We start from the raw sequence: 72,089 nt of genomic DNA, 5'->3' as shown, positions 1-72,089 counted from the left end.
GCTTATTTGCAGTTTGACTACAGATGTGCGGTCTAAGTGATTGCAACTGTCGGATAGTGTTTTTAATGGTCGAGATTAAACAAAATTCCCGGATTATTTTTTAAAATCTGAACCGTTGAATTAAAAAATAAACGACTGCGATGCAATTGCAGAGAAGCCGCGATCACTTGGACCACACAGAAGAATGGCAATTTCAGTGTTAACTTGCAACAATTTCAGGAAGCAGGTTTTTGTCACCAAATTTATTGTTAACTGGCAACAATTTCAAAAAGATAGCAAAACGAAAGAATGGCAACGAGATCAAAGAAGAGAGGAGGAAATTAAACAAGTCCAAAAGCGTTGAATAAATGGCAACAAATTAATTCCTTGGTTGGAATTATTGGCTGGTGGTCCCTTTGGCAAGCTTCTAAGAAGCTCAAATGATGCAGATAGCATGAAAAGTCCCTTGGGTTTTGACGACTTGGTTACACTTAAAGTTACATAAAGCACATGCAAGTGCATATTACGGGTTGTGTGAAGGCTTTTTTTTGAAAGATAACAAAACACTGAAAAGTTAATTATTGCATATCATTTGATGTTTCAATTTCGACATTTTGCTCTTCATTTGCTTCTTAAGCATTCTCATGCCGATAAACTTTTTTTGACATGTGAAGCACGTTGATTTCTCCATCTATAAAAAAGTGCAGTTTATTCTAATAATATATATTTCAATGTAAGCAGACTAAAAATTGCAGTTTAGTTGTTATAGCTAGAATGCTTACCAATTGGTAGGTCAATTTTCACGTCAACTACTACTTGAGCATCCTCACCATTCGTTTTGTAATCCTGGACACACAAAATACGAAGATATTTACCGGAAGAAAATGAGATTCGAACAACAGCTTATACACCAACACATATGAGAACACACGAATGAACATGTCAATATTAAAAATCTGAACCGTTGAATTTCAAAAATGAACGGTTGCGATGCAACAGCAGAGACAAACTGTAGAGAAGCCGATCACTTGGACCGCACGAAAGAATGGTGATTTCCGTGTTAACTGGCGACAGTTTCAGGAAGCAGGTTCTTGTCACCAAATGTTAACAGAAAAAGATAGCAATACGAAAGAATGGCAACAAATTCAAAGAAGAGAGGAGGAAATTAAACAAGTCAAAAGCGTTGAATAAATGGCAACAAATTAATTCCTTGGGTTGGAATTATTGGCTGGTGGTCCCTTTGGCAAGCTTCCAAGAAGCTCAAATGATGCAGATAGCATGAAAAGTCCCTTGGGTTTTGACGACTTGGTTAGACTTAAAGTTACATAAATCACATGCGAGTGCATATTACGGGTTGTGTGAAAGTATTTTTTGAAAACATTAAATATAACAAAACACTGAAAAGTTATTGCATATCACAATTTAAAAAGTTCAAATACCTGATAAAAGCTGGTAAATATTTAAGTATTTGAGCCAAAGATATAACATATTGGAAAGTTATTGTGTATCGCACAATTATCTGGATATGTGGTATTTTTTTTGAAAAAAATTTATAATTGAAGGATTGTGCAATAAAGAAGAGTGGTAAAAAAAAATTGTAATGACAAAGGCGTATCATTTTTACATTTAGATCAATAAATCTAGGAATTGAACATATCAAAAGTAATACTCTCTCCATCTCATAAAGATTTTTTGAACTATTCACTTCTCTCATAAATTTTTTCTATAGGATCGAATTTATAGTAGGTTTCATACTCCAATATAAATCTTATTTGATAGATTTTACTTAATTCTATTACAATTTTTTTGCCACCATAAAAAATATAAGGAATTACAAAATATAACCATTCCGTAAGAAATGTGAATAGTAGAAATGTACTACCTCCGTCCCACTTTGTTGCGCCCTTATAAAATTTATAATTGAAGAGTGTTTAGGGCTTTGGTTGGTCTCGGACCAACGATTGGGTCTCGGGTAGTGTGGAGATTAAGTAATTTTAATTTCTTTTCTGTCTTTGTCCTTTTAATCTTTGTATAATATTGCAGAGATTAATAATTCTTTTTTTGCCGATCAAAAAAAAAATCATTAATCTTATTAGATAGATCTCATTTAATTTTACTATAAAATCGTGTTAACAAAGTTAAATGTAGATAATTTTTTGAAATTTGTAAATAATGAAAGTGACCGCAGTCTCTCTAGGATGGAGGGAGTAGTTTGAAGAGTGATAAAATGCACCACCAAAACTCATTCTTCGAATTTTGCATCCTGCATAAAAAACATGATATACATCAATTGATGCATCAAACTAATTCGCACACATATCGTGCGTACCATGGACGCTAAACGAAAGATCATATTAAGGGGGAAAACCCCAGAAAAATGCCAACCAATGGATTTGAGAACTGAGAGAGGCAAAAGTTATTTTTATATAGTATTTTACAAAAATTAACTTGCACACGCTTCGTGAATGCCTCGCGTCTAGTAAAGTAATAACGATTAAATTAAGCATTCTTCCTCAATTTTCATCTCAAATGATCTGATAAATGAAATTGTCTAGAGATCCAAACTATCTATATAAGCCTTATTAAGGAGCTAGATCGATGACACATTGGCGAGAAGCAGCCAAACCGAAATGTTAGGACACACGACACAAGAAACATAAAAGTGTCCATGAAAGAAAATTCGAAATATTCCGAGCCGTCCAACCTCTTTCATGGATCATATTTCGTAGCTAGCCAAAAGTGCGATTTCAAGTCAGAATCCGCTTCAACAACTCCACCACCTCCCTCATGGGCGGCCTATCCATGGAGGAGTCACTAGCACACAAGAGAGCAATCCGGAGAAACTCGACAACCCCGGATTCCTCCAGCCCTACCCGAGAGATATTACCGTTAAGAATTTCCATGTGTCCATTTTGAGCCACCTTTTCTCTGGCCCATTCAACCAACCACACTTCCTTCCCGTTTCTCTTCTCCTGGAACGGCGAACCTGGTCGAATCCCCGTCGAGATTTCCAGCATGAGTATCCCAAAACTGTAGACGTCCCCCATGGCGGTCGCCATGGTGGCGCCCTGGACGTACTCGGGCGGCATGTACCCCATCGTCCCGGAGGCTTGGGTGGACACGTGGGAAAGCGAGCCGTCGATTCTCCTGGCCAAACCGAAATCAGCAATGTGTGGCTCAAAATCATTATCCAACAAGACCTTGCTGGCCTTGATGTTCCTGTGGATAATGGGTGTTTTTAAATTGTGCATGTAAGCTAAACCATTGGCTACGCCTCTGACAATATTGATTCTGGTCTCCCAAGACAGAGGCAGCCTCGTCCTGGACGCCTCGGCAGTCTTAGTTCTGGTCTCCCAAGACAAAGGCAGCCTCGACCCGGGCATCTTAGACGGGGTGTCGAGCAGCAGCCACTGGTCGAGGCTGCCGTTCTCGACGTACTCGTAAACAAGGACCCGGTCAGGCCCTGTGTCGCAGAAACCGAGTATGGTGACGATGTTTGGGTGGCGTAGCTTGCTTAGGGCTGCCATCTCGGCCCGGAACTCGCGGAAGCCCTGGAAGGCGTCCGGGCTGAGCTTTTTAACAGCGATGGTGAGGCCGGCATGGGGGAGGCGGGCCATGTAGACCGAACCGAAGCTGCCGTGGCCGATGATGAAGTCGGGGGAGAAGTTGTGGGTCGCCTTCAGGAGCTCCGCCATGGAGACCGGCTTCGGGTCGAACGTGGTGGAGGACAGCTCCGTTGCTGCGGCCTGGGTCTGAGTGATCGGGATTTCGCCGCCGTAATTGTTCCTGCGGGCGGCGCATGCGGCAGTGAAGAGAATGATCCCCACGAGGAAGGCGCCGGCGGCCACGAGGATGGCTTGGAGTGTTAGTTCCATTCAGAAAGGTAGAGAGAGGAATGGACGAGTCGTCGATGACTGGAATTTAGAAAGCAGAATATGAGAGTTAGAGAGAGAGAGTGATGAGTCGTCGATGCGAGGACTGTGGAATTTGGAAAGCAGAATATGAGAGAGAGAGAGAGAGAGAGAGAGAGAGAGAGAGATGGTATTTGAGTAATGAGTCGTCGATGACCTTGCTGTCCTCAGCGATCGTGGTCCGCTCGGATCTTGCTTCAATAATAAAAAATGTTCGCTTCGTAGAATTTGTCGAGTAGGAGAAGTGTGTCAAAAATCAACTCGATCATATATCATTAAGTGACTCATCAAACACATATAACTCGGCAATAATGGATTTCAGTTGATTTGATTTAGTGTTTCGGATCCATTCTTGTCACGATATCCAAACACATATAACTTAGCAATAATGAATTTCAGTAGGTTTGGTTTAGTGTTTTGGATTCATTTTTGTCAAGATAAAAATGTATCATTGAGGCGCTTATTGCTAGCTATATGATCGAGCTGATTTTTGATATACTTGTTCTACTCGACGAGCTCTACGAAGTGAAAGTTTCTGATCATCAAAGTAAGACATGAACAGATCGCGCTCGCTGGACAGCACGGTGCTTCCCTTTTGAGGGGGCAGCACCAACCCCAAATCCGGAGGGGGCTGCCTAGGAAGAGATGACAATTTCTCCATATCCGATGGATACCCATTCTGCTCCGCACATATGGAAGCGGAGTTTATCCAAAAAAATATCCCGGTTGTTGCTAGTATAGTGAAATATAAAGAATACTTGCTCAGGTATGGAGTTGGTATGATTTCCAATCCCAGCCCCAAATATCCGTAGTCGCCCCAAAATCGGTTATATTTCATATGTACTATATATACATAGGAATATATACATAGGAATATAGGTCATATGAATTTTCAGTATTAGTTACATATGGGGGATTTGCTTGTCACCAAATTCCTACTAACTGGCAGCAATTTCAAAAAGCGAAAATTATGTAAAACTCCCGGAATATATGAATAGTATATTTCCTTGTCTCACATAACATGTGGGGCCCACACGGGAGACAAATATGGGAACCACATGTAATGTGGGATTTCATTTGTTTTTTCTCTGCGGTTGGATGTCGCCACCCTTGCTTGTGGTTTCATTCAATTTAGTTGGATGTAATTTTCCTGTTTTCTTTTCTTTTGGCCTCTCTTTGTCTCAAGTTTTCTCTCTTGAGTTTAGAGCTTGGTCGCCTCGATATATCTTTTGTCGAGTTTTAATAAAATCTTGTTGTCTATAAAAAAAAGTGAGAAGAAGAAGTATATTGTTCATATACTCCAAAAATATTGAACAATTACTCTTCAAATAGATAGCAAGTTAGCAACAGGAAAGAATGGAAACAAGTAGAAAGAAAAGAGGAGGACACAAGTACAAACGCGTTGATTAATTAACATATTGAAAAGAAGTTCCGGGGTAATTCCTTGGTTGGAATTATTGGTTGGTGGTCCCTTTGGCAAGCTTCTGCCAAGCTCAAATAATGGAAAAGTGACAAAAAAGTCCCTTGGGTTTTGACTTGTTGGTTAGGCTTAGGCTATGTTTGGAACCTAAGCAAAAGAAAAAAAAAAAAAAAAGGGCAGAAAATGAGAGGAAAATTTACTATTTCATGAACTTAAATTTTTTATTTTCTTCTCTCTTTCTCTTTCAACCAAACAAATGGAGGGAAATTTTTTTAATTTTTCTTTCTTTTTCTTAAGTTCCAAACAGAGCCTAAAATTGCATAATACGTGTGAGTGCGTATTACGGGTTATGCGAAAGCATTTTTTGAAAACATAAGAAAACAAGCACCGAAGAGTTATTGCGCTCAAGATACAACATGCTGAAAAGTGCATATCACGCAATTATCTGGATAAGTGGTATTTAAAAAAATAAAAATTATAATTGAAGGATTAAGCAATAAAGAAGAGTGGTAAAAAATGGAGAAAAAAACAAAAATGGTCCCTGCAGTTTAGTGTTTGTGTCGACTTGGTCCCTGCAGTTTGAATTGACTCAATTTACACTTTGTAGTTTCTATTTTGTTTCAACTTGGTCCAATTACTAACTGCCGTTAGCCTCCGTTAACCCTAGATACAAATGGATCCCTTTTCTAGTGAACTACCGAACCCTTTCTTCTATAACCTCGTAGACCTAAAGCCTTTTTCCTAAAAAGCAAAATGGAGTCACTTTTTTCTAAAAACCAGGTTCTGTGGCCCGTGTTCTTTTTTCTAAAATACTTGAATTATTCTTCCGATATTCAAGAGGTGACCAGACACACCTAAACTCTATGCTCGTGGAGACTCTAAGTTTTTTTCTAAACCCCTTTTGTGGCCCGAACTATGGCCGGACCTGATTCTCCTTTATCCAGGGATACGTAGGTAGCTTGATGAAAGCTCAGTCCCTTTTTAAAATAAAATCCACTTTATTTTCTAAAATTCAAACATTTTTCAAAAATATCCGAACCCCTTTTATAGAAAACAAAACTCCTCAATTTTCCTTTCTTTTCAAGAACCACGTTGCAATGCATAGGAATCGGATTACCTATTCAGGCCCTAATCCCTCTCACTCCTTCCCCCGAAGGCGAACGAGACACGTTTCGGTCGAAGGTAAAACCTGGGCATGACAAATGGAGAATGGAAGCCGTGAAAAAAAATGGAGAAGGGAACAATGAGGCTCTGTATTTTGGTTCAAAGGTATATAAGGGTAAGAGGAGAATGACAGATTATGATTTTAACCCTAGAAAAGGTGTCCGTTCATGTTTGGGGTTAACAGAGTCTAACGACAGTTAGTAATTGGACCAAGTTGGAACAAAAAGAAAACTGCAGAGTGTAAATCGAGTCAATTCAAACTACAGAGACCAAGTTTACACAAACACTAAACTACAAGGATCATTTCGGTTTTTTTCCCAAAAAAAAATTGTAATGAAAAAGACATATCATTTTACATTTAGATCAATAAATCTAGAAACATATCAAAAGTAATAATACTCCCTCCGTGCCATAAAGATTTTTTTTACCGTTCACTTATCTCGTAAAGTTTTATATGCAATCTAATTTATAGTATATATGCTAGGGTTTGCCTGCAACGCATTTTGAACACAACTAAAATGAATTACGAAATTATTAACCACCCCGCCAACGAAGCTAATTTATACATGAATTTTTTTTTCTTAAATTAGGTTCAACGAAGCTTATTTATACGATTCGAATAATCAACATTGGGCTCATGTGCATTATCTCAACCATGTCAAACGATTCCAACTATTGAAAAAACAATAGCCAAGCATATTCATGATGTCACGACCCAAACACGAGGGAAATGAATCTGTGACATGGCCAGTGATTTTAGAATCACCCCATGCCTTTACTATCACCCAATTGAAAAATTTACTAAAATTCTCAGGTCTGAAAATCAAAGAATAAAAATATTACAATCAGAGCCGTCTATCGTGCATACCAAATACAACTTCGCCTAATGGCTTTAAGGTACAACAATTATGTAGGCCCCCAAGCTTCTAACACTATCGAAACATTTATCACACAAGTTGCAAATTATTGAAATCATCACTATAGAGCAACTCGAACCCATTCGTCAATACAATCGTCATCGAAAGGACCAGCTTATGTTGTATCTGAAATGGGTGCGCACAAAACCACTTCAGTGAAAAATACAATATACAAAGGTTACATAATCGCATGGGAATAATCAAATAAAACATGGCATAATCATGGACTTTTCAACTCAACAATTATATACTATTCAACAACACAAGTTTCAAGTCTGCAAATCATAAAATTCAGAATCCAATGACAATTTTCCGGCTCAGAACTGTTAACCAAAAAGATCCATCATCATTAATTATCATCTTAGGCGGTAATTCGATAGCCCAGGGAGCGACTCCAGCAAAATAAAGGAAATGATATCAAATCCAAGAGATACCCGACCGTATCCTTATCCACAATTTCATAGGCACCAATTTACACATAGCTCATCAGAGCTCTTCGCCAAGATTTTACTCCAAAATCTTTTATCCACTTTTCTTTTTAGATTAATCCCATGCATTTTTTTTAACTCAATTCTCACAATTTTATACTTATATTATTATTTTTTAAATTCAACATAGCATTTTATAAAAATCAAAATAATAAACAATCACAAAACAATTTGAAAGAATATTATGAAATCAAGATATATCGTACTCATCTTAAAGTGTGACCGTAAATTACTAGGCATACAAATTACTCATCTAAATTTGTGGCTTGCAAAAAACTTTGGTGGCTAATGTCCTTATATGAGCCCGCCCCGAACGTAATTATACGGTGACCCATGGAAATTATTAGGGTGCCCTTAGTCTTATTATAGGCTGCCATTCCCCAACCCATATTATTTTCTTCCAAAACCATTCTAGGGAGTGGGAGTTGTCGGGAGGGTTTAACGGAGAAAGAGTGCTATGGGAAGTGCGGAAGCGGCTACAGGAGGCAGCGAGAGACCACGACAGAGATAAAGGGAGGTGCGAGGGTTTTCTCCAAAAGTGGACCCGAGTGACGATGGTGGTGATGGAGCACGGTGCTGGTGATGGGTGCTAGGGAGGAGAGATAGAAAATGGCAAGGCGATGGCCGGCGGCAATGGCGGTGGCTATCAGGCTATGGCTGTCATAGTAAACCAAACCAAGCCTTACGTCCCAATCACTTGGGGTCAGCTACATGAATCTGTTTCCTCCATTGAGCTCTGTTAAGAGCTACTTATTCACACAAACCCATTATACTCATATCTTTACATACTACAGCATCTAATGTCAATTTAGGTCTACCCCTCCCCGTGACATTCTTACCTAGAGCTATCATATCCGCTCTTTTAACTACTACATCTTCTGGTCTACGGTAGACATACCTAAACCACCTTAGTCTATTTTTCCTCAACTTCTCCTCTATAGGTGCTACACCTACCATCTCACAAACTGTTTTATTTCTAATCTTGTCTCGTCTAGTCTTACAACACATCTACCTCAACATTCTCATTTCCACTACACTCATCTTGCTCACATGTTGTTTCTTAATAGGCCAACATTCTGTCCCATAAAGCATCGCTGGTCTCATGGAAGTTCCATAGAATTTTCTTTTCAATTTTGTGGGCACCCTCTTGTCACATAGTACACCAGTAGCGTTTCTCCACTTGAACCACCCCACTTGGATCCTATGTGTTAGCCCCATGGTTTTAGATTTTGATGATAACAAACATGCGTCAATTAGTCTATTGAGTTTCGTTGGAATAATATATTTTTATTGGGCTAACTTGGTTATTAATTATTAATGTAGGGACTTATGAGCAAGTTCCCTCAAGCCCAAGGATAAATCTGATATTCTCTCGAAAGCCCTAAATGCTACATCAGGAGGTGTTGGGTACATGATAGTATTTTTCCTAAACCAAGGCCAACGTCTGATTGTTTTACAGAGGAATGGAAGTGAAGTTTTGAAGAGAAAAAAGGGAAAGAAGAATTGATGGGATTAGATTGAAGATACAAGTGGAAGTTTTTTGCATCTACATCAAGAAAGAGAAACAAAGTCTTTCTCCATGGAAAAGGACATTCTATGTGAGAAAAAGATGCAACCATTATCTCCAATAGTCAAAGAGCTCTCAATGGAAATTCTGGAAATAAGGACAAGTTCTTGTATGCTTTGGAAAGTCTATTCTCTCAATTTTCAAACGGCTAGTAAAGCCCCTTAAGGAAAGAAGAAGCTAGGTTGAAGAACAAATCAAGAGGAAGATGGAAAGGAGTAAATAAGACAAGATTGTGGAGCTAATTGATTCCAACGGCTGGTGGAGATTTCTAATGTTCATATTGGGTCTTGAAGATAAATATAGTAGAAGAAAGAAGACAATATATACATCTCTGGAGAAATAATTCAGTGAACTTTTTTAATTGCAAATCTCTATCAAACTCTACACTTACATCTTGAATATCTACACTAGCTTGAGTGTTGTTTCTTTAACCTTATTGTAAAAGGGATTGTACACCTTTATTCATACTCTTGTGAGAGTTTATCTTTTTTTGAGTGATTTTGGAGAGAAAATCACTTGGTAGTTAGGTGTTACTAGCACCGGAGTCAAAACTAGTTGGGTTAGGTGTGACTAGCACCGGAGTCAAAATTAGTTGAAGCGATTGGGGATAGATTGCTTGTTGTAAAGGTTGTCTAGCACCCGCGAAGCTAGAAGATTGTAACTATTGGAGATAGTGCAGCAAATCCCGAGTTGGACACTTGGGGAGTGGACTAGGCCGTGAAGTTGCGAACCGAACCACTATAAATCCTTGAGTTTGATTCTCTCTTCCCTACTCTCTTTATTTTCAATTTTGCATATCAATATTGCATGAGTAGAATAGTATATCATTGAGATTGGAATTGGAATTGTGGTTGAATAGATTGCAATTAGTTTTTAAAATTCCGTGTTATATTTGAAATGCCCAATTCACCCCCCCCCCCCCCTCCCTCTTGGGTTGCTATTTGGACCAACACTATGGGTCACATCATCAGCAATCTCTCCATCTCTACTAATAATTGAGCCTAAATACCTAAAATGATCACTCTTTGGTATCTCCTGGTCTTGGATCATCACTCTTTCTTCATACGCATTACTGGTACCACTAAACTTGCAAATCATATATTCAGTTTTACTCCTACTTATCCAAAAACCCTTTGACTCTAATGCTTTCCTCTAAATTTCTATTTTCGTATTAACACCTCTAACAGTTTCATCTACGAGGACAATGTCATTTGCAAACATCATACACCTGTTTCTCACAAAATGCGGCAAAACCGAATCGGCTTGAGATGCGAGGCGTGCCAGGACTGGATTGCAGTCCAAACTGTATTTCAAGGCCTTCGTGCCTCAAAAATCTAACTTCTTTCAAACGATGGTGCTAGGCCCAAAGGGCAAGGCCTCGTGATGGTTCGTTGTTCGCCTTTGCTGGATAAGGACTTAAATATTTCCTAACCGTTGTTAGAAAATGGTTAAAAGAAAAGGAAAGGACTGAAAGGTAATGAAGGAACGAAAACAAACTTTATTAATCGGTTAACAAAGTTTGGGTACAAGGAAAGAAAATGACATAAAATCTAGTCCGTGCTAGATTGAACGGCAAAATAAAGACAATTGAAAGATAAATTGGGTAAGCCATGGGCTTGATTGGTCGTGGACCTTGGCCAAGGCCTTCAGAACTGTGAATTATAGAAGCTACAGGCCTTGAGCTGCTTCAAAATGCTCCAATGCATGGCTGCCACATGGCCTTCTATCAGAGGCTTGAGCTTGAGCAGCTTCGAAATGCTCCATTGAGGGGCTGCTCTCTGAACAAAACGTGCCTTTTACTCCAAAAAAAGGGCAAAGGCCTGAAAAATCCTTCTTTTCTGCATAAAACTTTGAAAAAGGGCAAAGAAAATTTCAGTTTCTGCAGTATCCAGGCCATTCCGGGCCCACCACAGCTGCAGACCAATACTTCACCAGGCCTATATTATCATTTTATTGGACCTTGCATACTTGTGGGCCATCTAAATCCTCTGAGGTTCATCTTTCATGGAAGAAGGATCCAGAAATAAAGGATTAACCAGACCTGGATGAGCTGCTTGTGAGCAGCTTGCTTAGGTCTGCATGAATCATTCACCAACAGCTCCAAGGGCTGCATGTGCGCTACCTGTCTCTAGCCTTGCTTCATGCTGAAGAATGGGATCCCACCAGTTCAGACCTTGAGCTGCTTGTGAGCAGCTTACCTAGATCTGTCTAGCAAGAGTATTCTAGGCCTTTGAGCTGCTTGTGAGCAGCTTAAGGCCTTTAAGCTACTTGTGAGCAGCTTAAGGCCCCTTTTTTGCTCATTAAAGGCTTTATATGATGCTCTTAAAGCAGTGGGCCTATTCATCAATTGGGCCTGGACTTGTGGTAAATCATGGGTCTTTGTCCATTGTAAGTGTAGGGAGGTATTCCCGAACAGGTACAAAATGAGCTCGAGCACGGTCAAAAAAAGGGTCAACGCGCTGTGGACCAATGATATGAGAAGTCAATGGTCCAGAGAGGTTGTACGATTCTCGGTGCAATAACATGAGACGTTATTAGGACCAAATACAAGGAAAATGACATGAGATGCCACTGTTCATAGAAACTTGTTCGGCAAGAGAGAGCCGAACAGGAGGAGAGCTCCTTAGAAAGGATATGGTTCAAATTGTTTCCTTAGGACCAGTAACACATGACGTAACTGGTCCAGGCCATCTGTTCGGCCATGAGATGGCCGAACAGAGAGAGAAGTCCTATTTGAGGGAACATTCTAGAAGGGTCCAGAATCACTGGTATTCTGTTAAAAGATAAGATCCCGAGAATATAGGATCTGGGAAAGATACCCAACAAGTATGGGATGTTCGGCTTGTGATGGAAAGAGTCCTACAAGGATTAAAGGAAATAAACTGATAAAGGAAACGAGAATCCTTGATATCCTGGGATTCCTATACGAGTTAAGAATCCTAGGGCAACACGAATGCTTGGCCAGCAAGCATACGCAAATCTTTAAATAAGAGGTATACCTAGAGGAAAAAGGTACGCAATACACAGCATTCTATTTGCTTTCCTACTGATAATTAGGGTTTGATTGGTAGTACGTGATACTAAAAAAGCATCGGAGGGCCTTTGCCACGAGAGGCAAAGGTGCACTCACTCCTTGTCTGTTTTGCAGGACAGGGGTGTCATTGACAAATTAGGGTTACGTTCAAGCGGCACGTGAAGCCGTTGCATTCCAGTGCTGTTCAGAGCACTACTTGAATTTGTCCACCTACAATTGGCGCCGTCTGTGGGAAACGAAAGAGTTCCCTTTGAAATACGACCATGGTGGAAGTAGAGCCAGCAACGCCACACGACCCAAAGGATGTGTTAATTGGAGGAGGGGATAAGTCTCCACCCGGGGCTCCGAGAAAGCCCGAAGGAGGACACAAAAGGACCACGAGTAAGGGCCACCCCCTTACTATCCACGGCAACTCCAGAAATAGAGATGGAGAGACGGCATCGAAGTCCACGAGAAGGACTAAATCCCATCGAGGGGATGAATCGATTGCACACTCCAGAAGTGTATACCGTAGCGAAGACGTTCTTGATAAGAAGAGACAAGAAATTGAGGAGTATGCTCGTTTGATCAAAAAACGAGAACATGAAATCAGAGAACTAGAGAGAATCAGAGAACATCCGGAGGACTCTGGACTATCTCGAAGAAATTCTAGAGGCAGTGAATATGCTTTGGTACAGTATCAAAAGGCTCCTTCACGAGGAAGGAGGAGCAGAAGCAGAAGTCTGACCCCGAGGCGACATAAAACTTCTCCACGAAAAGGGAGGAGCAGGATCCGAACACCCGAGCGAAGGAGGGTATCTCCAAGAAAGAGGAGAAGCAGAGGTCGGAGTTTTACCCCCGAAGAAGAAGGGAGTAGAAAACATCATAGGGACAGGTACGAGAGACCTGATTCCGATTGGGAACGAATTAGATCCAAGAAAGGACCGGAGGATGAAGCCATGACTGCACGGGAAGCAGCACGGAAAGCACTGCAGAATATAGCATCCTCCCCCTTTGCAAGAAAGTTACAGGAGGCTAGATTGCCGACCAGGGTAAAGCACGGGACATTCATCCTTTACGAGACAGATGCTGATCCCGTGGCCCATATACAGCATTACCAGCAAGCAATGTTTATGCATGAAGGGGATGATGCAATCATGTGCAAAATGTTCCCGTCGAGTTTGGGGAAGGTTGCTCTGTCCTGGTTCCACAAATTGGGCTCACGCTCCATCCGAACATGGGTGCAATTGGCCGAGGAATTCACTGCACGGTTTTTGACGAGCAGGAAAGCTCCCAAAACCTTTGAGAGTCTTTCTTTTATGAAACAAGGAGAGGACGAGCCGATCAGGACTTATGCAAAGAAATACTGGGAAACCTTCAACGAGATTGAGGGATGTAGTGAAGAATACGCAATAGCCACGTTCAAAACAGGCTTACCTGTTCGGGGGGAACTGCGTAAGTCTCTAAACATGAGTCCCGTGCAGACATTGGCAAAATTGATGGAGAGAATTGAGTAGCACGCCAAGAACGAGGATGACATCCTTCGAGAGGATGGTAAGTTGGCCGCTGAGCAAGTTAAGGGACCTATAAAGAAAGCTGACAAGCCAGAGCCCAAAACTTATCGTGAAAGAAAAGATTATGGGCAGGCGAAGAAAGAGCAGTACAAGGATAAACAAGCCCCGGATCCCAAGTCATTCTTTTCAATAAACACGGTTTGGAAAGAGCCCATTTACAGGATTCTTTATCGAATAAAGAATCAACCATATTTCAAATGGCCCCCAACTCTTGGTGGGAATAAAGATGCAAAACGTGCTACGAATCAGCACTGCAGTTACCATAAGGATTGGGGTCACATGACAGAGGATTGTGAGATGTTTAAACGACATCTTGATGATTTGGTCTCACGAGGTTACCTTAAAGAATTTATCCAAGAAGATTCCAAGGATAAAGACAAGGCAATGGAATTGGATTACGAACAGATTCTAAAAGGGGTAATCCATATGATACATGGATTAGCCGAACCTTATACGAGAAGTGAGGTGAGATTGCTTCAGAGACAAGTGAAACATGACCAACATGTAATGCAGTTGGGGAAGAAAAGAGGGCGCAACGAATCGGCAAGTAACTAGGGCATAGTTTTTACGGATGAAGATCTGGGAGGAGTCCAGGTACCTCACAATGATGCTTTGGTCATAACCCTACGAGTTGGGGAATATGATATGGAAAGAATCCTGGTGGATTCAGGGAGTTGCACCGAAGTGCTATACTATGATGCGTTCAAGAAACTGGGGCTCACACAAGAAGATTTGGTACAATCAGTAACTCCATTGGTCGGATTTGGAGCAGGAGCAGTTTGGCCGTTAGGCAAGGTAACTCTGCCTGTTCGGGCTGGGACAATAGTGCTACGAACTGACTTCTTAGTGGTGGATGTACCGTCCTCCTATAACGTGATTATAGGGTAAACATGGTTGCACAAGATGAGGGCAGTCTCTTCAACTTTCCATCAGATGGTAAAGTTCCCAGGGTCTAATGGGATTGAGCACATCAAAGGTAACCAAAAGATAGCTCAACAATGTTTGGTATCCATCATAAAAAGAGTCCATAATGCCCACCATGTTAATACTGTGGAAATTCCGGATCTGCCGACCATTGAGGATATTGGAAAAGACCCAACCGAGAGGGTAGTTGAGGATTTGAAGAAAACACTGATCAAAGAGACTGATCCAGATAGGTATTTTCTAATTGGGGAATCACTGCCAGAAGAGGAAGAAAACAAACTGATTAGTTTTTTGAAAACTTATGTCGATGTATTTGCTTGGACACCAGAGGAGATGCCTGGGGTGAATGCAGATGTTATCTGCCATCATTTGAATATAGATCCACAGCATAAACCGATCATTCAAAAGAAACGAAGGGCAGCCGTACAGCACGTTGACGCTGTAATTGAAGAAGTGGATCACTTGTTGGAAGCCAAGGCAATAAGGGAAGTTTATTATCCAGAGTGGCTATCAAATACTGTTGTCGTCAAGAAAAAGAACGTAAAATGGCGCGTATGTGTTGACTTCACAGATTTAAACAAGGCGTGCCCTAAGGATAGTTTTCCTCTTCCAAGGATTGACCAGTTGGTTGATGCAACAGCGGGATATGGACGGATGAGTTTTCTCGATGCATATCGAGGATACCATCAAATTGCAATGTTTGGGCTAGATCAGGAGAAGACGTCTTTTATTACACCACGAGGGTTGTACTGTTATAATGTCATGCCTTTTGGATTGAAGAATGCAGGGGCAACGTATCAGAGACTGGCGACCATCATGTTCAGAAAATTGCTCGGCAAAACTATGGAGGTGTACATAGATGACATGGTGGTAAAAAGTAAATCTGGGCAAGGCCATATTGCAGATTTGAGAGAAGCTTTTGAGATTTTGAGGAAATACAAGTTGAAACTCAACGCCTCGAAGTGTGCGTTTGGAGTCGGCTGTGGAAAGTTTTTGGGCCATCTTGTAACTCTAAGGAGAATAGAGGCGAATCCCGACCAGATAAAGGCCTTACAAAATCTGGAAAGTCCTCGGACAACGAAAGAAGTCCAACGATTAACTGGGATGGCAGCAGCTCTTAATCGATTTATTAGCCGATCAAGTGACAAGTGCAGACCTTTCTTTCAGCTGTTGAAGAAAAGGGAAGGGTTCGAATGGGGAGCAGAATGTGAACAAGCCTTTCAGGATCTAAAGGGATACTTGGCCTCTCCTCCCCTTCTTTCGACTCCAGAAACAGGTGAGTCTCTAATTTTATACTTAGCTGTTTCTGAGCATGCTGTAAGTGCAGTACTTTTAAGAGATAAAGGATCCGAGCAAATCCCAGTCTATTATGTGAGCAAAACTTTGTTAGATGCCGAAACAAGGTATTTGCCCCTCGAGAAATTGGTCCTAGCACTAAGGACAGCAACTAGAAAATTGCCACATTATTTTCAGAGCCATAAATTTGTGGTTTACACTGAGTTCCCATTAAAATCATTGCTCCGAAAGGCAGATTTCTCGGGAAGGATCTCAACTTGGTCCATTGAGTTGAGCCAATATGACATCGACTATCAGCCGCGCACAGCAATCAAAGGCCAGGTGTTGGCAGATTTTGTGGCAGAATTCTCACCTGCAGTTGCACCTCTGCCTCCTACGAGAAAGGAGTGTGAAGCAAAGTCTCCTGTAACGAAGAAACAGGCATTAGCCGAACAAGATCCCCTGGAATGGAAGCTGTTTGTTGATGGGTCAGCTTGCAACACCGGTTCAGGAATTGGAGTTGTGCTTTTACCCCCTGAAGGGTCAATGTTAGAATTATCTGTTCGGCTAGGGTTCAATGCATCAAATAATGTGGCAGAGTATGAGGCACTCTTAGCTGGTTTGAGAAGTGCAAAAACCCTAAAAGCTGAACGAGTTAGGGTGTATTCTGATTCACAGCTCGTAGTCCATCAATTGTCCGGGCAATATGAAACCCGGAGCGAGAAGATGGCGGCATATGTACAGGTGACCAGAGATCTGCTCGATACCTTCGAAATGGTGTATATTGAGCAGATAAGTTCTGGAAAGAATGCTCATGCAGATTCATTGGCATGGTTAGCCGCAGCTGTGCCATCTGAGTTTAAAAGAAAAATAGCCATGGAATATCTGACTGAGCCGAGCATTGGGAGAAGTGTAGAGATGGTCTTGGACGTGAACCAAGGACCAAGTTGGATGGACCCAATAGTGGAGTTTTTACGAGATGAAGTACTCCCTTTGGACAAAAAGGAGGCACATAAAATCAGGACCAAATCTGCTCGGTTCTGGTTATCCCCAGAGGGAAAACTATATAGGAAGTCTTTTACAGGACCCTACTTGCTTTGTGTGCATCCTAAGATGGTGCAAAAGTTCGTCCACGAAATTCACGAGGGGACTTGTGGAAGCCATGCTGGTGGTCGGTCCATAGCCCACCGAGCAATCACCCAAGGGTATTGGTGGCCGTACATGCAAGAAGATGCTAAGGTGTACGTAAAAATTTGTGAGAAGTGTCAGAAATTTTCACCAATGATTCGAACACCAGCCGAGGACCTGGTGCCGCTGACAAGTCCCTGCCGTTTGCTCAGTGGGGAATGGACATAGTGGGTCCACTACACAAGGCAACTGGGAATCGAAAATTCCTACTAGTTGCAACAGATTACTTCACTAAGTGGATTGAGGCTGAGCCATTGGCCAAGATCACTGAACCTATGATAGAAAGGTTCGTGTGGAAAAGCATCATAACTCGCTTTGGGGTACCTTATTCGTTGATTACAGACAATGGGTCGCAATTTCAGAAGAAATTCAAAACTTTCTGTGCCCAGTATGGGATAAGAAATTATTATTCGACTCCAGCTTACCCTCAAAGCAACGGACAAGCAGAGGCTTCAAACAAAACAATCCTCTATGGGATTAAGAAACGTTTGGATAAAGCAAAGGGGAAATGGCCCGATGAATTGCCATTGGTTCTATGGGCATACCGAACAACGCCGAGGAGGTCTACGAGAGAGACCCCCTATTCATTAGCATATGGAACAGAGGCTGTTATTCCATTAGAAATAGGTCTGCCGACCAACAGGACCACTTTGGTTGAAAGTGGAGGAAATGACAGAGCCTTGGAGATTGAGTTAGACTTTGCCGAGGAACGACGAGAACGGGCCTTGGTGCACTTGGCCTCATACCAAGAGCAACTCATCAAAAGTTATAACAAGAATGTACACCCACGAGAGTTTGGTGTTGGAGACCTTGTGCTACGAAAAGTGCTCGGCAATACTAAAGTGGCTAATGAGGGAAAGCTAGGGGCAAATTGGGAAGGCCCATATCAAGTTACAGAAATCGCGGGCATTGGGGCTTATCGATTGGCAGACTTGGATGGGAACCCAGTGCCAAGACCTTGGAATGTCCATAATCTGAGAAAGGTTTTTATATAATTTTTCTTTATGCACATCGTGATTGTGTGGGAGTTACGAATAAAACTCTCTTGTGTTCTAGTTTTGTTATTTTTACAAAGGATACGAGTAACGCCCTCTTGGGTTTTACAGTTTATGAATGAAGTTACGTTTTTAGTCTAAACTGCTGTTTTCTTGGTATTTGTTTTAAATACGAATCACGACATTGGTTTCCCTCATTCGTATTGGGGAGCAGGGTATAGGATATCCATTTAAGTACGTGACACTTGAACACAAGTTCGAAACACTTGTGTGAACTTCAAACATTTAAGTACGAATTACTTAAACGCAAGTACGAAACACTTGTGAGAACGCAAGTACGAAATACTTGAGAATTGTTCTAAGTACGTGAAACTTACATAAGTACGTGACACTTGTGAGAACGCAAGTACGAAATACTTGAGAATTGTTCTAAGTACGAGAAACACTTGTATGAAATTGAAGTACGAGAAACTTGGACAGACATGCATAAACTTTAAACAAGTATATGTTAGCCACGAGATATTCAAAGTACGAGAACCCTTACGGTGCATACGAATACATGCATAAAAGCATACGAGTATATGCACCAACAGTCCACAGCATACGAAAATATGCACAAACTTGGAAGCATACGAATATATGCATAAAAGTACGTGAAACTTACATAAGTACGAAATACTTAAACATTTCAAAACACCCATGACAGAAACATGTGGAAAAGGTATCTTGACAGGAATAATTCAAAAACAGATGTAAAGAAAGACAGAGCTCATTCATCTTCAGTGAGATCTTGCATAGTTGTAGGAGCAATTACAGGAGCTACTGGTGCAATCACATCATCTGTGGTATTTTCATCTCCAAGTTGACCATCACTGACTTCCTTTTGGCCAGGGTTGGTCATATCAAATTGAGGCTCCACTTCAGAAACAGGTTGCTCAGCAGACACGTTCACCACCTGCTCATCATTTATCTCCTCTGCAATATCCTCCTCTTGACTAGCAGCACTGGGTAGTTCAATGTTGGTCCAGAGAGGAGATGATTCAGGAATCTCAGCTTTGGCAAGGCAAGCTGTCCAAGAGGCCACCCAGACTTGGTCTTGTATCCCAGGCATTTGGCTTGTGTAGCTTTCCGTGGCAACCTTGATTCCTTCATTATATCCTTTCTCAAAAGCAGCTTTGGCTTCAGTCTGGGTCGTCTCAAGCTCCTTCAAAGTTTGTGCAAGACTGTCCTCCGCCCCCTTCAGTTGTCCCTTTAAACCATCTGCCACTCCCAAGGCTTGGTTCTTTTCTTTCTCGAGCCTGATGATGGTACGTTGAAGCTTGGTGTTCTCACTTACAAGCTTGACACGTTGAGGCTCAGACTGGCTAAGCTTTTGAGCCATAGCCACCATTTTTTGCATCACCTGGAACGTTCAAAACAGTTAAACATGGATACCAAATGCTATGGTATGCTATGGTTTACAAAAGCGAAAATTTACCTTGGCATTGTGAGACATGAATGAGCTTAGAAGGTTGTCAGGCGAGCTTGCCACCTCCTTCTGCATATCTCCTGGCAGCAGAAAAGCTTGAGACAGGGCAAGGGCAGTGCCTTCTGACTCGACACTATCCCGAGCAGTGATAGCTCGGCTCCCGTGCGAGAATGGAGGAGCCCAGATGGGAGCAGGTGATGAGGAGGATGTTGGGGGTCTTTCTTGAGTTTCCTCCACTCGTTGACGTTTTTCACGGTGAAGGGCTTCAATCTCTTCAAGAGAAAATCCTGGGGGAGCATCTGTTTGAGTCTGGGGGCGACGACCACGACCTTGAACACCTTGGCCCCGAACAGTACCACGACTCCGACCAGGAATGGTGAGGAGGCTGCCTAAATCAATTGGCCGGTTCATCTCTGGAGGTGAGAGGGTATGATCGCTGGAAGACGAATTGGATGTGGGACTGGAAGTTTCCTCAGCAAGAGGGATTGGTTCGTCAGAGATCGGAGGTGTCCGAGAACGCCTTTCTTCTTGTTCAGGAACTGGTCTTGAAGGACCAGCTACTGCAGGGTTATCAGCTGCTCGGGTTCGCCGATCAATAAACCCACCGTATGAAGCTTTGTAGCTGAGAAGTACTTGTGCTGCTCTTGCTCGGCCTGCAAGGTATGTCCCTTCGCCGTTAAATGCAAGTGCTCGTCTGATATCCGCTACGTGAACTTGTGGGGTTATGATGTTATAACCACGGTTGATATTTGATGCTGAAACAAAGCACAAGTAATTAGAAGCACGAAAAAGCTCTTCCTATGAAAAGGGACAAAACATATGAAATTGGGGGAAAGCACTAACGTGGGCTCCCGAATACGTGAGGGGCATGAAAACCAATCACTTGGTCGTCCTCATCTCTGGGTTAGAAGTTGCCCGTAACGATCAGAAAGTCGTCATCATCCCCTCGAGCAGAGTCAGGGAGTTCAAGGACTAGCTTTTTTCTAGAATCCCTACTTTTTAGATAATAAGTGAGGGCGTCCCCAGTTCTGGAAATACTGTATAGATGGTGAATATCGTACAGGCCTAGAGAAGTCCCTAACATTTGGTTTAGGGTATTTATGCCCATAACTACTCGGAAGAAATTAGCAGAAACCTGCATTGGCGAAAGCCTGTAATACGCTAAGACTTGGCAGAGCAGAGGGGCTAAGGGAAACCTAACTCCGCCTTCAACGACGGCTACTACTGGAATGTGAAGGGTGTCAAAATCGAAGCTTTCACAAATGGCATCCTCAGGAGCCAAAACAGTAGCTACGTTGTCAGGAATCCCATATCGAGATCTGAAACTAGCCATGGTTTGAGGAGTATTACAATGTCTACGAAATCTCCCCATTACCAGAAAATCTTTTGGGGTTCTTTGAAGTATAAAGAAAGGGGACGATGAAACCCTAACGAAAGATTGTGAACAATCCACCAAGAGAAGTAGAGCAGTAAGGAGAGGAATGATGACTTACGAAAAATAGTCGATTGAATCCCTAAGAGCAGAGAGAAGGAGGTCTTGAAATGATGAACAGAGCTTCAATGGCGGGTAAACCTTGAAATCGCCTCTTTCTGCTAAGGGAATCTAAGAGAGAGATTGAGATTTTTGAAAATGGGACGAAAACCCAAAAATACCCTAAAGGTTGGTGATGTACGTGAAACGTCACCCCAGACGCCGTTTGAACGTTCCGTTTTCCAATAAACACGTCCGTTCGTATTTAATGTAAAAGCAATACGATGATCGACACGTGTAAAGGATTAAGGCTAAAAAGCCTGTGACGGCCACAAGAAAAGATGATTTTTTCTTAGCAACGTGATGAAACATTGCAGGAACAAAATGAATTTGCTCGGTAAAAGAGCTTTACTCGTCATCTGAGTAAAATATAAACGAGCAAAGCTGGGGAGCAATTGTAGGGAGGTATTCCCGAACAGGTACAAAATGAGCCCGAGCACGGTCAAAAAAAGGGTCAACGCGCTGTGGACCAGTGATATGAGAAGTCAATGGTCCAGAGAGGTTGTACGATTCTCGGTGCAATAACATGAGACGTTGTTAGGACCAAATACAAGGAAAATGACATGAGATGCCACTGTTCATAGAAACTTGTTCGGCAAGAGAGAGCCGAACAGGAGGAGAGCTCCTTAGAAAGGATATGGTTCAAATTGTTTCCTTAGGACCAGTAACACGTGACGTAACTGGTCCAGGCCATCTGTTCGGCCATGAGATGGCCGAACAGAGAGAGAAGTCCTATTTGAGGGAACATTCTAGAAGGGTCCAGAATCACTGGTATTCTGTTAAAAGATAAGATCCCGAGAATATAGAATCTGGGAAAGATACCCAACAAGTATGGGATGTTCGGCTTGTGATGGAAAGAGTCCTACAAGGATTAAAGGAAATAAACTGATAAAGGAAACGAGAATCCTTGATATCCTGGGATTCCTATACGAGTTAGGAATCCTAGGGCAACACGAATGCTTGGCCAGCAAGCATACGCAAATCTTTAAATAAGAGTTATACCTAGAGGAAAAAGGTACGCAATACACGGCATTCTATTTGCTTTCCTACTGATAATTAGGGTTTGATTGGTAGTACATGATACTAACAAAGGTATCGGAGGGCCTTTGCCACGAGAGGCAAATGTGCACTCACTCCTTGTCTGTTTTGCAGGACAGGGGTGTCATTGACAAATTAGGGTTACGTTCAAGCGGCACGTGAAGCCGTTGCATTCCAGTGCTGTTCAGAGCACTACTTGAATTTGTCCACCTACAGTAAGCCTTCTGAGTCCAAGCCTGGTGAGAAATCCAAGGCTTCTACCAATTTGGGCCTATTTTGTAGGCCTTGTTACTTCTAGGAATTTGGGTTAGGCCTGGACGAAATACTCAGGCTTGGTGGACTGATTCAAGCCTTAGGCCTTTGACTGATTTAGGCCTATATGGAAGGCCCATCATTTCTTAAGAACCGGCCCTAATTCGTGGGCAACTGGTCGTAAGGTCTTTCAAGGCTAGGGCCTCGACCCTCGAGGCTACCTTTTAACCCGTAAATTCATTTCCTGATTTTTGGCCAAAAATAGGTGTAAACAACACCATGGAATATCTTCTTGAAATTGTTATCTGCAAACATCATACACTATGGCTGTCACAATACAAGTATATATATTCATATATATTTCATTCTAGCTCTTTTTGTTTCTTTAACAGCAATGAGAACTAGGGGATGAGAGTGTGGTGTTTACCGAGGTGGGATGACTTGCCGAAGAGGTGATCGGAAATGGAGGTGTTCGGCTAGAAGAGAGAGATGTGAGAGGAGTTTAGTGTACTAGGAATGGTGATGGTGGTCGGGTAAAATAAGAAGAAAAACAGAGAAAGGTATGCAGTAACAATTTGGGTTTGATGCTGGACGTACAAGTACACATTTTGGGTCTATATATAGGCGATAGTATTAAACTATTCTATAATATATTCTATTCCCTCCGTTCTAAATTCTTTATCCGGTTTGCAAAACGGGGTGTTAAAAGTAATGTAATTTTTTTTAGAAAAAATTCAAATTTTTTTCACAAATTAAAAATACTCATTGATTTCTAGTAAGTGTAAAAAAACTTTTGATTTTTTCTTGCAAAAATTATATTATTTTTAACATTCCGTTTTGAGAAATCGAACAAAGAATTTAGGAGGGAGGGAATAGAATAATTTCACAACTACCTAGTTGTCTGTACATTAAAGCCCTGGATGTGTTTGCTGGCAGAAAAATACTATGCCCAACGCTTCTAGTTTGACTTGGGAAGAAAAATATCCACGACAAATAATTTATAACCCACAATTCTATACCACTATTATCCTTATATCAACAGCATTTAAAAGGGTATAGAAAATTATTTGGCCAAACAAATATCTGCCGACGATACACGTCGGTTTAGGGAAAGAAAATATCTAGGGAAATTTATATAAATGGTCCTCCTAGTTTTATCCGAGTCTCATTTTCGTTTTTCAAGTATAAATTACAACTCTTTTAACCTTCAAGTTTGGTTTTCGTACCAAATTAGTCCAATTGATAGTTTTTGTCTGTCAAATTGGACGGAAAAAATCAAATTGATGGTAATTTGGACGTTGCAGTTCGCACCAAGTTGGTCTAATTGATGACATCTGCCCTCAATTTGATTTTTTTCATCCAGTTTGGCTAACAGACGTTATCAATTGGACCAACTTGGTACAAAAACCAAACTTGAGGGTCAAAAGAGTTGCAATTGATAATTGGAGGACGAAAATGAGACTCAGTTAAAATTAGGAGGACCATTTCTATAAATTTCCCAAATATCTATACAATCCGTCAGTATTTGGTTTCGATCAGTTACATTGTCCAGACTTCGTTCTCAAAAAATTATTCAAAAATTAGTGCAGATATCAAAAATTATTTCAAGATTAACTGTAGCGACAGAATTTTAAGAACAATTTTCAAGTTTCGTATTTTAATTTTGAAAGTTAAAATTTGGGTTATCACACACGAGCAGTCTCTATTTACGCACTTTAATAATTGATGTTCAGCATATCAAATAACATATATAGTCCCGCTCACCACGGATTACAATTCTGATATTTTTGTCTCGGAGAGGTTGAACCTGCACGTACAAATTCAGTTGAGAAATTTTAAAAAAAAAAATCCTTGTTCAAAGATTAAAAGAAGGAGTTTAAAAAAAAAAAACTAAGGGTCATACCTATGCATTCTCGTTTCTCATGGGATATGTTACTTTTTCTGTTCCTTTGCGTGACATTTGTTTTGCCTGAACTATCAATTTTTCCTATAAACATAGGGTATAGAGTATTAGCAAAGTTTACTAAAGATAATAGTGAATATATGTAATTGATGGATGGAATTACCTCATTGCTCCAGCTAACATTGACATTTTGCTCATCACGTATCACAATTCCAAAATTTATTTGTTGAAGAGGTCGAAGCTGCATATAGTCCAGTAAACAGAAGAAAGAAATTTATGTGATATAATTTTTTTTCATAAAAAATCCATACCAATTCGAACAATCATACTGGTGTATTTTCCTTCCCCTTAAAGCAAGTTGTATTTTCCTTTCCATTGGTTGTGGTAAAAGGCAGAATGAAAAATTACTTATCAAAAAAAAAAAAGGTACTGTGCAAAAGAAATAGCATTCCAATTAGCAAACTGGTTCGTGATTAAAACAAAAGTAGCAACTACGCAGGTTCAACAAATAAATTGACAACGATGCACTCGTAACCTCATTCAATTCGACTCCTTTCATAAAATTTTACGTTGAGAATTGAGGAGCTCAAGGAACACCATGCCATGGAACCATGCACTCATAAGCCTCTCAATTCCCAGCATAGAGTATTGATCACTCTACCAACTATTGAAAAACCCAATTGTTCACAAGGTATTGATCACGCTACCAACTATTGATCAGAACTGGCAAAACCCAATTGATACTACACGTGAAAAATTGTGAAACAGAAAAAAAAAAAAAAAAGGACACATTGGGAACATGCTTGTCTAAAGAGTATCACTCTATCTACTATTGTTTTTTAACTATTTTTTGAGTTAACAAATATGCAGTCAAAACCGAATAAATTGTAACCAACTCACTACTTTTTTTTTGAATCTTGAATTTTTTATAACCGGATGTTCGGGTCTGCAACCCTGAAGATAATGATTGGGCATTAACCCCAGTGGCTCCATGGAAATGAAGATTGTGACCTCACAACAACTTGGCCAAACCCCTTTGGGTTTACTTCTTTGTGAAACTTTCTGCTCATGGCAAAAATTTTCTTTGTATGGCTACCATTCTACGGAGTATCTAAATTTCTCCAGTAATGTTCGTGGGTTGCCCACTTGACTATTTCCTGAACAATCAGTCTGTCTCTTTCTCATGCACAGCTCCAGCTACCATAAAAAACCTAGAGACCAAAAAAATAGTATTCAACACATGACTTTGAACACAAATAGGAGCAAAATTGGGCCTAGCTGTTAGTAAACAAAAGGTGACGTATATTTCTCATTTAGGTATTCTTACAAACACATTAAATGCAAAAAAGGAGACTACCTGGAATAAGAAAAACAAAAAGCAAAGAAATTACATAGGGAGACTACCTGGAATTAGGGTTGTAAACGAGCCAAATCGAGCCGAATATTAGAATGTTCAGATTCATTCATTAAGTTTTTTAGCGAACTCGAGCTCAAATCGAACTCAATGAAAATTATGACGAGCCAAACTCGAACCAAGCTTGCCTAGGTTTGGGTCGAATTCGAGCTTGTTTAAAAGCCTTAACGATCCAATAATATCATATTTTTATGCTCTCATACAGATCTAAAACTGCAAATAAAATTTCCATTATGTACATAAATATGTTCATGTACATATAAAATGATAAAAACATATACATAAGTAAATTTTTATTAATTGTAAACATTTAGACTTGTACAAGTTTTAAAATTTTCACTATATAACTATATAAAATCCCCATGATACACATATACTCCAGGTTCGCGAGCCTAATCGAGCCGAATACTGCTACGTTCATGTTTAGCTCATTTATGAAACGAGCCTAAAATTGAGGTTCAGGTTTGATTCATTTAGTAGACGAATTAAACTCGAACGAGCTTTTACCGAGTCCAGCCTCGAACAGTTCACAAACGGCTCAGTTCATTTACAACCGTACCAGGAATTAAAAAAAAAAAGAGCAAAGAAAATATATAGGGAGACTACTTGGAATTAATTAAAAAAGAGAAGAGAACGATTCTGTCTACGTTGTTTGCCTTTCTTCCACTTTCTTTTTCTTGGAGTTTCTTCGGGTGGTGTACCAAGAGGGAGATGAAGCCAACTGCTGCTGAGGGCGAGAGGGAGATGAAGGACAGAAGGAGGGAGAAACCGAATGGGGAGGGTGGGAGGGAGACAGCGTTCCTTGGTTTGGATTCAGAAATGATTCGTGCACAGCAGTCTGTGCACGTAGCACAGCCCGTTTGGATTTGGGGCAGACATAATAGTGAAAAGGAGACTGCATGTATAGCTAGAAACCTCAAAACTTAATTCAGTCCTAGGATTTACAAGGGCTAAATTTGGTCTGTTAGATTTATGTACAATGATTCAAAAAATGAGCTAGCTTATTATTGTTTTTTCTGAAAATGTAAAAATTGGCCTAGGAACAGCGAGTAGTGCAATTCTAGGCCTGATGCGGGCGTCACAGGACTGGATTGCAGTCCAAATTCGTATTAAGGCCTAGATGCCTCAAATCTGACTTCGTATAGACCATTGTGTACGACCTAAGGGGTGGGACCATATGTGGTTCGTGGTTTGCCTTGTCGCGATAAGAACTTAGAATTTCCCAACCGTTGTTGAAAATGGAAAGAAAAAGAAATAAGGAGCGATGAAATTAAAAGAACTTCATTAACGGTTTAACGAAGTTTAGGTACAAGGAAATAAAATCTAGGCTGGGCTAGATTGGACTAAAAGATAAAAAAACTTTGTTGGAAAGTAAAGATAATTGAAAGGTAATTTGAGTAAGCCGTGGGCTTAATTGGTCGGGGACCTTTGTCAAGGCCTTCATCTCTGGTATTTATAGGCAGAAGTTCCAGGCCTTGAGCTGCTTCCACAGGCCTTCATGCATTGCTGCCAAGTGTCCTCCTGGTAAAGGCTTAGGCTTGAGCTGCTTCTAGCTACTTCCTCCAATGAGTGATTGCCACCTGTCCAAGCCTTGCTCCCCACTCCAACAAATCAGCTGAGGTCTGAAAGGCCTGAAAAAACTCTCATTTCTTGCATAAAAACTTGTAAAATGGCAAAAGGAATTTTGGTTGTGCAGAATCACGAAGGCCTTTTAAGCTGCTTGAATACCTAGATAGAAGATCTTGGGCCCACCAAGGTTAAAGGCAAAAATTTTACCAGGCCTTGCAGCCATTTCATTGGCTCTTGAGCCCCTTTTAAGGGCCCACTTGCTATTTTTAAGTATTTCCATATATATGCATATATATATATATATATACGTATACATTTATATATGAAAAAGAGAGATTTTGTGGGACTTGTGCCCTACCATTTGCTTTCTTTAAGCTTTCATACTGCAGGCCTAGTTGAGCTGCTTGTGAGCAGCTTGGAGAGAAACTTATAAGCGTTTGAGCTGCTTGTGCAGGCATGAACTGCTTGTGAGCTGCTTGGGCTGTCTCCATGCATGGCTGCCTTGTGTCCCAAGCCATACTTCATGCTGAAGGATAGTAGAGACTCAGGCCTTGAGCTGTTTGTAAGCAGCTTCCTTAGATCTGCCAAGAAAGAACATTCTAGGCCTTTGAGCCGCTTGTGAGTAGCTTAAGGCCTTTTCCTACCACTTAAAGGCCATATGTGACGTTTTTACAGAAGTAGGCCCATCTATTAATTGGGCCTGAATTTGAGGTGAATGATAGGCCTCCGTTCATTGTAAGCCTTGTGAGCCTAGGCCTGGATAGGAAACCTAGGCTTTAACTGATTTGGATCTACTAGAAGGCCTTATCATTTTTAAAAACTGGACTAGGCCTGGGCAAAAATGCTCAGGCCTAGTGGGTCGACTCAAGACCTTGGCCAGTCCTGGGCCTGAATTTGTGATAACGAAATTTTAGGCATTAATTTGGCCCAGGCCTTTTCAAACTAAACTCGATCAGTGGCGTTCAAATTGGCCTGATTTTGTGGATGACCGATCATGACTCTATTCAAGGCCTGAGACCATCATTCAAGGCATTCTTCTAACCAACAAATTGATTTTCTAAATTTTGGCCAAAAATGGGTGTAAACAATTATATAGATACTAGGTTCGGCCACGTGCAAAGCACGAATATTGTGTGCCCGTTGATGAGGATTTATTATTTTGTTTTAGGGTAAAGATAAATGTTGTTTTTGATGATGAAGGTGGAAAAATAAAGTTGAGGTGATACAAAATTGCCATTTGGATGTTCGTGATCAGTTTGGGAAATGATTTTTAGCTTTGCAGTGAAGGAAATGGCAATGGTAGGGAGAAAAGTGAACACAAAATGGTAGGCAATGATTTGGAAATCTTGAATGGTGAACACAGAATTGCGATTTGCAAATGTGGAATGGTTGGAAATCTAAAAGCAATGGTTTGTTTGATCTATGTTAACTGAACAACTTCAGAAACAATCCATTGATTTTTAAGACAAAACGGTGTCGTTTCTTTCATTTTGAAGTTTTGATATCGTCATTTCTTTCATTCTGATGTTGATGTCGCTAATTATTGATTGATGTTTCTCAGAGGTTTTTATCAATTCTTGATTGAATTCAACCAGTTTTAGCATCATCAAAGAAGAAACTTAGCAGCAGGCTTAGTGCAGAGTAGCAGATCAACAACAAAAACTCCACAGCAAGCACAAAATATAGGCATAGTCAAATCCAAATCCGAGTAATCACTCCTACAAGGTTTCCAGTTTCAAATCCTTTGAATCTAACCATCCTTAAAAGTTAGTCTAAATCTAACCGTCCTTCAGTAAGGCATGTCTGTCATGCTCGTTGAAGAGAATGATCATGAATATTTCTGAAATTGTGGCAGCAGTTGGGATGGCTTGAATTTGCTCCTCCTCGGAAGGTTGGAGGTCTCAATTTGATTAATTCCTTTTATTGCCTTGTCAGCTGATTTCCAACTTCCACACACAGTCCTCTGAGTTCGACATCTACAAATGCAAATATATGTATAAAAGGCCGCCACCAAGTTAATGAAGAAATAAGTGAGACTATCAAGAAACAAGAAGGCTCTAGTTGGCCGAATTACAGCAGCCAATCATGAAACTGAAATGGTATTGCCCTTTAATGGCCAATACAAAAAAAGGGGGGGAAAAAATCATCAGGACACCCTTAAACTGTAGAGCAATTTTTTTTTTTTTTGTCTTGTGGACATAATTTTAGGCATCTAAACTAATATTATGACAGAAACTAAAAACGTATCAAGACAAATAACAGAAACCTGTTAATTCATGAAGCAATTGATCGATCTTAGATTATTATACAACATATAGAAATTAATGCAATGTGATGAGCGCAACCTGTGGCAAAAATTCTTGGTTTGGCTGCTTACTGGAGTAACTTTTAATGGCAACACCAATTAAAGCCTTTGTACGAAAGTTTTCTGTTATTCCCTTCAATTCATCCAGTGGGATAGTTAGGATAGCAATGGTAGTACATCTACAGTTTTTGTGTCCTTTAGGGCAGCTTCAGTAGCATGGCATCATTAATTTGTACTCAGTTAAGTGAGGATGGAAATGAGAAGCCTTCAATTATGGAATAGAAGCAAAGGAAAATGACATAACACTAAAAATACCAACATGGAGCACTATAGTTTGTTTATATGGATCCAAGCTGAATTAAAAAGGAAACTAAAAACACAAGCAGTGATAGCGTTTAAATGATCCAACATAATCACCCTGCAAATATTCATGATACCACCTCGAAAACACAAGTAAACCAAGCAGCGATGCTGTTCAAACGAGCCAACATAATCACCCTGCAAATATTCGTGATACCACTTCGAGTTTGGGAAGCACTGAAATTAATAAAATGGAAAAGACTTAAATGTCTTTGGATTTACACTCAAAGCATGGAATGCAAACCTTGAAGTTCCAACTCCTACAACTAAAAGATATCTCTTTTTCTATATTTGTCCAAGAAAGACCTTATTTAGTATTTCAAATAATGAAAGAGAAACTATTGCAATACATTTAAATTCTGTGAAGTGATTAGATAACTACCAGATGCATTATTTCCCATGAACTGTGCATTGTCAGAAGGCCATTGCATATCATCATTGGAACAGCAAAGGCAGCTCATTATTGATTTCCAGTTCCTCGAGGGAGCAAGCTGAATGTCACCAGAAAAAAATTTAGCATGCAAGATAACAGATAGATCTTCATGTTTGGGAAAAAAAGAAGACAACTCTCACTGGACCAGAAGCTAGGTAAGAGAATTTAAAGGAAAGAAAAACAAGGCAAGCAATCTCATTCAAAAACACAATGTTACTATTGGAGCATTCTGAAGCCAAAAAGTATAAAGCAGTAGAAATTGTAAGCCTTTGTCATGGCAACCATTCTAAAAAAATCACCACGACATAAAGCATTAAGAATAAACATAAAACACATTTCCCACACAAGCAAATACATCTGTACAAATTCATGTGCGTGTAACAGAGAGAAAGACCTTGTAGAAATTGATCTGGTGATGTCACAAGAGATGTTGGCCCAGTGAGTCTTGCCCATGTTGTATCTAATTCGCCAATCGGGCAGAAACTGAACAACTTCAGACAAGCTCTTCTTCTTCTAATTGTCCTCTCTGCTGAACATACAACATTTACATAAACATAAAAACATCAAGAGGTTTAGTAGTGAATCCTACCTCAATCAAGAAAGGTATTCAAGCCCTAACTTGAGCTTCAAACAAATCCCCCTGAAGAAAATCTAACAATGGACTTCATTGAGGGCTTCCTAACAAAGGATGGGCTCCTATCAGGTCCATTGGAAACATCGTCAAGGCTAAAGGGAAGATTATCTTCTTCGGAATCTTCTTCTGCATTCCTCACTGGACTGTATTCAGAAAAAGGAAAACCAACTATTGTTTTTGGTGACCTTCTATTCCTGCATAGCATAGAAGAATTTTGCAATGTCAGAGTAAACGATCAGAACACTTTCATATTGGAAGCACGAAAGTTAAACACTTTACCTCATTTACCTCAACAATTCATTTGACTGCCTCTGAGACAGAAAAGGGTGGTTAAAAAACTCTTCGAATGTTAGCCGCTCCACTGCAGATGGAAAATATGGAAAGATTAGTAGGGAAAGGGAGAACGTTGAATTGTAGTTAAGCTCATCAAATCTAAACAATGTGAGATAATTTGAACTCTAATATTTTTCTTCTTTAATTCCTCCGCTCAAGTTGTTCCTAGTAAACAATAAAAATGGCCTATCATAGCATTATTGTGGGAAAAATCAAGTAGCCAACAACATAAATATCGTGCCAAGTTTGCTCACTATTTCACCATCGAGCACTTAAATCCATGATAACTGTTTAGGGAGGTTACTGCACAGGTGTAGACACCCCATTCTGGACTGTCCAGATAACGTTATTTGTCGATCTTATATTTCCCCAATGATGATTTTAGTCGAAAACAGTTTAAGGACAAAGGTGTGGTCGAGCTTTGAGCGTCCCGAACCTCTCTCAAACACCTTTCAAAACCCTTCAAACCAGAGCCAAACAGCCCCAGCAAAACCCAATTGGCATACGCCAGTGTCCTGGAGGCGTACGCCAGTTATCTGCCACGTGTCAGTCATCGACCAGTGGCCTAGCTTTTACTGGCGCACGCCATTTACAAGTGGCGCACGCCAGTCAAACCCAGTCAAATCAACTTTATTCAGCAACTTGGGCGGGACTTTTGTGCCACCCTGACGTCGGCTACAGCGTCCCTGATGATTACTTTCGGCAGAGACGTTCCCTCTCTCTCCTACACCCCCCATCAAGGCAAGTCCCATGCATTTAATGCATGGGAGGCTCCAACCTTGCCTTAGCCAGCCAAACAGGCCTTAGCACCTAACTGATCTCAGTCTTCCCCCCCCCTATAAATACCCCCCTTGCATTCATTTGCAAGGGGTTGGCCTCATTAAGAAGTAGAAGCTCTCTCCTTCCTCCTTTCTTGCTCTCTATCCCTTTTTCTTCCATTGAAAGAGAAAAGAAAACAGCCCACTTCCACACACCCTGCTGACATCCAGCCACCATCTAAGCTTCCATCTCCAAGCTTTAAAGTTCAATACCACCTTCAATCCTCAAACAAAAAGGTATACCACCTTTGTGTCCCTTTCTGTTTTGGCCCCTGAGGGGAACCAGTGAGGCCCAGGCTAGTAAGTAATACTAGTCCTGGCCTCAAACTGGCAAAATACGACAAACGTATGAGGTGATACATGGCGCACGCCAGTAACCATATGCCGTACGCTAGTCATGGTAGAACGAGCACTACTGGCGTGGGGATCATGGATCGTCATTCCTCTTATTTTATCTTTCTGTCAGTCACCCTTGCATGCTAAATAACCAGTTTACCGCTTTCTGTATATTTAGAACTGTTTAGATGTAGTAGTTAATACTCGCTTCTTATCTGCTCAAAAGGCCCCTGGGATCCTTCTGGTCATGCTCCAGAGCCCAGATGATGCAAAAGCCAAGCACTGGATTAGGGTCCAACGTGCGTACGACAGTCCATGACTGGCGTACGGCAGTTAAAGCTAGGATCCAGTGGCTGGCCCTTTGCATCTTAGTTCAATCTTGGCCTCCTTTCTGTCCCCACATTGTTTAGGGGGTTTCCTGTCTATTTTCATGGCTTCAAGCCATCTCATCTGTCTGTAAATGTATATATCCTGCTTATTTAACTGCATGGTTTGTCCTGGGTGTGCGCTGGTCCCTTTCCAGAGCCCAGAGGATTGCAAATAAGGACTGTGAGGCTTAACAAGTGGAGTACGCCAGTTATGAGGTGGCGTGCGCATGTCCAATCAGCATGCAGTGGCTCGGCCAGTGCATGCTGACGGAACCTGCTTACGTTCCTTCAGGGCAGCGTACTTCAGTTTATTCAAGCTGCTCAGTGCTTGTTCTCAATCTATATTTAGCATTGCAAGCAAAATCATCCATAAACATTTTGTCACCTAATTGCAACTTGTTAAAGTTTTAACCCCCATTAACTGTTCCCCCGCCCTAACTGGCTAAAAAATGATCAAATGAGAGAAAAATGCAAGCGCTTTTACAAAATGCCCGAGTAAAGACCGATCTCCGGATTGGGCGAGAGGGGTGCCATAAAACCCTTCCCCTCTCGTAACCTGGCTCCCGAACCTCAGATATCGAAGGTGACGACGGACCAGTCTACAAGCCTTTTCAAAATCAAACAAACGTGGCAAACGTTTTCGAGTTCGGTTCCTTGGGTGCTTTCACCGCTAAAACCCGAGTGGCGACTCTGAATCGAGGCGTTTCGCCGCGCTCTTCCAACAAAAGGGGCCGCGCCCGATTTTTAATTTTACAAATAAAATTTCCGGGGGCGCGTGCCCACAGTGGCGACTCCGCTGGGGAGATTGCATTGATTGATATTTGACGATTAATACATAATTGAACAATTCTCAAAAAGCTTGTCAAAACAGTACGCTTCGCGCTGCTGAAGAACGGGATGGTAACGTAACAGGATCTCAGCATTCGACCAATCCGAACTGGGGCTTTTACTATTGTTCTCTTGTGTAGTTTTCTCCAAAATATCAATTAACAAAAGTGAGCCAAGCTTCAAAAGGCGTTTGTTTTCAAAAGTGTTGCATTTTCTCTCATCTAATCATTTTTCGGCATTCTCCGTTTGTATCGATGGTTGGTCAGCCCCGTTGAGGTGTTTTGGGTAACCGGCACAGTTTACTGGAGCCCGGGGTCCTCGAACGCCCAACAACCTTGGACGATGATGAGTCGTACTACCGTTCGACCATTGCTTTGCTCCACGCGTTGCAATGGGAGGTATATCGCGGCTCTAGTCAGAGGAACCCCTTTTAGCCAAAACCGGCCTCTACAGCGTGTACAAAGCACTAGCACCTTTCAACCTAAGACAGGAACCCGCAGGGTAGGATTACTTGCTTCTAACCCCATATCCTGTCTATGTGTTACCGCTTTCCATATCGCATGCCTGTACATACATTCATGGTCGTTTTTGCGTAGGAGCATGCTAGGGCGGCTTTTAGGATGTCTTTTGTCGAGTCTGCCTTGCGCCCACTCGGCGTTTGCCTTGGACCGATGACGAGTCGTGCATCTCGATGTTGCACGTTACCAGAATTTTCAAATCCTTAATCCATGAGACTTCGGGAAGTCGATACTTCCTAAATCCTTGTCTCAAACCCCATCGAGGTTTCAAACCGAAAGCTAGGAACAACGGAGAGAATGGCATGATGCTTACACCACTCGGGTTAAAAGTGCTAATCACTTACACCAGGCTCCGGCACAGTGCTGCTTACGCCATTTCGGTTACGGTATCATGACATCTATACCGAGTTGTTCCAAAATCAAACTTTGAAACTGCGAGAAGGGAGAAAGTCAAAGACTTAGGCTGTTTTGGCATCCCTTAGTAACATTCGATTCAATCAAGGATACACCGTCGAAAAGAAAATCCGAGGATTCCATGGCAACTGTCCGAGTGGTGTGACGCAGACTCGCCCTAGTTCTAGGGTCTAGGAGGACACCGACGACGTTGGCATGATCATTTTTCAATTCCCGTCTATTCTTTCAAATAAAATGACTGCAGGCTGTCACTGAGCTCTTGTACTTTGCCGTCTAGTCATGCCGATGTCAAAGCAGAATTCCGAGATCAAGAGCCAAACCTACTTGGGACCGTCCGTCGAGTCTGTTTGAGGATCTGATTTGGGGTTCGTTTTTCAGTCGACCGCAACGGAAGCTCTGGCCTGCGCTGTGTCACGAGAGGATTCGCCACCGACTACTCCGCACGAGTCCCCTCCGTCTACTCCATCTCCGCCAGCATCTCCCAAACCTGTTAAAATAGAAGTACTAACCATGGCGGATGTCCCACCCCCGAACCTTGCAACCGTCCTAGCCGATCTACAGCGCAACCTGGCCATCATGCAACAGAGAGCCGACCAGGCCGACGCCTCTATGGCCAATCTTCAAACCCTAATCGAGGAGCGACTTCCCCTGGTAGCAGGAGGGGAAGGCGGCGAAAGGCGTGAACAGGGAGCCGCCGGCCAAGAGGAACCATTGGTTGAGAATCCCGCTCCAAGCCCAGAAATGGCAGCTTTGGTCGCCAAAATGGCCAAGTTGGAAGAAGCCGTCGCCAAATCTGAAAGAAAAGGGTCGGGAGTGCTAGACATGAACCGCCTCTGCCCATTTCCGAATGCCCGGCTGCCCGACCGGTTCAAAATGCCCGACTTTGCAAAGTTCGACGGTACTGGAGACCCGAAAACTCACTTGTTGGCCTATCATGGAGCCATGAAGCTGCATGGCGTCGAGGAGGATGCCATGGCTCAGCTATTTCCGCAAACTCTTGCCGGTCCAGCCTTCCAATGGTTCTTGTCGCTCGACATCTCCAAGAGGCGGACATGGGAGGACATTGGCACGCCCTTCAATGCTCAGTATAGCTACAACGCCCAACTCAAAATGACCACTCGGGAGTTGGAATCCACCAAGATGACTGCAAAGGAGTCCTTTGCAGACTTTATCCAAAGATGGAGAGCCAAGGCCGCTCTCATGCCCGATCGCCCAAGCGAGAAGGATCAGATCCGTATCATTTCCCGTAATCTGCAGCCCGACTTCGCCAAAAACCTTGTGTTGGTTCAGGGCGCAAACTTTGAAACCTTCTATGACTCCAGGCTGGCCATCGAAGAAGCCCTTCAAACCGGCGTTCTGCCTAGGAGTGACAATTCCTCCTCCACTTCAGCCTCAAAATCAAAGCCTCGTGCATACACCGGGAATAGCACTGCTTTGTTCGGTGGCAACAGCTACGCCAACGCGAACTCTGCCAACAACCCCTCTACCCAAAACTCTAACCACATTGCCGACATTAACCAAGTTCAAACCCCTCAAAGACCCCGAAACCGCAACCAACCTCGTAACTTCGCCAACTTCGAGGCACCTCTCTCCTCGGTGTTGGAGAAGCTAATCAAAACCGGGCACCTCAGGCCTCTAGCCCCAACTCCACTTCCTCAAAATCCACCCCCTAGCCATAACCCCAACGCTTTCTGTGCGTACCATCAAATGCCCGGCCATTACACCGACTCATGCTATCGCCTCCGTCATGCGATACAGGATTTGGTGGACAATGGCACCCTTCCAACTCCACCCACAAAGCCCAACGTCATCTCCAATTCTTTACCCAAGCATGACCCTAACCCTCAAGTGAACCAGATAAACCTTAGCTCCACCATATTCAACCCTACCGACCATATTACCTCAACCTTCAACCAAAGACCAATTGTACCCTTCCCCTCCGAACCAAGCATTAACATGATGGCGGCCGGTTGGGCCATGGAGGACAGAGCCAAGGAATGGGAAGAGCTTTGCAGTGATTGGACTGAACAGTATAATATGGGATTCCCCGCGCACCCTCAGGTCAATCAAATGTGGCTAGATCAGTGGCAGGAAGAATGGAACGCGGCACAGGCTGACCCTCTGGATGGTCTCTCTTTGTTCATGCTCTTTTACCAGCCCGAATCAAACCCCGTCGAAGTGGAAGCCGAGGAGTACGTGTGGGACCCACAGCCTGATGGATGGCAATTGGGGCAGGGCCTCGAGGCGGATGTGGACCAAAACGATTTTGATGAGAAGTACTGGGACCAGTTCCAAGAGGGAGAGGTTGTGCCCGAAGTTCGTCGCCCGCTAGGCGCCATGTTACCCTTGGTAAATGCTATTGCTGACACGCTCGACCGTCGCATCCATGAGTGTGATATTACCCTCGACGTTGTTTCTGTGGAACGGCCGTGTCCTGTCATTACAGCCCCCGGGGATGACTGCTCAATCATGGTTCTAGATGCGCTTCCTGCCGACCTCTGGGATGCGGAAGAAGCTATTAAGACCTCACCGCCCACTGATATTTGGAACGTCGACAACATTGTCGACCTCAACATGGGGAACGAAGTATGGACCGTCAATACTGCTCTCGTCGATGGAGGATTTTGGGACGTTCCATTCGTCACTAACCCAGGAGCACCATTTGAAGAAGAGGCTGCACAGGATCCTGCATTTTGGGAGGGTTTAGTGATGGAGGATTTGGAATGGGATACCGCTCTGGGGACAGATTCGACTGCAACGGTGGTATCAACGGACAAAGGGAAGCGCAAGCTGGAAGAAGTACCGGCCGATCTGTGGGATTCTATTGACTCATCATCTTGGTGGGACGTGGCCAATGTCACTAGGAGTGGCCGAGTGTTTTAGCCCTCCAATCTCCAGGCTGGAAGCTCGTCCAATCCGCCCGGTCAGAAGGCCACTGTTCCCGCTGCTCAGCGAGCTGATCCGCTCTTTCCGAATGGGGTTCCAGAAGAAGACGCCATTTTGAAACAGCTCGAACGGATTCCTGCCGCCGTCTCCATCTGGGGTCTGATATCATCATCAAAGGAGCATCGTGAGAAGCTCTCCTCCGCGTTGGCCCGGCTCACTGTACCGATCGACATTACCCCCGAGGCCATGATTGCTCTCGTGCTACCGCTTCTCTCTAAACACTCTGTCACTTTCACCGAGAGGGATCTGCCCGTTGAAGGAACTGCTCACAACCGCCCGCTGCACATCACCATCAAGTGCCGGGGACATTGGGTGCCAACCGTGCTGATAGACAACGGCTCGGCCATCAACGTTTGCCCGATGAGGGTCGCCTACCGTTTGGGATTCTCAAAGAGTGACCTAACGCCCTCCAATCTGGCCGTCAAGGCATATGACAGCACTCGCCGCATGGTGGAAGGAACTCTGATGCTGAAACTGGATGCTGAGGGTTTCGAAATGGATGTAGAGTTCCACGTGGTCGACGTCCCCGCCACCTTTAACCTGCTGCTGGGCAGGCCGTGGCTTCATAGGGCCGACATCATGGCTGTACCTTCAACCCTGCACCAGAAAGTCATGCTGGGGCTGCCTACCGGAACCTTAACAATCTGCGCAGACTCGGGGATCCGCCCGCTCACGGATGACGGCACGCCCGTCTTGGGCATTATGCACGGGGAAGAAGACTCGGACTTCGGGGGTTTCTCTTTCGACACATCTGGCTCAGTCCTCGCCATTGCCATGGATGATGACTTCACCATAAGCTCAACTGTCCTCGAAATGATGAGGAAGATGTCATTCATGCCAGGCCTAGGACTCGGGGCCAACCAACAAGGGATCGCCGAGTTCCCTGTTTTTCCTTCCAACAACGGACGCTTGGGTCTTGGTTACACTCCACCGGCCAAAGACGCCGAAAAGAGGAAAGACCTGGGAAAACCTCGAACCCTTTGTGGTAACCCCGATAGCTACTTTGTGCGAGAGGGAGGAGGCTCTACTTATTCGGGACAGATAGAGCCGTTTTGGGATCCAGAGACTTCCACTTGGCTGCCGGGGTTTGAAATATTTGCTGCGGACACCTGGCCCGATGAAGAGACGGCCGAAGAAAAACTGGCCAAAAAGGAGTTCGAGAAGCAGCTGGGTCAGGCCGAAGAGGAGTTTGACTGGCTGAAGGCTTTTGATCAAGGGGATCTGGAGATGCTGTTCTCCCAAGTAGGTTTGGTCGGCAAGGGCGAAGAAACTGAAGTGTTAATGCTCGGGCCCGACTCCTCAGAGACTCTCGCGGATCCTACCTCTCTCATCGTGAAGGCACAGGGAAGTCTCAATAACTGCATTTTCACTCCGCGTCTAACATGCATTGACAATGAGTCTGAGTCTGACACAGAGTCTAAGTCTAGCTCAGAGTCGGAGTTTGAGCCTCTTGGCCCTCCACGTCGTAGTTTCTACTTCGAGTTCGAGTCTGTTGTACTTGGCAACCCCGTGGGGTTTTATGAAATGCATGATCCTACTTCTGACTACTTTGCTAGCTTCTATATAAACTGTGTCGACCCTGACGATGAAGGAACAAACTTCGACGGGGACATCCCGGCTGAGTTGCGTTCCCTCATCGAAAAGGAAGACGAAAGGCGTGCTCAGCCTCTAAAAGAAGAAGTAATTTGTATAAATTTGAAAGACGAGGATGACCCCCGCATGATGCAAATCGGTGCAAATCTATCCCCGGAAAATCATGCCGGAACTATCGAGCTTCTCAAGGAATTTCCCGAGGTTTTCGCGTGGTCTCACAAGGATATGCCCGGCATCTATCCTGAAATAGTGCAGCATCGAATCCTGTTGGAGCCTGGGGCTGTCCCCGTCAAACAGAAGCTCCGCAGAATGAGGCCGGATTGGGTTCAGAAGATCAAGGAAGAGGTTACCAAACAGATTGATGCAGGGTTCATAAGGGTTGCAGAGTATCCCAAATGGGTGGCCAACATTGTGCCCGTTCCTAAGAAGGATGGAAAGATCCGAGTCTGCGTCGACTTTCGGGACTTAAACAAGGCAAGCCCCAAAGACAGTTTTCCCTTGCCACACATTGACGTGCTTGTGGACAACACGGCGGGGCATGCCTTGCTCTCTTTTGTCGACGGATTCTCCGGATACAACCAGATCTCTGTGGCACCCGAGGACCAAGAGAAAACGACATTTGTCACGGAATGGGGGACTTACTGCTATGTAAAGATGCCGTTTGGGCTGAAGAACGCCGGGTGCACTTTCCAACGGGCTCAAACGACCTTGTTTCATGATTTTATCCACAAAACCGTCGAGATCTACGTCGATGACATGATCGTGAAGGCAAAGGAGGAAAAAGACTATCTCCCGACACTCAAGCAATTTCTCGAAAGGCTCCGCAAGTACAATGTGCGCCTGAATCCACAAAAGTGCACGTTTGGGGTCACGGCTGGAAAAATGTTGGGGTTTCTGATCACCGCGAGGGGAATCGAAGTGGATCCTTCCAAAATCAAAGCAATCCTTGAGATGGAACCACCCAAGTCTGAAAAGGGTGTGCGAAGTTTTCTAGGGAAAGTCCAGTTCATCAGCTGTTTTATCTCCAAGCTAACTCTAACCTGCGGGCCGTTGTTCCATTTGCTCAAAAAGGGGGTCCCTTTCGAATGGACGGAGAAATGCCAGACCGCTTTCGAGTCTATTCGAAGGTATTTGCAGAACCCACCGGTGCTAATGCCGCCAACACCGGGTCGGCCTTTGATTCTCTATCTGTCCGTTTCTTCAACAGGCATGGGGTGTCTGCTAGCACAGGAAGGAAGCAATGGGGTCGAGAAGGCTGTGTACTACCTGAGCAAGAAGATGGTCGGATCTGAGGAGCGCTATACCCCTCTGGAAAAGACGTGTTGGGCGCTAGTTTGGGCTACAAGAAAGCTTAGACACTACATGCTAGCCTATTCGGTGAGACTGATTTCTCGGATGGATCCTATCAAGTATCTGTTCGAGAAGCCGGCGCTCACCCATAAGCTAGCACGTTGGTTGCTTCTGCTGGCTGAGTTCGAACTCCAACATGTCACGAGGAAGTCTGTAAAGGGGCGCGCTGTGGCCGAATTCTTAGCTGATCACCCGATCGACGGCCCGGAAGACGTGGATTTCACATTCCCCGACGAAGAGGTTCTAACAGTGGTCGAAGAAGTATGGACGCTCTATTTCGATGGGGCTGCTAACCAGAGGGGGTTTGGGATTGGAGTGTTGTTGATCACACCCGCCGGTGCTCACATTCCGCTCGCCTTCAAGCTGAATTTTGATGTCACCAACAATCAAGCCGAGTATGAGGCCTGCATCGTCGGAATGGAAGCTGCTATCGCTTTAGGAGTCGAGAAGTTGGAAGTAATTGGCGATTCGAACTTGGTGGTTTCCCAAGCTAATGGAGACTGGAAGGTTCGTGAGGAAAAGCTGAAGCCTTATCACCAAGATTTGGAAGAACTGATTCCTCGCTTCAATAAGGTGACTTTCACCCATGTCCCACGCTTGAGGAATCAGTTCGCTGATGCCTTGGCGACTTTGGCTTCAATGATCGAACTTCCAATAGGAGTTAAGCTGCGGCCAATCGTGATTGAACAGAGGGACTTGCCCGCTTACGGGTATATCAACGCCATTGATGATGTCGATGATGGCCTACCCTGGTACCATGACATTTGGAACTTTGTGGAGCGCGGGGAGTTCCCTATTGAGGCCACGAAGAAGGACCGGATTGCCTTACAGAGGCTGGCTTCTCAGTACATCATCTGTGGGGGGAAGCTGTATCGAAGGTCGCACTGCGGGATGCACAAGCTCTGTGTCAACGGCGTCGAGGCAACAAGGATAATGGAGGCGGTTCACGAAGGAGTCTGCGGGCCTCACATGAGCGGCATCATGCTCGCTAGGAAAATCCTCAGGCAGGGTTATTACTGGTCTACAATGGAGACGCAGTGCATCGACTATGTCCGGCGCTGTTACAAGTGTCAAATCCACGCGAACTTGCAGCATGTCCCTCCGGCTAAGCTGTATGGCATGACTTCGCCGTGGCCGTTCTCTGTTTGGGGCATCGATGTTATCGGGATGATCAGACCGTCTGCTTCAAACGGCCATAAGTTCATACTAGTAGCGATAGACTATTTCACCAAGTGGGTCGAGGCCGAATCCTACAAGACGCTGACAACGGTTCAAGTTGCTCAGTTCATTCGAAAGAACATCATTTACCGGTACGGGGTTCCTCAGGCATTTGTATCCGATAACGGGAGCCATTTCAAGGGGAGGGTTCTGGAGCTCTTCGAGGAATTTGGTATCGAGATCCATCATTCAACGACCTATCGCCCGCAAACAAATGGGGCGGTCGAAGCTGCAAACAAGAATGTCGAGATGATCATCAAGAAGACTGCCGAGTCTGCAAGGGATTGGCACGAGCAACTGCCGCTCGCCCTCTGGGGATACCGGACATCTATTCGCACTTCAACGGGTGCAACTCCCTTCTCTTTAGTCTATGGGATGGAGGCAGTACTTCCCATCGAGCTCGAGGTACCATCGCTGAGAATCATGGTTGAAAGCGGTCTTGAGGAATCTGACTGGTTAAGCGGAAGGTTTATCGAGTTGATGTTGTTTGATGAGAGAAGACTCCGGGCTTTGTATCATGTTCAGGGGTATCAGCGTCGAATTGCCCGTGCATTCGACAAAAAGGTGAAGTCCAGGGGCTTGGTCGAAGGAGACATGGTCACAAAGGAGATCCGGGCTCCAGTGTTTGATCCTCGCGGGAAATTCAGGCCGAAGCGATCCGGGCCATACATCATCAAGACCATCCTATCCGGGGGTGCTGCTAAGCTCATCGACCTCGACGGCAATGAATTCAACGCCCTGGTCAACCTGGATCAGCTCAAACGTTATTATCCCTGAGAGATGCTCGTTGGGTCGAAAACCACAAGGGTGGGCGATTCCAAGCAAAAGTTAGAGCAGCCTGCTAGACCGAAAACCTAAGGAGGCGGTTCTAGGCAAAAATAAATGGGCAAAAAAGTCGAAAGCTCGCTAGACCGAAAACCTGAAAAGGCGGTGCTAGGCAAAAGTTAGAGCGTAAAAGGAGAGGTAAAATACACGAGTGAACCTTAGCCTGAACTACGTTCTGACCTGATTCCCTGAAAAGGGATACGTAGGCAATCTCACTTTGAGATTCGGTCACACTCTATCAAAATTTCGATCCAGGTTCGACACTTTTGGGTCAATAGCGCAGTTCGAGGGGGTCGAGCACAAGTCAAAGGCTGCACTGAAGCGAATCAGAAAGGGGAAACCCGTTGTTTTTCAACTTTATTGCAAATTACTATTTCTAATATATAAGCTGAGCACAAAAGCCTTAAAAACAGTTGAAGCATGAAAAACAGAACAAAATGCTTGAGAAGCCTAACGGCTCGCAGTTTATTCTAAGCATAGCAAAGTGGCCCGGAGTCAGTCAATATGCTCTCTTGCATTCACATCTGCTCTCAGCCACTGTCTATAGCGGCTCCTCAGCCCTGTTGAAAAACCCGGCATCTCAGCCTGAAGGGCTCTAAGGCCCCAGCGCCGTTGGTAACCGCCGAGTGTTTGAGCATTGAAGTTCGGGACACGGAAATCCCCAATGCTGGTGTGGTGGTTCTCTTGAGAGGCGCCCAACTGTCGAAGAACACGGCCGGGAATGTAGAAAGTGAAACTCGATAGCCCAGCAATCACCATCCGGTCGAATCCGTCGGAGGAAATAGCCATATCCGGAAGGTCCAGCCAGGGGCACCTCCAAGCAATCTCATCAGGCTGCATTTGCTGCATGAACTCATACCAGCCTTCTATGTCCATGTCCGGATACTGCATCTCCCTTTGATGGATCCTCTTCGGAAAGAGATTCCAGCCCGCTACCGGAGGATGCAAGAGATTCAACTTGTCTGACAGCCACAACTGTATGAGAGGAAAAGACAAGTAAGAGGCTAGATAAAACCTGAGCGAAAAGACAAGTAAGGAGCTAGGAAACAGCCTAAGCCGAGTGTCGAGGTAAAATGAGAACGTGTGAAAAGCCGGAAAAAGGCGAGCTGAGTGAGAATACCTGAAGCAAAAGCGGGCTGCCGCTGAAAACGGCGGACTGGCCCGTATACACCAAATCCAAACCCAAGAGAGTTTCGGCCAGGACCAAAGGGACCACGTTCCTTCGCGCCCCCATCTGTGCAGCAACGCTCACTAGTGAAGGGCTAATCTGCCCGTCGGCCGACACGAGCAAGTAGGCGGCCAGCAAGCAGATTACCAAGGCAAAGCGGCGACGCGCCTGAGCATCATCACTAGCCAAATCGCCGTCCGGGCTGTACATTTCAATCAACCGCATGATATTCAATTGGCCGCCCTCCAGGATGGTATTTGCCAAGCCCCGGGAAATGTTGAGGGAACTGGCCAGCAATTTGGGCATGCTCGCCTGGTATGGCGGAACTACAAGCGTAGGGGACGAGAAGGTCCGAAGGTACGCCTGGAATTCTTCGACAGTCGGGCACATCTCGTCGTCGCCAAAGCGAAAGACATGGACGTCCGGATCCCAGAATCTGAGAGCAGCCTGGAGGAGCGCTGGGCGGAGTGGCACATGTCGAAGAAAGCGGAACGAGGCGAGGCCGTGGTATTGAAAATTGAGCCAGTCAACGCTTAGAAATTGCGCCAACCAGGGCCTAAGTAAAGTCGGGAGGGGGTTATCCATGGCAAATATTGAAGTATACTGGAGGAAAGGGGAAGCAGTGCACCTTGGGAAACCTTTGCAGGGCCTCTGCTTTATAGGCCTTTGCCCTTTGAAATTCTTGCCAATAATGGGGCATCCAAAGCCTCATGCTAGACTCCAAATCATGTTCATGCAAAGGACACTGCCCCCTGAGACACCCAGAAACCGTGTGCGAACCGTGTAGGGGTGAAGACAAGGTGGCCCCCGAAAAAGGACAGTTGGTCAGTCAAGTGGATCTGGCACTCAGGAACCTGGCGTACGCCAGTTATTTACTGGCGTGTCCGTGTCCCCACACTACTGGCGTACTGCCCTCAACTTCTGGCGTACGCCAGTCGGCTTCACCAGAAACCAGTCTTGAGCAGCTACTGCCTCCGTGTGGTCGTTTTCAATTCCGGGGCTGGCTTTGGCTATTTGTTGGGTCCTACAAGTCACAAAAGACATTTAAGACTATGGCCAAACATCGGATTCCAAAAGCCACGCCCGATGAAGATTTTGGACCCTCGGTGGCCCGTGTCAAGACAAAATCAAGGATACGGATGGTCAAAACTCGTTTCCAGGGCTCTTGCCAAGTTTTGTCATACCATACAAGTTGCGTAGGACTTATGTGACTGTGTGGGGGTGTCGGTTTCAGTCCGGGACTATATCGAGTCATTTTTGGCGTCTTATGCCCGTTTTTATGGCATTTTTAGCGTTTTCTTGGTATTTCCCTTGCACCGGGACATTTCTATCGGTTTGGATGATTCGTACAAGTCATTATGCATCCATGTCGCCTTTCAAAAAGGTCAGTTTCCTTCTCCGGGGTAATTGATGGAGCTTTGCCTACCAGCGCCCAAAACTCCCGTGTCCCCCGCGTATCTGGGATACAGGTGGTGTCCTAGGGTGTTTCTGTCCATCTTTTCTTCGAGCTAAGTCAATTATGTGCATATTCAAGTGTCTGTTGTCGACTCAGAGTATTCATCAATGCATGATAGATATTAGCAGATGTTTTGTTCTTTCCCTTTTACCGAATCTCACCAAAGTGACGGGAAAGCAGTAAAACAGAAAATGCATCTATTATATACTACTGTGTCAAAGCTACTGGTGGAAATGTATCGGGTATCAAACGACACAACGGCCCGGGCAGAGCTAAATGTATCAGGGCACACTCGCCCGCAAAATCAAGAGGCACGCAGGCCCCGTCCAAAACATCGAGTATCAAAGTATCTATCCAAAAGTGGCCAGTACCGGCAAAATAGACTGAGGCTCGGTGATAGCCCTCAGTCATCAAAAAGGTCTTCCTCGTCGTCCTCGTCCTCGCTGTCCTCCACCTCCCTAGGGTCTATCCGGAACCTCGGATCGCTCGCTGAGTCGGAGCCGCTGCTGAGGGACGTCCCCTCTTCCTCTTCTTCCTCTGCCTCTTCTTCTTCTCTCCTTTTCTTCTGCGAGGGTCCCTCGGCAGGCTTCTTCTCTGCAGGCCTCTTCCTCAGCTCCCGGCGGAACTGGAGCTCCTCGCTGGCCGGAGTGATTTGCACTCCCTGTTCCACCCTTGCCGCTGGCCGGGAGGAGCTCGAAGCTGTCTTCTTTGCTGGCGGGGGCCGCACGCTTTTTCTCCTAGGAGCCGCCCTAGCATATCCCTGCATAGTCATTCAATTCAGTTAAACTACATTGTGCATATTGTATATATTGAAATGCTGAGTGCAGGAAATGTCAAAAGCAATCCCGATCAAAAGTAAAAGGAAAAGTTATACCTGAGGCTGCTCAACGGGAGCTGGAACTGGTGGTGGGTACTCCAATTGCAAAGAGGCGCCGCCGGCTATCCTATGGAACTCCTTCTCCATGGCCTTCATCAGGCGAGCTGCCTCCCGTACCCATTCTATCGGGGCCTGTGACATATTTCGGGACAGAATCAGAATGCAAGCCAAGTGTACATACTGAAAACAAATACGGGAACTACAAAAGGGTAAAGGAGTGTCTTACCGGCCCTGTGATCTCTGCTGGGTCTGTCCTGGCGGGCTCGAACCGAACTATAGCCTCCTCTCCTGCCGTGTCCCGCACAGCTAGGGTCCAAGAAAGCCGAGGCAGCCCTGTCGCTGTGGCATAGTCACTCCTCTCTCTCGGCTGGGCTGCCCTACTCTCCCGGCTCCGCCTCTCCTCGCCAGCCTCAAGCGCCTCACTCTGCACGGCGACATGCTCCAGCACGCCGAGCGGCCTCGCCAGGTGCTGCCTCCGGTATACAGCGTAGTCACGCTCAGGCCTCAGAAAAGCGGCCAGTCCGGTCGAAACAGTGAACCGCCTCAGCTCAGCCAGGGTGTACTTGTCCGTGTGGGAAGCGTGAGGAGGCAGTGGCCCGGGCACCTGAAAGTCAAGAGCGCCTAGTGACTGCCGTGTCACCCGGTCACCCAGGTACCACCGCCACCCGAAGGCCGACTCCAAAAGCACCCGGCTCGCAGTCACCACCCTACTCTCCGCCAGGTACGCAGGCTCAGGCTCAGCGCCGCTCCAAGGGTTCCAATCCACCTGCAAGGCAATGGCACAGTTTGTAAGGTATCAGCGACAGCATTAAAGCAATTCTACGGGTATAATGATCAAATTCGACATAATTGCATACCTGAGTGCCAGACAACTCGTCGAGGTAGGTCCGGAAAGCTAGGAGGCTCCCTCTGGACTTCTTTTTCCCGCTGTACATAGGACCCCAAATCATGGCACGGGGGAGCATCCTCAGGTTCGAGCACTTGTTCTCCGGAGGGTACATCTTCAGCACCTCATAAGCCCATAGCTGCAAATGGTAAAGACAACCAAGGCGTCAGGATACAGTTCATATGCAAATCAAAGTACAAATGCAATAAAGGGAAAAGCGGTAAGTAAATGATAGTCTTTGTTTCTTACCTCCCACACCCTCCAGTAGCCGGCAGTCGCCTTCTTCCCGCGAGAGAACGCCCCCATAAAGCCATAGCAGGTGCCCAGGGCAGCTCCTCCCCAGTCAAACCTCGAAGCTGCGCCTAAGTCATGGAGGGCCGGTAAGTAGGACAGGTGCACTGTGGATCGCTTGTTCGGGTACAGGGTAGCCCCGAACAAGTACAACAGGTAGGCCCTCGCCATCTGCTCCGCCTCCAACTCTGACTCCGGCTCCCTCCCGTGCAAATACCGTTTGAACTGGTCATAATGGACGGTCTCCGCCTCACCCGCCGGCGCCTGCCCTAGAAACCACGTCAGAGCCGCCGGATCCCTGTAAATCTCTGAGTCAAACGGGATAGGCTCTCCACCTACCCTCAGGCCTGTGAGCGCTGCGAAGTCGGACGGGGTCACTGTCATCTCCCCAATCGGCAAGTGGAAGGTATTTGAGGAATCCCACCACCTCTCGGCCAGCGCTGTCAGCAGAGCGTGGTCGCTCTTCACGGCCGTCAACGTGAGGATAAACGGCCGGAACCCTGCGGCGTCAACCAAGGCCCTGACACGCTCAGGCAAGCTCCTGTACAGCTCAAGCGAACTCGCCGGACCTCCGTGGCCCCGAGTGCTGGCCGCCCCCCTCTGCACAACAAAGACAGACAGACAGCAGAAAGAACTTCATCAATGAATTGCAATCCAAACAGTTAGTCGAATTCAGAATATCAAAGAGCAACTCTACAGTCGAAACAGGTATCATAAAGGTCGAACAAAAGCTGCTAGGCACTTGTATTCTCCTATCCAGCTCCGCTATCAGTCGAATCAATTCAAGGGTGTTTCATAATTGAGTTCCGAGCCACTGGGCCTCTCTTTTCTCAAGGTACATCTCTCAGTCGATTACACGAGTTTTCGGTATGGCAATATGGTCGAATCAAGCTATTGGGCACGCCATCCGGGCGTCCGTCATGTCATGGCAATCTACTTAGTCGAAGTCAAGTTCAAAGGATAGCCTTATTGATCGAAGCCACTTATGGTCGATTCTAGTTTGGCGCTAACCGTTTCCTCAAAGTTATGGGGCATCCTGCGAGTCGATTCAACTACTTCGATTGTTCTACCATTCAAGTCGAGTTTCTGCGTCGAGGCATATTATACGAGGTTCCATTTTCTCAGTCAGGTTACAATCGAGGTTCCAATCTACATGCATTACGAGCTACGCTACAACAGTTCAAAACTACCTTTGGATTCAAACGATAAGACATGCATATCAAAGGAAAAAGTTCAAAAGGAACACCTGTGCCCAGTCCACTGACAAGTGCCTCTGCGGGTCCCTCAGTATCAGCTCGGCGTCATAACTCCCCCTCAAAGGCGCGAGGCTCTCGACCCCGGACGGTATAAACAGGTGTGGCTCGGGCGGAGCGTACGTAGCCGCGTCAAACTGACGGCGGGGTGCCAGCCGGGCGGACTCTGCGAGCGTCACTGCTCGCTCAAACGACCACACCTCCCCCTGAGCTTCCTCTGCTGCCCCGGTCTCGCTCACAAAGGCCTCCCATTCGGCCCTGGCCCTCTCGGCCTCCTCCCTCAGGCGCTCCTCCTCCTGCGCCCGCTCAACCTGCCGGGCCCTTTCCTCCCGCGCAGCCAACACAGCAGCCACCACCCCCGGGTTCTCCCGGAGCAGCCGGCCGAGTTCCTCCTCGGACACGAACTCAGCAAAATCTCCCCGAGTGATGGGTACGTGTGCCGAGGACCCCACTGCTGGCCGAAACTCCACCTCCTCCGTGGGGACTGCCCCGGACGCTCCCTCCTCAACCACGGGACCTTTGCCCCTCGCCGGATCCCTCGGTGGCGTCCCCGGTCGGCCACCATCATCACCACTGCCCCTGCCGCTGCCGCCGGCTCCAGCCGAGTCCAAACCGGTAATCACCACACCCTCTACCCCACTGCTTGGATCCAGTCGACGAACCTGTGGACCCACTATCACAACAGAGCCTGGCGTACGCCGTATCCCTCCTGGCGTACGCCCCTCATCGCCACCAGCCACCGCCGCTGCATGGCCACCACTGTCGCCGCCGCCGCCTGCGACCGCTACACTGACACTCGATGAAGGTTCGGCAGTAGCTTGATCGTCGATTCGAGACTCCGGAGTCTCGACACTACCCCGTGGCCGATTCCCCTCCTCGCCGGCATTGCCATTGCGGCCACCACCATTGGGTTCCGCCATAGATGGGTGGAGAGGTGTGGATTTTTGCGAAAAATGGGAGAGTGAGGAAGAGATTGAAGGATTTTGAGAAGGCTTGACAGTTTCCAGAGTTCAAAACCAGAGAAGAGCGGTTTCTGCACCGCCTCAGAAGTTTATACGACGTATGGGACGTTTGGGCCGGGTCTGGACTCGGGTCTGGGCTCGGATCTCTGTGATAGATGGCGTACGCCAATTGGGTGTACTGTACGCCAGTAATTTGTGGGCCTCAGGCCCAATCCATATCCAATACTGAAAATTCGTCCTCAAGTGAAAGCCCAACTTATTCTGAGAAGTTTTGGGCCCATCCCCAAGCAAGAGTCCGTCCGATTTCAAATCAACGACGATCCCCTCGTCCAATCTCAAATCAACGACGATCCACTCGTCCAATTTCAAATCAACGACGATCCACTCGTCCAATCTCAAATCAATGACGATCTATCCGTCCAATTTCAAATCAACGACGATCTATCCGTCCAATTTCAAATCAACGACGATCCACTCGTCCAATCTCAAATCAACGACGATCCACTCGTCCAATCTCAAATCAATGACAATCTATCCGTCCAATCTCAAATCAACGACGATCCACTCGTCCAATCTCAAATCAACGACGATCCACTCGTCCAATCTCAAATCAACGACGATCTATCCGTCCAATTTCAAATCAACGACGATCCACTCGTCTAATCTCAAATCAACGACGATCTATCCGTCCAATTTCAAATCAACGACGATCTTCTCGTCCAATTTCAAATCAACGACGATCTATCCGTCCCACAATCTGCTGTCCCCAACAGAATCGGTGCTTCTAAAAAAAGGATCATTCCCCAGGAGAGTCCACATTTCTGTGATCTGTCTATCAAAAACAGCAAAGCGGCGGTCTATCCGCCCCAGCGTCGAATCAAACAGGTTCTTCAAATTTCTTGCATTCTAGATAGCCTTGAAGAGGGTGTCTAGAAAACCTTTGACGTTACTTGTCTTCAGTCAATGGTGCGTCAAGTGCCGTCAAAGGGGGGCTTCTGTAGACACCCCATTCTGGACTGTCCAGATAACGTTATTTGTCGATCTTATATTTCCCCAATGATGATTTTAGTCGAAAACAGTTTAAGGACAAAGGTGTGGTCGAGCTTTGAGCGTCCCGAACCTCTCTCAAACACCTTTCAAAACCCTTCAAACCAGAGCCAAACAGCCCCAGCAAAACCCAATTGGCATACGCCAGTGTCCTGGAGGCGTACGCCAGTTATCTGCCACGTGTCAGTCATCGACCAGTGGCCTAGCTTTTACTGGCGCACGCCATTTACAAGTGGCGCACGCCAGTCAAACCCAGTCAAATCAACTTTATTCAGCAACTTGGGCGGGACTTTTGTGCCACCCTGACGTCGGCTACAGCGTCCCTGATGATTACTTTCGGCAGAGACGTTCCCTCTCTCTCCTACACCCCCCATCAAGGCAAGTCCCATGCATTTAATGCATGGGAGGCTCCAACCTTGCCTTAGCCAGCCAAACAGGCCTTAGCACCTAACTGATCTCAGTCTTCCCCCCCTATAAATACCCCCCTTGCATTCATTTGCAAGGCGTTGGCCTCATTAAGAAGTAGAAGCTCTCTCCTTCCTCCTTTCTTGCTCTCTATCCCTTTTTCTTCCATTGAAAGAGAAAAGAAAACAGCCCACTTCCACACACCCTGCTGACATCCAGCCACCATCTAAGCTTCCATCTCCAAGCTTTAAAGTTCAATACCACCTTCAATCCTCAAACAAAAAGGTATACCACCTTTGTGTCCCTTTCTGTTTTGGCCCCTGAGGGGAACCAGTGAGGCCCAGGCTAGTAAGTAATACTAGTCCTGGCCTCAAACTGGCAAAATACGACAAACGTATGAGGTGATACATGGCGCACGCCAGTAACCATATGCCGTACGCCAGTCATGGTAGAACGAGCACTACTGGCGTGGGGATCATGGATCGTCATTCCTCTTATTTTATCTTTCTGTCAGTCACCCTTGCATGCTAAATAACCAGTTTACCGCTTTCTGTATATTTAGAACTGTTTAGATGTAGTAGTTAATACTCGCTTCTTATCTGCTCAAAAAGCCCCTGGGATCCTTCTGGTCATGCTCCAGAGCCCAGATGATGCAAAAGCCAAGCACTGGATTAGGGTCCAACGTGCGTACGACAGTCCATGACTGGCGTACGGCAGTTAAAGCTAGGATCCAGTGGCTGGCCCTTTGCATCTTAGTTCAATCTTGGCCTCCTTTCTGTCCCCACATTGTTTAGGGGGTTTCCTGTCTATTTTCATGGCTTCAAGCCATCTCATCTGTCTGTAAATGTATATATCCTACTTATTTAACTGCATGGTTTGTCCTGGGTGTGCGCTGGTCCCTTTCCAGAGCCCAGAGGATTGCAAATAAGGACTGTGAGGCTTAACAAGTGGAGTACGCCAGTTATGAGGTGGCGTGCGCATGTCCAATCAGCATGCAGTGGCTCGGCCAGTGCATGCTGACGGAACCTGCTTACGTTCCTTCAGGGCAGCGTACTTCAGTTTATTCAAGCTGCTCAGTGCTTGTTCTCAATCTATATTTAGCATTGCAAGCAAAATCATCCATAAACATTTTGTCACCTAATTGCAACTTGTTAAAGTTTTAACCCCCATTAACTGTTCCCCCGCCCTAACTGGCTAAAAAATGATCAAATGAGAGAAAAATGCAAGCGCTTTTACAAAATGCCCGAGTAAAGACCGATCTCCGGATTGGGCGAGAGGGGTGCCATAAAACCCTTCCCCTCTCGTAACCTGGCTCCCGAACCTCAGATATCGAAGGTGACGACGGACCAGTCTACAAGCCTTTTCAAAATCAAACAAACGTGGCAAACGTTTTCGAGTTCGGTTCCTTGGGTGCTTTCACCGCTAAAACCCGAGTGGCGACTCTGAATCGAGGCGTTTCGCCGCGCTCTTCCAACAAAAGGGGCCGCGCCCGATTTTTAATTTTACAAATAAAATTTCCGGGGGCGCGTGCCCACAACAGGATGATCAAAAAGCTTCCAAATCAACAAAGATATGTCATCCAACATTGAGTGGCAGCATCTTATAATTTCAGGCGAGTGAAAAGCTATTAGTGCTAATCATGGATTAATTATGCGACAGATTTTGCACATTGGTGAATACAAAAATATGATACAGAGTGAAACCCGTTCGAGACTTCCTACTTTAATTACCCATAGTACCAAGCATGCAAAACGCAACTGGCCATACACTGGGCCCATCTTATGGATGTCACCACCATGCCTTTCAACTTTGCACAGTAAAGCTATAAAGTAAACCTGCAGCATAACAATTTAACTGCATGGCTTGCGTACGGCAAAGCAACCTATCCACCAACCATGGCCTTTTCCTTGTGGCAGGAATCCAAAAATAGAAGTTCTATATTAGAAGTAACTGTCCTTGCCATTTTGATCTTGCATGCAGCCAAAACGGAGCAGATACCATTCAAATACCTGGATTACAGCGCAGCAATTTTCGACACAATTCAATGCATTCCAAACTCAAATTGCTTCGATCTGGAGGAAATTGCAACTCGGTTGATCCGCATGAGATGAAAATGTTCAAGTGAATCAGGTAAGATTGACAGAGCATTAAAACTTACTGACATAACAAGCCAACGAATTTATAGGAAACGCAGAACTTTAAACCACATTATGAAAAGAAACTAATCCCCGATGACTAACAATCTATGAAAAGAACTTTAAACAAAACTAAATTACCCAGAGATCTGCCTGCATTTCCAGTTCAAGGTTAACAGGAGAACCAAAACCAAACCAAACCAAACCAAACCGAGCCTTACGTCCCAATCACAAGGTTAACAGGAGAACGTATAAAAAAAGTCCTAAGTGTTTCTATAAGAAAAGGTGGATGCCACGTCAGCATCATATTTCTGAAGTTGCATTATTTCGGGAGCCATGTATAGTGGTGAACCACATAAGGTTTTTGCAAGGCCTCTAGGTTAAAGAGATCTGCAAAAAATATTATCAATGTTTGTACTTGTACTTGGAGCCATAAGTGGAAGCATTTTGGCAAAATTTGCAAGACTAAGCCAATAGGATCAAAAAGCTACTATATAAATATAGCCATGCAGTTTTTGGAATGAACTTTTTGAGTAGTTGAGACATTCCATGTAGAAACAGAAGTTTGAGACTTTCATTTCCTATTCTTTAAATAAACTCCAAACTTCCATTTGACTTTTAGTATGTAGAAGATACCTGATGCATTTTGCATGAAATCCATGAATAAGTAAACAACATTCATTTTATTCGAGTTATCAGGGAAGTCTTGCTAGAAAAGCACTTCAAGAGGCACTAAGAGGAAGAGATCCCTATAAGGAGAAATAAGTGAAACTATCAAGAAACAAGAAGGCTCTAGTTGGCCGAATTACAGTAGCCAATCATGAAACTGAAATGATATTGCCCTTTAATGGCCAATGCAAAAAAGGGGGAAAAAAAATCATCAGGACACCTTAAAACTGTAGAGCAAATTTTTTTTTTTGTCTTGTGGACATAATTTTAGTATCTATATTGCTTGTTGATTTTGTGAAAGGAGAGGGTAACAAGTTACGGTAATGTGCCATAGCCTAATATCAGCAACAAATGCACATGGCAAAAAATTAAACTTTGTCCAACCGAAAATACATAAAATCCACCGATATGACAACCCAAATCTAGGCTAAGTGATGTAAAAAGAACTTAGAAAATGAACTTTAGAATATCTGAACCCTCGATCCAGAGCCACAATGCTGTAGATCAACAACTGTTGGCCCATTTCTTCTCTGGTTTTTTTTTTCAACAAAAACCCTGACCCTAGAATATGCGTCCACGGAACCTCCGATCGACAACCAACAAACCCTTAAAAAAAAAATTATTGCAGCGACATTAGCCAAACCAAACAACATGCAAACCGCAACGAAGAACATAAATCAAAGGCAGCCATCGAAAACCCATAGTTTCTGCACTTTCAAATTAAGTTATAGCTATTTCCACTAAATCTAGTTACATGATATCTTAACCCAAGTTATGATGGTTTAATTATAGATCTTAAAAAATCAAAGCATTGAAACGAATAATTGGGACACAATCCACTATCACACTGGCAGGTAGAGTAACATCTTTGCAAGAGAAGCAAATCAAGATTTGGTAATCCAAATTTGTTCAATATAAGCAATAGAACCTGATGATACATCGACCTGATCTAGGGAGTAGAACATTGATAAGTCACAATGCACATTGATAAATCCAACTTAATGGGTTTATGGGTTTCTGGCCATGCTTGCTGCTCCTGATGGTCGGACATCAATCTTAACATCCAGTAATTAAGTGTTTGTTGATTGGTAGATATTGATTTACCGCAATAAATTTCTCGAAAACAAATCAGTAGATGATAAGAAAGAAGTAAATCCAACTCCATGGAAACAATAATCCACCAAAATACAAAAATTAAAAAAAAAGTCACTAATCTTCAAAGAGAAGCATAGGCAGACTACAATAAAAATCAGAGAACAAGTAAATTCTTCCACACATATAAGAATTTGAATATTTCACTGGGCTTAAATTTCTACTAATTCCATTTAATTATTCCTGCATAAACGACTCTATTGGAAGGCCAGAATACATGAATCTAAATAATAACTAACTAAAGGTACCATGAGGTAAATCTTGGATGCTTGAAACCTCTATAATAAATCTTCACGCAAACTAAATAAGCACGTAGGAACAAAAATAAATATAACCTTGTAAAGATGACAAACCAAGTAAACCTGAACTTGCTAAAGGCTATAAATTAAACACTCCTTAAACATGCATAAAAAACACAAAAACCCTGAAAAGGGAGACGAATTCAATATACTGCAAAACAAAGCACCAAAAAGCGATACTCATCACACATGCACTTAATGGAAAACATAGATCAAGGGGGAAAAAGAACAAAGCAATTGTAACAGTCACCTGTCACTGTGGAGCACATAGCAAAAGCAGACCCTATAAAAGGAATAAATAAAATACACTATGATCAGGCAGTAATAACTCTTAAAATGTCTTGCACGCGCATAGGTAACTCAATCCTGCGTAGAAAGCGCACACGGATGATCAATGACTAAAAGAGATAACCCTAAAAAACACTTTTGCATACTGAAGGCTGAACTCCAAACTGGCCACGTCAACGATGAGACGGCAAAGCAAGCAACATAACCAAAAACCATAACCAAAACCCACCGAATCGAACCTGAAACGCGCAACGCAACCGGAAATAGCAACCAAAATCTACCCAACACACAAGACCAAACGATCCAAAAACCACCCATCCGTGCGGCGAGGCAGAAACAAACGGCAATAGGTATCTCTTCCCAGGAAGCGCACTGCAAGAGATTCGTGTTGAAGGGGAAAAAGGAAAAAGAAAATAAAACGGGGCACCATACCACAGCCAAACCACTAATTTTGCCAAATTTGGTAGCCACCTGTTTGGTTCTCCATAGGACCATCAACTGGGCTCAGAAAAGTATTCCGAAAAGCACAAGGGTACTCATGGCTGCAACAAAAGTTACTCCACCAAGGCACTAACTTCATTAACACTGTAATTATTTCATCATCGCCTTATTAGGGATACCGAATCATCCATAACCTGTCACTCAGTCATAACATTGTAATGGCATTCACGTTTTTTGCCTAGGCTGAAAGACGGAATAACCCTCATCCTCAAGACCAGTGGCAGTTCAATTGAGGGGCAAATGTGTTCTAAATTGAAAAATGGATCCCAAAAACTCAGATGAGAACTGAAGTCTTAGTAAACACAGATGAAAACTGTAAGTATCCACAACAAACTTATGCCATTTGGCTCATAAAAATATCATCATAGCCACCAATAATCAACATGAAAGTGTGCAAGTGCAGTTAAGTGATTGAAACCTTAGCAAACACAGTTAAAAAACTGCAAGCATCCACAACAAACTCATGTCATTTGGGTCACAAAAATTTCATCATAGCCAACAATATTATGCCAACATAGCCACCGATTTTGTGACTGAAAGTTCAAGTGCAGCTAAGTGTGTACAAGCATACCAAACACACCCCTGCATAGCTCGACACACACACACAGAGAGCTGAAAATAGGAAGAGCATAACCGTAATGCTGTCCATATTGGTGTGGAATGGTCTTATGCAATTAATTGAAAACCATTGGAAGTTACTCATGGCTGCAACTAAGGTTACCCCGCCCGCGTAACTATTTACGTATTTGACGTTTATTTATGCTTTACGGTGTTGCCTTTTCTCAAGATTGATCGCTCCAATTACTCGCGAGTAAAGATCAACTCTCACAAGAGGCTGAAAGAGAGTAGATTTTCGATGGATACTGCAAGGGGAAATTGGCATTCAAACCAACGTATAAATATGACATTGGAAGCACCAGTTATGATACAAGTCACAAAGTATACACTTCTACCTTAACCTTAGTTAGATGGTTTTTTAATTGTAGCTATAATATGAATGATCAATACTTTTTTGTCATTAGTAAAAAACTCTTGTGGGGTCATTGGACGCTTATCTAACTTTAGGGTCCTGCAATAAGTAAAGATGCCCATAACGTGGCTTGGATATTTGTTTGTCATAAGTATGTGTAAATTTACATATACATATCAGCACTTTTCATACATCTGATTTTGTTGATCATTGATTCATTATGTTTCTTCTTGATTTACAGGTAAGAGTACCATCGTGGACGGATTGAATATTGTTCAAAATCGAACATTCAGAAACAATCAATGCATGTTTGCACTCTTAGGAATCAAAAGAGACGATCAACAGTTCAAATCATAGACTGGTTAAAGCTCACCTCTGCCTTAAAGATTAACAAACGGTCCTCACCAGCCAATTATAAGATGGTTTTGGGGTGTGTTCACAACCTTACTTCACATTCATAGTCGCGTTGAATAACATATCCAATTATGCACTCAATTGAGAAATTTTAGAACTATTGAGCGAAGATATCATTGCATACTAAATCAAACAATCACAATTATAAGATGGCTTTGGGGTGTGTTCAAACGATGTCTACCAGCCAAAAAAATAGCAAGTTACTTATAAAAACATTTCCCTTGAATATGAGTTGCCCTGTAAAAAAACTCCATGATCAAGGATATCTCCAGCTGTAGATGGTTCAAGCAATCAAGTTGTCCATTTTTCCTAGGTCACGTACATAAGAATTTAATGCTAATGAAGCCACTTTCCAAATCAAATGGGCACGTCACTATTTACCATAAGTCTTGATCTTCCTTACTCAGGGCCATACACTATTCAAGATTTATCAAATGTGAAGTAGTTAGGTGATGAAAAAAGAAAAGGGGCAAAATAGTTGGTATAGCTCTCTTTCACAAATAATGTGTAGTACAAAAGGCAAATTTTGGGACAAAATATAGAGAGAAGAGCACACATTCTGAGATTTGTTCTCATCTGGAAGTTTCTAATGCTTGTTATCCAAAACGTTTCCCTGTCATGTAGGCAAAATTACTTATAACGGCACTCTACAGTGTTTGCATCTACAAGACCATTATAAACGCAGTGACAGTTGATCTATCAAGATTGAGTCGTTGACCAACGAAACCTGATAAGGTATTCACAATTTACTGTACTGGGTTATGTTCCAAATCTTTTGGAAAAAATAAAAATTCCAATGTACAAAGAATGAGATGTGTGTGAATAGGTGTGGGTACAAAGCTCAATATCTATAGCTCTGTTTCAATATTAGGCGAATTTCAATAAAAGTGTGGGTACAAAGCTCAATAACTATAGTTGTGTTTCAATATTGGGTGAATTTCAATAAAAGGTTGCACGGGAAAAACTTCCGGGTAGATTCTTTTACCCCATTACCAAAAAGTAATATCAGCGCTATACTATGCTGTAAAATAACTCCTACTGCATTAACAATGTAACAGTAATCAACGGGTTGTCCTAAGAAAAAGGGTAGAATTATAGAGTGTACCTTGACTCGATTTGCCTTGGAACTAACTACCCTTATGTAACTAACTCAACGATGACTTATAAGTGTATGGAAATATATGCAGACTGCTTTCAAACCATATTCCACCATAAGCTGCATAAAGTTACAAATTCTACTATCCTAAAAAGACAACAACCATGAAACACCTCGTGCTAGCACCGGCCAATCACCTAGGAACTACATAAAAGAGTACAGCAATCCATACATACGAAGTAAAAAAAAATCACAAATAAAAATTAGATCTTTACATGAATTAACTCAGTACGTAACCAGAATCAAGGGTTTGGGTCAAAATTAAGGCTTCTTACTTGCACAATCAGTGATTCCGAGAAAGACCCAGAAACAGATGAAATCTGTTGCTACAAGCAGAGGCTCAAAGATCGATCGGCATCTCCTTCGCAACTTCGAGATACAGAGGTCAACAATCCATATATACCAAATAAAAAAAATCACAAATAATAATTAGATCTTTATATGAATAAACTCAGTACATAACCACAAACAAGGGTTTGGGTCGAAATTAGGGCTTCTTACCCGCAGGTTCTAGAGATCTATGGAGAGAGAGAGAGAGAGAGACGGAGAGAGCAGAGGAGAGACACAATTTGGTCTCGGATGGCCGTCCGTGCGGAAGGCGGAGAGGATGCCGCGGTGGCGCAGGGCGGTGGATTGGACGATGGAGAGGAGCTGGTCGTGGGTGAAGGAGGGGAGGAGGGAGCGGGCGTCCTCGGGGGTGAGTTGGGCGGCGGCGGCGGCGAGGACGTCGGGTTGTTGGCCGTTGTTGTTGTTGTCCATGGCTGGGGTCTGGGGAAGGAATTCGCGCCTGGAGTGAAGCGGTAAGAGAGAGAGAGAAATATCTGTGGCCCTTTATTAAAACCCAGCCCAGGCAAACTGTAAATTGCCCGAAATCGAGGGGTAAAATTATAATCGAGAATTTAGCCTGCCCTGGGCAATTGGTAAAATGGCAGAAATTAAAGGGCAAATGTGTCCGAAATTGAAATTAGGCCATCCCAAAAACTGGCTCTTTTTATATAACGGTTGGATATATTTCAATGTAAGTGGACTAAAAATTGCAATTTGATTATTTTGGTTGGAGTAAGTCTATATAATGCATGTCACTATTACTATAAATACATATCATTTGATGTTTCAATTTCGACATTTTGCTCTTCGTTTGCTTCTTAAGCATTCTCATGCAGGCAAACTTTTTTCGACACGTGAGGCATGTTTATTTCTCCATCTATAAAAAAGTGCATTTTATTCTAATAATATATATTTCAATGTAAGCAGACTAAAAATTGCAATTTAGTTATTATTGCTAGAATGCTTACCAATTGGTGGGTCAATTTTCACGTCAACTACTACTTGAGCATCCTCACTATTCGTCTTGTAATCCTGGACACACAAAATACGAAGATACTTACCGGAAAAGAAAATGAGATTCGAACAATAGTTTATACACCAACACATATGAGAACACACGAAAGAACATGTCAGTATTAAAACAATGATAGACCAGTACTCATCAAGTTTTCCATATAAGGGGTTGGTTCGATATGCAAAATTAAAATGAGAACATGGACGCCTACCGTGTTTTAAATTAAAGTAGGAAGTTTTGATATTCTAAACCATATTCCAAGACATGTTCTTTTGAAAAGAAAAAAGAAGAAGAAGCGGAGTAACATACTTCTCTCATGACTCTGTACGCACCAAAGAACAAATAACTAATTTTCTAAACAACTTATTTATTGATTCACAGCTGTCACAACCGTTTAAAAAAAAGAAAATAAAATAAAGAGCCATACCAATGGAGAAAGAACCGGAGGGAGGGCGAGAGTGAGGGAGACAGGAAAGAGAACTGGAAAGAAAATGATGAGAGAGAGAGAGAGAGAGAGAGAGAGAGAGAGAGAGAGAGAGAGAGAGAGAGAGAGAGAGAGAGAGAGAGAGAGAGAGAAATTTGTTCACCCATAATTTATTACCAAAAACTGAAAATGAGAATTGATGGCAATTTCTAGCATGTCATTTTATTTTCCATTATAGCTTGGCATTGTTCACCCAATCAATGGCAATTTCTCTTACCCGATTTATAGCATGTCATTGTATTTTCCATTATAGCATGTCATTGTTCACCTGATCAACGGTAATTTCAGAAATTATTACCAAAATTCTTCCCGTATAAATCAGTTATTATATTTGTTCACTCAATCAAGTCTTTATAGTCCATAACCAAAGATAATGTCCACCCAATCATAACCCAAAATTCGTTCATTACCAAAAAAAACATTGACCATATTGAGCAACTCAATGGCTAGGATTTATGCAAAAAAATGTGTACCAAATTACACGGCTAGGATTTATGTAGAGAATTTGTATGGTCTCCCACGCTGTCGCGATTTGTATTATAGATTTCATACCCAATATAGATCTTACTTAATTTTATTATAATTTTTTGTAACCATAAAAAATATTATGAATTACAAAATATAACCATTCTATAAGAGATGTGAATAGTAGAAATGTACAAATTTTGTGGGACAGAGAGAGTGAAAAATTATATCTACATCCATCCCATAAAGAATGTTCATTTCATGGGAGGATCAAAATGGTGGTTCTTGGCGGTCTCTGTCCGGGACTTTTGTGGCTCACGGCGTTGTAGGTTTTCGTCTACGGCATCTGGTGGTTTTTGTTTCGGTCTTGTTTGGTGGCCGAATCTGGTGGTGGGTTGTTTCGCCTGAGGTTGGTGCATGTGTCGGTGGTTGGTTTGGGCAGCGGCGAGGGTTGATCTGTGTAGTGATTAGGGCTATGCAGTGGTGTTGGGCTAGCTTTGGCTCGTTTTGGGCTGGGCTTTGCCTATTTTGTGCTGAATTGTAATGGTCTGAGTTTTTTAGACTCATTTAGGGTTTTGGGCCTCGACCTATCATGTGGGCTTCATCCCCAATCGGATGTCCTCGATTGGCTTTTTACCAATCGTAGGCTTGGGTATCGGTTTGAGAATTATCTGTTGTTTCCTTGTTTCTATTAGTTTTGTAACAACTTCAAGATTAATGAAATTTTTTTGTTGTTCAAGGTGGTGGAAGAATCTCTCAAGAGCGTGAACCTATTTCATGGACTCGTCGCTGAAAAAAAGGCAGGGAAGTATGGTGGAGGTATGAAAAGGAGGCTCGGGGTCGCCATTTCACTGATTGGGGATCCCATAGTATGTCTTTACCTTTTTTTGGTGCTCAAGTCTCTTATATGTTAATAATTGTCTAATTCTTGAAGATTTTGTAAAGGTAGTTTATATAGACAAGCCCAGTACTGGACTGGATCCAGCTTCAAGAAACAATTTATGGAATGTCGTCAAGCGGGAAAATTTTTCAGTGCTGAGCGGGTACTACGTGGTGCCTGCTCGCGCATCCGAGCCATCCAAAAGTGTATCGGACGGCTCGGATGCGCCGAGCGAGTACCACGTAGGATATACCCGCTCGGCAGTGAAAAACCACTCCGTCAAGTGAGCAGAACATAATTAGGCAATCATTCTCACCAGTACTATCTCTCATCAGCCGTTCAAAAAAAAAGTAATGTCTCTCATCAATTTTAAGTAGTGTAGGGGTTTGATTTGACGGGACCTTGACCGTGATATGGGCTAGGGTTTTCCCTCTGCTGCTCCATCCTCCTGCTGTTGGACCTGCAACAAGTCACTAGGGCTGGGATAGCCCAGTGACCCTCCGATGATCAAGTTAGATCTTAGAAGAAAATGTAGATCTAGGGTTAGGGAAGAATGGCTTACCTCTCAAGATGAGTATCCCTTCGTATTTTTAGACCTAGGTTTACTTGGCCTCCAAGCAAACGCATGGAGGGTACTGTGGGCACGCGCCTCGAAAAAAATCCTGGAGTTCCGTTTTAATGGTCGGGTGCGGCCCTCTTTGGAAAAGCGCGGCGAAACGCTTCGATTCAGAGTCGCCACTCGGGTTTTAGCGGTGAAACACCCAAGGAACCGAACTCGAAAACGTTTGCCACGTTTGCTTGATTTTGAAAAAGGCGTAGACCGGTCCGTCGTCACCTTCGATATCTAAGGTTCGGGAGCCAGGTTACGAGAAGGGAAGGGTTTTATGGCACCCCTCTCGCCCAATCCGGAGATCGGTCTCTACTCGGGCATTTTTGTAAAATGTTTGCATTTTTCTCTCATTAATCATTTTTAGCCAGTTAGGGAGGGGGAACAGTTAATGGGGGTTAAAACTGTAACAAGTTGCAATTATGTGACAAAATATTTATGGATGATTTACTTGCAATAGTAAACACAGATTGAGAACAAGCACTGAGAGCAGCCTGAATAAGTTGGAGTACGCTGCTCTGAAGGGAAGTGAGCAGGCCCCGCACCAGCATGCTCTGGCCGAACCACTACATGCTGGTACAACCTGCGCACGCCACCACCAAACTGGCGTACTCCACTTATCTGGTCTCACAGTCTTTGTTTGCAACCCTCTGGGCTCTGGAAAAGGACCAGCGCACACCCAGGACAAACCACACAATTAATAGAGCAGAATATATACAGTTACAGCCAGATAAAATGGCTTTAGGCCACGAAAGACAACAGAATACCCCAAAAATAGTGTGAGGACATAAGAGAGGCCAAGACTAAGCTAAGATGCAAGGGCCAGCCACTGGATCACGGAAAAGACTATCGTACGCCAGTCAAAGGACATCGTACGCCAGTTATTTTCCTTACCCAGTGCTTGGCTTTGCATCATCTGGGCTCTGGAACATGACCAGAAGGATCCCATAGGCCTTCTAAACAGATAAGAAGTAAGCATTTAACTATTACAGCTAAATAGTTCTAAATATAGAAAGCAGTAAACTGGTTATTAGCATGCTAACGTGATTGACAGAAATGTAAGCAAGCGAAAACAATGATCAATGATCCCCACGCCAGTAGTGCACATACTGCCATGACTGGCGTACGGCATTATGTTACTAGCGTGCGCCATTTGTTCATCTCACTCAATTGTTATATTTTACCAGTTTAAGGCCAGGACTAGTATTGACTACTAGCCTGGACCTTACTGGTTCCCCTCAGGAGTCGAAAACAGAAAGAACCACAAAAGTGATATACCTTTGGTTGGGATGAATGGATGGCTTGAGCTTTGACTTGGGGAGATAGAGATTGGATGGTGACAATGTGGGGAGTATATCAATGGAATGTGTGGTGAAAAGACTCATTTCCTTCCTCTTTCAATGGAGGAGAAGAGAGAGAAAGGGAGAAAGAAAAGGCTTTTTGGCTCTTTATGTGGTTAACCCCTTGCAAATGAATGCAATGGGGGTATTTATAGAGGGAATGGACTAAGGAGGAGGGGCTGATCAGTTGGGTTAGGAGGTTGGGTTAGGTTAGGAGAGAGCTTTCCATGCATTAAATGCATGGGACTTGGCTTGATGGAAGGTGTAGATGAAAGGGGGAACGTCCCTGCCGAGTGTAATCATCAGGGGGACTGTAGCCCACGTCAGGGTGGCACAAAAGTCTCGTCCATGTGGCTAAATAAAGTTGATTTGACTGGGCTTGACTGACGTGCGCCATGCATTGATCGGCGTGCGCCAGTGATAACTGAGTCAACGGTCGATGACCGACACGTGGCAGTTAACTGGCGTACGTCAGCACAGTACTGGCGTAAGCCAGTTTGGGTTTTGTTGGGGCCGTTTGGTTCTAGTTTGATGGGTTTGATTGAGGTTCGAAACGCTCAAAGCTCAAACACATCATCATCCTCAGACTGTTCTTGCTCATAATCATCATTGGGGAAATAAAAGATCGTAAAATAGCATTATCTGGATGGTCCAGAATGGGGTGTCTATAGTAGCCCCCCTTTGACGGCACTTGGGGTACCATTGATTGGAGACAAGTAACGTCAAAGGTTTTCTTAGACACCCTCTTCGAGGCTATCCAGAACGCATGAATTTTCAAAGAACCTATTTGATTTGAAGTTTGGGACGGAAGGATTGCCGCTTTGTTGCCTTTGACGGACAATCACACAACGTGGACTCTCCTGGGGAATGATCCACTTTACAAGAGCATCGACTCTGTCGGGGGAAAGAAGACTGTTGGACGGATGACCGTCGTTGATTTTGAAATTGGACGGGTGGACTGTCGTTGATTTGAAATTGGACGGGTGGACCGTCGTTGATTTTGATTATATGGGCCTCTGCTTGGGGATGGGTCCACGTGAGCCAATGTGAAGCTGGGCCACCTTGGGCTTTGATTTTGGAAATAAATTTGGACTTTATAAGAGAGTTGGGCTTGAGGCCCAAACGATAATGGCGTACGGCATACTTATACTGGCGTACGCCAGAAAGCTTGGTCGAACCGGCCCAGATCCAGTCCAGACCCGGCCCAGCACGGCCCCCACGTCGTATAAACTTCTGTAGAAGTGCAAAAACCGCCCTCAGTCGGTTTTGAACTCTGGAATCCTTCCAAAAACTCCAAAACTCTTCAATCTCTCACTCAATCCCTACTTCTCTACCATTATCTGCTCAAATCAGTGCATCCATGGCTTAGCCCAGTGAAGGTAGCGGCAATGGCGGCAGTGGAAGAGAGGAAAAGCAAGCAAGGGTTGAAATCGAGGCTCCGGGGCCACAAATCCACGATCAACCGACGGTAGGGGCCTCGTCGAGCATTGATGCAGAAGGTACAGGCAGCGACGACGGCAATGGTGGCCATGCAGCGAAGGCAGGTGGCGGCGATGGGCGGCGTACGCCAAAGATAGAGGGGCGTACGCCAGCTATTGCTGGACCAGTGGGTCCACAGGTTCGTCGTCTGGATGCAAGGAGCGGTGTAGAAGGGTTAGTGATCACCGGCTTGGGCTCGGTTGGGGCCGGCGGAAGCGGCAGTGGTGGTGGTGATCGGCCGGGGACACCACTGAGGGACACGGCGAGGGGCAAGGATCCCGTGGTTGAATAGGGGGTATTCGAAGAGGTGCCCATGGAGGAGGTTGAGTTTAGGCTTGCAGTGGGGTTTTCGGCGCACGTTCCTATTACGCGCGGGGACTTTGCTGAGTTCGTGACTGAGGAGGAGCTCGGCCGTTTGCTCGGTGAGAACCCGGGGGTGGTGGCTGCAGTGCTAGCAGCGCGAGAGGATCGGCTCCGATAGGTTGAGAGGGCTCAGGAAGAGGAGCGCTTGAGAGCGGAGGCTGAGAGAGCCAGGTCTGAGGATGAGGCCTTTGCGCGTGAGACCGAGGTAGCCGAGGAGGCTCAGGGGGAGGTGTGGTCCTTTGAGCGTGCAGTGACACTTGCAGAGTCCTTACGGCAGGCACCCCGTGCTAGGTTTGACGCGGATACGTATGCTTTGCCCGAGCCACACTTGTTCATACCGTGTGGGGTTGAGAGCCTTGCACCTCTGCGGGATAGCTACGACGCAGAGCTCATACTGAGGGATCCACAGAGACACTTATCTGTGGATTGGACACAGGTACTTTTTTTTTTTTTTGGACTTGCTTTCATATACATGTTTCGTTATTGTAACAATACGTAGTTTGAACCGGCGTAGCATAACTTGCAATGTACGGGGGTCAAAACCTTAAACTGTAGCCTGACTGAGAAAGTAGAATTTGGGTAGTATGCCTCGACTTTGAAACTTATCTTGACTGATAGAATATTCGACATAGCTGAATCGACCTGCTGAGCACCAATAACTTTGACAAAAACTGTTAAGGCCAAGCTTGAATCAATCATAAGCTGTCTCGACTGATAACATAGTCCTTCGAACTCGAATTCGACTGAGTAGATTGCCATGACATGATAAGTGCCAGGATGGCGTGCCCAATAGCTTGAATCGACCGGATGATAAACAGAATGCCTTCGAAATCGACTGAGAACTGTACCTTGCTAAAAATAATTCCCTGTATTTCGGAACTTGATTGAGAAATGCCCTTGATTTGATTCGACCGATAGCAGAATGGGATAAAATAATATGAGTATCCGGTAGCTTTGATCGACCTTTATGATGCTTATTTCGACTGTAGAGTTACTTTTGAGATTTTGAATTCGACTGACTAGATGGATTGCAATTGCTGATGAACCTCCTTTTGTTGTTTGTCTTTGTATGTAGAGAGGAGCAGCCAGCACTCGAGGTCACGGTGGTCCTGCGAGCTCGCTTGAGTTGTACCGAGGGCTGCCGGAGCCAGCCAGGGCTTTGGTAGATGCTGTAGGGTTCCGGCCGTTCATCCTCACGTTGACAGCGGTGAAGAATGACCATGCTCTGCTTACTGCACTGGCTGAGAGGTGGTGGGATTCCTCGAATACCTTCCACTTTCCGATCAGAGAGATGACAGTGACTCCGTCAGACTTTGCAGCTCTCACTGGCTTGAGGGTAGGAGGAGAGCCTATCCCGTTTGACTCAGAGATTTACAGAGATACCGGGGCATTGGAGTGGTTCTTAGGGCAGGCACCGGCGGGCGAGGCGGAGACCATCCATTATGACCAGTTCAAGCGGTATTTGCATGGGAGGGCACCGGACTCAGAGCAGGAGGCGGAGCAGATGGCGAGGGCCTACTTGTTCTACTTGTTCGGGGCTATACTGTACCCGAACAAGCGAGCTACAGTGCACCTATCTTACTTGCCGGCCCTCCACGACTTACGCACAGCTTCGCGCTTTGACTGGGGAGGAGCAGCTCTGGGAACGTGCTATGGTTTCATGGGGGAGTTATCGCGGGGGAAGAAGGCGACCGCTGGTTACTGGAGAGTGTGGGAGGTAGGAAACAAAGCTTGCAATTCATTTCCCATTTTCCTTTCTTGCGCTTGTCTTTGATTTGCATATGAACTGTATTTTGATGCTTTGATTGTCTGAACATTCGCAGCTGTGGGCTTATGAAGTGCTGAAAATATACCCACCGGAGAATAAGTGTCCAAACTTGAGGATGCTCCCACGTGCTATGATCTGGGGCCCTATGTACAGCGACAAGAAGAAATCGAGGGGGAGCCTCCTAGCCTTCAGGTCATACCTCGACGAGTTGTCAGGTACTCAGGTAAGCAACACGTCAAACCGACCATCCTGCCTTTAGAATTGCTTTAATGCTGTCGCTGATGCATATCTGACTCTGAATCTTTACAATTGTCTTGCAGGTTGAGTGGGACCCATGGAGTAATGTCGAGCCTGAGCCTGAGTACTTGGCGAGGAGCAGAGTGGTGACAGCGAGTCGGGTGCTGTTGGAGTCAGCCTTTGGGTGGCGGTGATACTTAGGTGACCGGGTGACACGACAGTCACTAGGCTTTCTTGAGTACCAGGTTCCTGGGCCACTTCCACCTCACGCTTCACACACAGACAAGTACACTCTGGCTGAGCTGCGACGCTTCACTATTCCGGCTGGCCTTGATGCTTTCCTAAGGCCCGAGCGTGACTATGCTGTCTACCGGAGGCAACGCGTAGTGAGACCACTTGGGGTGCTGGAGCACATCGCCGTGCTGGGCGAGGCATTGGAGGCTGGCGAAGAGAGGCGGAGTCGGGAGAGCAGGGTAGCTCAGCCGAGAGAGAGGAGAGACTACGCCACAACGACTGGGCTACCTCGGCTTTCTTGGACACTAGCGATGCGGGATGCACAAGGAGAGGAGGCCACAGTTCGGTTTGAGCCTGCCAGGACTGAGCCAGTAGAGATCACAGGACCGGTACGATGCTCTTCATCCCTTGTAGTTTTCCTTACTTTACTTTCGGCATGTATATCTGGCTTGTATTCTGATTTTGCCCAAAATTGTACCACAGGCCCCGATGGAGTGGGTGCGAGAGGCGGTGCGCTTGATGAAGGCCATGGAGAAAGAGTTTCATAAGATAGCCGATGGTGCCTCCTTGCAGCTACACTACCCACCACCAGTTCCAGCTCCTGCTGTGCAGCGTCAGGTATGATTTCCCATTCTTTCTCAGATAGGGTTGCTTTCAAAAGCTCCTGCACTTAACATTTCAATATATACAATATGCACAATGTATGCTAAATGACTTGAATGAACATGCAGGGACGCGCTAGGGCGGCTCCTAGGAGGAAGAGCGTGCGGCCTCTTCCACAAAAGAAGATAGCACCTGTAGACACCCCATTCTGGACTGTCCAGATAACGTTATTTGTCGATCTTTTGTTTCCCCAATGATGATTTTGGTCAAAAACAATCTGAGGATAACGATGGTGTTTGAGCTTTAAGCGTCCCGATCCTCTTTCAAACCCCCCTTCAAACCAGAGCCAAACAGCCCCAGCAAAACCCAAATTGGCTTACGTTATTGACCTCTTGGCGCACGCCAGTCATCTGCCACGTGTCGGTCATCGACCGTTGACCCAGTTATAATTGGCGCACGCCAGTACATATGTGGCGCACGCCAGTCAATTCCAGTCAAATCAACTTTATTCAGCCACTTGGGCGGGACTTTTGTGCCACCCTGACGTGGGCTACAGCTCCCTGATGATGGCATTCGGCCAGGGATGTTCCCCCACTCTCCTACATTTACCCCATCACCCTTCCTTCCCTCTCAAGCTTTCCCTCCAAAAACCAACCAATCCAACCAGCCATTACTTGGCTGGTTACACCCCTCTCTCCCCTATATATACTCCTCTCTCTCATTCTTGCAAAGGGTTACCAAGTTCACAAAAGGGGTTAGCCTCATTAAGAAGAAAAAGCTCTCTTCTTCCTTCTTTCTTGCTCTCCATCTCTTTTCTTCCATTGAAAGAGAAAGGAAAACAGCCCACTTCCACACACCCTACTGATATTCAGTCACCATCTAAGCTTCCATCTCCAAGCTTTAAGTTCAATACCACCTTCAATCCTCAAACAAAAAGGTATACCACCTTTGTGTCCCTTTCTGTTTTTGGCCCCTGAGGGGAACCAGTAAGGCCCGGGCTAGTAAGTAATACTAGTCCTGGCCTCAAACTGGTAAAATACGACAAACGTATGAGATGGACCGTGGCGCACGCCAGTATATATATGCCGTACGCCAGTCATGGCAGTACGAGCACTACTGGCGTGGGGATCATGGATCCTCATTTCTGTTATCTCTCATTTCAGTCGATCACCTTAGCATGCTAAATAACCAGTTTACTGCTTTCTGTATGTTTAGAACTGTTTAGATGTGGTAGTTATTGCCTACTCTTTGTCTGTTCAAAAGGCCTCTAGGACCCTTCTGGTCATGTTCCAGAGCCCAGATGATGCAAAAGTCAAGCACTGGATTAGGGTCAAACGTGCGTACGGCCGTCCATGACTGGCGTACGGCGGTTAAAACAAGGATCCAGTGACTTGCCCTTGCATCTTAGTTTGATCTTGGCCCCTTTTATATCCCCACACTGTTTTTGGGGTATCATGTTACTTTTCTTGGCTTGAAGCCATCTCTCTCGTCTGTAAATGTATATGTTATGTTCAATTAAACTGCATGGTTTGTCCTGGGTGTGCGCTGGTCCTTTTCCAGAGCCCAGAGGGTTGCAAACAAAGACTGTGAAACCAGATGAGTGGAGTACGCCAGTCTTTCTGTGGCGTGCGCAAGTCGAACCAATATGCAGTGGCCCGACCAGTGCATGCTGGTAGAACTTGCTCATGCCCATGCGGGGCAGCGTACTGCAATTTGTCCAGTTTGCTCAGTGCTTGTTCTCAATCTATATTTAGCATTGCAATCAAGTCATCCATAAACATTTTGCCACATAAATCACAACTTGTTACAGTTTTAACCCCCATTAACTGTTCCCCCGCCCTAACTGGCTAAAAAATGATTAAATGAGAGAAAAATGCAGATGTTTTATAAAATGCCTGAGTAGAGACCGATCTCCGGATTGGGCGAGAGGGGTGCCATAAAACCCTTCCCCTCTCGTAATCTGGCTCCCGAACTTCAGATATCGAAGGTGACGACGGACCAGTCTACAAGCCTTTTTCAAAATCAAACAAACGTGGCAAACGTTCTCGAGTTCGGTTCCTTGGGTGTTCTCACCGCTAAAACCCGAGTGGCGACTCTGAATCGAAGCGTTTCGCCGCGCTTTTCCAAACACAAAAAGGGCCGCACCCGATTCCACAAGCAAAATTTTCGGGGGCGCGTGCCCACAGTGGCGACTCTGCTGGGGAGCATTGCGTTGGTTGATATTTGGCGATTAATACATAATTGAACAATTCTCAAAAGCTTGTCAAAACAGTACGCTTCGCGCTGCTGAAGAACGGAATGGTAACGTAACAGGATCTCAGCATCCGACCAATCCAAACTGGGTCTTTTACTATTGTTCTCTTGTGTAGTTTTCTCCAAGTATCAATTAACAAAAGTGAGCCAAGCTTTAAAAGGCATTTGTTTTCAAAAGCGTTGCATTTCTCTCTCATTGAATCATTTTTCGGCATTCTCCGTTCGTAGCGATGGCTGGTCAGCCCCGTTGAGGTGTTTTGGGTAACCGGCACAGTTTACTGGAGCCCGGGGTCTTCGAACGCCCAACAACCTTGGACGATGATGAGTCGCACTACCGTTCGACCATTGCTTTGCTCCACGCGTTGCAATGGGAGGTATATCGCGGCTCTAGTCAGAGGAACCCCTTTAAGCCAAACCGGCCTCTACAGCGTTTACAAAGCACTAAAACCTTTCAACATAAGACAGGAACCCGCAGGGTAGGATTACTTGCTTCTAACCCCATATCCTGTCTACGTGTTACTGCTTTCCTTATCGCATGCTTGTTCATACATTCATGACCGTTTTTTCGTAGGAGCATGCTAGGGCGGCTTTTAGGATATCTTTTGTCGAGTCTGTCTTGCGCCCGTTCGACGTTGCCTTGGACCGATGACGAGTCGTGCATCTCGATGTTGCACGTTACAAAAATTTTCAAAGTCCTTAATCAATGAGACTTCGGGAAATCGACACTTTCTAAGTCTTTGCCCAATACCCCATCGAGGTTTCAGACCGAAAAACAAGGAACAGCGGAGAGAATGACGTGATGCTTACACCACTCAGGTTAAAAGTGCTAATCACTTACACCGTCCAGGCTCCGGCACAGTGCTACTTACGCCACTTCGGTTACAATATCACGCCATCTACACCGAGTTGTTCCAAGCTCAAACTTTGAAACTTCGAGAAGGGAGAAAGCCAAAGGCTTAGGCTGTTTTGGCATCTCTTAGTAACATTCGATTCAATCGAGGATACACCGTCGAAAAGAAAATTCGAGGATTCTATGGCAACTGTCCGAGTATCGTAAGGCAGGCTCCCTTTAGCTCTAGAGTCTAGGAGGACGCCAACGACGAGGACATGCGCATGGCATTCCTTTAAATTCTTTCAAAAGCTTACTGCAGGAACGCCACTGAGCTCTCATTTACTTTGCTGTCAAAAGCTCTAGGCCATTTCAGCGAAGGAAAGAGCCAAACCTACTTGGGAGCG

The 72,089-nt window shown here is 44.5% G+C and overlaps 1 protein-coding gene and 1 long non-coding RNA gene across 9 annotated transcripts; both read right to left on the bottom strand.

Annotated features, from left to right (window-relative positions):
• Window positions 1-2,473: 2,473 nt before the first annotated feature.
• Window positions 2,474-3,946, bottom strand: LOC131301607 (leucine-rich repeat receptor protein kinase EMS1-like). Its single transcript, XM_058327977.1, has one exon. It carries the CDS (start codon window positions 3,852-3,854, stop codon window positions 2,727-2,729), a length of 1,128 nt encoding a protein of 375 aa, XP_058183960.1. The 5' UTR covers window positions 3,855-3,946; the 3' UTR covers window positions 2,474-2,726.
• A 25,307-nt stretch (window positions 3,947-29,253) lies between these two features.
• Window positions 29,254-54,216, bottom strand: LOC131301608 (uncharacterized). Of its 8 annotated transcripts, none has more exons than XR_009191355.1 (6): window positions 53,224-54,216; window positions 31,602-31,683; window positions 31,278-31,465; window positions 31,083-31,214; window positions 30,638-30,746; window positions 29,254-29,566 (listed from the first exon to the last, which is right to left on the bottom strand). It is a non-coding gene; the product is annotated as an uncharacterized LOC131301608 (long non-coding RNA). The 8 variants fall into 8 exon arrangements; XR_009191354.1 differs by having other exon boundaries at window positions 31,278-31,516; window positions 31,611-31,683; XR_009191359.1 differs by lacking the exon at window positions 53,224-54,216 and adding an exon at window positions 52,945-53,217.
• Between the last annotated feature and the right edge of the window lie 17,873 nt (window positions 54,217-72,089).

This window comes from Rhododendron vialii, chromosome 9a, assembly GCF_030253575.1.
Source record: "Rhododendron vialii isolate Sample 1 chromosome 9a, ASM3025357v1".
Classification (NCBI taxonomy): Eukaryota; Viridiplantae; Streptophyta; class Magnoliopsida; order Ericales; family Ericaceae; genus Rhododendron; species Rhododendron vialii.
The sequence above is the reverse complement of the archived record's forward strand: the minus strand, read 5'-3'. Positions and strand labels throughout refer to the sequence as shown.

What these genes read in the sequence shown, in the direction of transcription:
- LOC131301607 (XM_058327977.1), bottom strand. Translation starts at nt 3,854, where the DNA reads ATGGAACTAACACTCCAAGCCATCCTCGTGGCCGCCGGCGCCTTCCTC.